At 43.1% G+C, this 72,089-nt stretch overlaps 1 protein-coding gene across 1 annotated transcript; it reads right to left on the bottom strand.

Annotated features, from left to right (window-relative positions):
• Positions 1 to 1,849: 1,849 nt before the first annotated feature.
• LOC309548965 (transmembrane 4 L6 family member 4-like) lies at positions 1,850 to 37,436 on the bottom strand. The gene is made up of 6 exons (XM_082248899.1): positions 37,424 to 37,436; positions 31,699 to 31,933; positions 26,289 to 26,378; positions 23,440 to 23,588; positions 16,962 to 17,178; positions 1,850 to 2,240 (listed from the first exon to the last, which is right to left on the bottom strand). The coding sequence occupies exons 2-6, from the start codon at positions 31,870 to 31,872 to the stop codon at positions 2,223 to 2,225; spliced, it is 648 nt and encodes a 215-aa protein (XP_082105025.1). The 5' UTR covers positions 31,873 to 31,933; positions 37,424 to 37,436; the 3' UTR covers positions 1,850 to 2,222.
• Positions 37,437 to 72,089: the final 34,653 nt, after the last annotated feature.

Consider the following 72,089-nt stretch of genomic DNA (forward strand, 5'->3'; position numbering starts at 1 on the left):
TGGGAATGTTTTTCAGCAGAAGGAACTGTGAGACTAGTCAGGATCGAGGGAAAGATGAATGCAGCAATGTACAGAGACATCCTTGATGAAAACCTGCCTTAGAGCACTCTTGACCTCAGACTGTTGCAAAGGTTAATTTTCCAACAGGACAATGGCCCTAAGAACACAGCCAAGATAACAAAGGAGTGGCTACAGGACAACTCTATGAATGTCCTTGAGTGGCCCATCCAGAGCCCAGACTTGAACCCGATTGAACATGATCGTGTGCACTGACGCAAAAGAAGAGAGAGAAACCGCCCAAAAATAGGTGTACCAAGCTTATAGTATCACACTCAAAAAGACTTGAGGCTATAATTGGTGCCAAAGGTGCTTCAAAGGTTGTGAATACTTATGTACATGGGATTTTTTTCATTTTTTATTTTTAATAAATTTGCAAAAATTTCAAACAAACTTCTTTCAAGTTGTCATTATGCGGTATTGTTGGTAGAATTTTGAAGAAAATAATGAATTTAATCAATTTTGGAATAGGGCTGTAACCTAACAAAATGTGGAAAAAGTGAAGCGCTGTGAATACTTTACAATACTTTGCATACAGATATGCAACTATGAGACTATGGGACCGGAAGTGCCCAAGCACAGTCCTATGTCAGAAAGTGCATTACTGTTTCTTAGAAGATATTCAAGGTTACAATTAACCTTTCTAGATGTTCCCCTTAATATAGCAAATATTTACTTTTTGAGTATTATCATTATTTACAGTATAGCTACAAAATGTCTCCCAAGAGCTTCCCAGAGCTGTACACCAACAAAATGTTCCTTATCTTTGCTAGTTACTGTTCTATAGACTCTCCCAGACCATTATGAGTAATTAAAAGCACGTTTGTATCTTGTAATTCCCCAGCTGGATATAACAATATCTAAGCAAATGTAATTTATACTATAGTATTTCTCCTTGTATTTAAATTTAGTTAACATATTGTATTTATTATAATATGGTAGCTCTGGTGTGTTTTATTGTCTGAAAACAAGATAGAATAAAATGTATTCACACTTTAAATGTGTTTGACTTTTATATTCCTTTCTGACATCCAGGTAATTAGCTTCTTGGTTTGTCCTTACCTCCTTGCTGCGGTGGTTCTGCTAATAGCTGTGGTTCTACAAGTACAGTATGTGCTTTGCTCATGCTTCATTGCTTTGCAGAGCTGGTAGCTATGGGCATCCCCCACCTTACCTGCTGATTAATATACCTTGCTTCATGGCCACTTCCTGCCCAATATACCTTGCTTCATGGCCACTTCCTGCCTAATATACCTTGCTTCATGGCCACTTCCTGCCTAGCCTCCCAATCTACCTTATTAATTAAGTCATGCTCAGATCAGCTTTTATTTCCTGAACAATAGGCCATCGGCCTCTGTTCTGAGATTTCCAAGGTCCAGTTTGTGGTCATAGTTTCTGACCTTCTGAGACCCTACTCTGTCCTGTCACTCCTGTGTGACACCGGTACACCTCCTGCCTGTTTCTTTGTTGGACTAATGTCCTGTGTACTCACCTCGGCTCTCTCTTTCTCTGGATTCGCTTGTCTTCCTCCTCCCCTGACCTTTCACCTGGTTCTTGGATCTTCTTATTGTCTTTGCCCACTTCGGCTCCGCAAGTCCTCTCTCTTCTAACATTGTAGGAGCACTGCAAGACCATAAAATAACCAGCTTTCCACGCTACTGTAGTAGCAAAAATGTAATCATAAAAGCCAGTATAAGATAACAACAGTTGATAAGGCCCATTCAGATATAATAACCTATTGGGGCACACTACAAAATAAGAACAAAATAAAACAAGACTTAAAAAGCTTTTATTAAAAATAATCTTATGTTGCTATAATGCTTATGTTAGGTGTAATAGGTACGTGTTCAGAGAGGCATTTTGGAAAGTACCTGCCTAGAGGTTGCCCAGCAATATTGCAAGGAGCTGAAAGCCCCATGTAGCTTGCAGGCCATTTTTTGGCAATGATAGTTCTAGTGTAAAATAAATACAGATAACAGTGAGATGTACAGTTGTAGTATCAAATACATTGTTTACAATATCACAAGATTTTCTGGTGTCGTACAACATAACATTTAGTCAGAGTCATGCAGGCTCTTCATCCGTAGTCAGCTCCACTTTCTTTATTGCTTGATGATATTTGTACAAAGGGCACACAAGTTGTGTAATTCAGAAATCACCAGGATTTAAACAGGTCCATCATTCTGAGTGAGAGAAAATAGATTTTTAGTTATTGAAAAAATGTTAATGCATATTACACCTGTGACCAATGGGCCGAAAACAGGAGGCAAACATTTGATATAAATTATTTGTCTAGTAAATAGCATGTAGGGAAAGACAAAGAATGTAGCCTAAATATTTCAGAAAATAAAAAATGCAGCCCTTGTTGGGTCCCTAAAACAATGTTACATTGTGTATTTCTTCACCATTAGCTGTTTTTCAGTCATTCTCTGGTTTATATTTCGGTAATGGTGTAAGTCAAAACTTTTTTTTCCTGTAGTTTAACATGTTGATCCTTGTTTAAAAGCAACTAGAATACACACCAGGTAACTCAGCCTTTAAATTGAGGCTACGTGGAGCGCCAATGTCAGCTTGTCCCCTATAGTTACCATAAATGAATGACAGATCTCTAGTAATGCTCTGCACGTAGGAAGTAAGTAAAAAACAGAAAGTATATATACATCTCTTCTCATTGTTTAACCCTATTAGTCCTACCCTTACTCCACTGTAGATGCAGTTTTTTATTTTTTTTTACATTTTGGATAAAAAAAGGAAATCATTGGGACCTCTATCAAATATCTATTGCCAATCTGTCTCCACTGATCTGATTTTCACTCACCATACACAGAATTAATTTCTTTCTTGCAACCATGGGTTGTAGGAAAGAAATTTGCTACATTTCCCCATCAACACAGAAACAGTTGATGCGGGAATCTCTTGATCCATAACATAAGGCCAAATATTTTTAAATGTAATGAAACATAATCAGTTATAATACAGACCATTTAACTTTCATCATGGAAGCAACCATGTCAATGAAACATAAGTCTGGATTAGATTTGGACAGGAGATCAGTTTTACAAAGAACAAGCCGTTAAATTATTAATGGAACCTTGCCTCAGCTATGCCATTTGTTTCTTCTTAATAAGCAAACTTCGTTCTCATGAAGCAAGCAAAAAACATACCGACAAAAATAGCTTGTACTGTCAATGGTGGACTTAAAGGCACAATATGAGACTCACTCAACAATATAAAAAAATTACATTTTATTGCAGACATGTTAAAAAAAAATAGAATTTAAAAACAGTTAACTACTTCCACAGATTCATCACTTCACTTGTACACCAACTATACTACACAGAGACAACTGAAGCGTTCGACAACGTTTATTTCTGCTCCCGAGTACAGAGATCCTTCTAGATATCCGAAATGACCCCATACACCCCTGATAGATCTGCTCTCTTAATCCCAATCCTCACCCCACACTTGACTCCCTCCTGTAAGATGACTTGGTTCTTATCAAAATTGCACCCGATTTACATCATAAACCCAAGTCCAAATCTAATCGTTGGTTATTTTCCACTAACTCTCAGGTGAAGTGAAGCTTAAAGACTTGATCCTTGATACTCAACTCCAGGTGTTATAATGTGTTACTTTCGATTACTTTGTATTCATCATTGTTTGTTGACTTGTTGACATTGAAATGGTATATTGTTGTACTCTGTACTACTTTATGTTATGTTCTATACTTTCAATAAAAAGTTTGAAACAAAAAAAAAAAAAACAGTTAACTACAACATAAACGGGGGATACATCCCCATATAAACAGGGGCCTCCCCTATGTATTTCTCCCTCAAAAAATAGAGGACATACAGTCAGGTCCATAAATATTGGGAAATCGACACAATTCTAATCTTCTTGGCTCTATACACCACCACAATGGATTTAAAATTAAACAAACACGATGTGCTTTAACTGCAGACTTTCAGCTTTAATTTGAGGGTATTTACATCCAAATCAGGTGAACGGTGTAGGAAATACAACAGTTTGTATATGTGCCTCCCACTTTTTAAGGGACCAAAAGCAATGGGACAGATTAACAATCATAAATCAAACTTTCACTTTTTAATACTTGGTTGCAAATTCTCTGCAGTCAATTACAGCCTGAAGTCTGGAACGCATAGACATCACCAGACGCTGGGTTTCATCCCTGGTGATGCTCTGCCAGGCCTCTACTGCAACTGACTTCGGTTTCTGCTTTTTCTTGGAGCAATTTCCCTTCAGTTTTGTCTTCAGCAAGTGTAATGCATGCTCAATCGGATTCAGGTCAGGTGATTGATATTGCCATTGCATAACATTTCACTTCTTTCCCTTAAAAAACTCTTTGGTTGCTTTCGCAGTATGCTTCGGGTCATTGTCCATCTGCACTGTGAAGTGCGTCCAATGAGTTCTGAAGCATTTGGCTAAATATGAGCAGATAATATTACCCGAAACACTTCAGAATTCCTCCTGCTGCTTTTGTCAGCAGTCACATCATCAATAAATACAAGAGAACCAGTTCCATAGGCAGCCATACATGCCCACGCCATGATACTACCACCACCATGCTTCACTGATGAGGTGGTATGCTTTGGATCATGGGCAGTTCCTTCCCTTCTTCATACTCTTCTCTTCCCATCACTCTGGTACAAATTGATCTTGGTCTCATCTGTCCATATGATGTTGTTCCAGAACTGTGAAGGCTTTTTTAGATGTTGTTTGGAAAACTCTAATCTGGCCTTCCTGTTTTTGAGGTTCACCAATGGTTTACATCTTGTGGTGAACCCTCTGTATTCACTCTCGTAAAGTCTTCTCTTGGTTATTGACACACATACACCTACCTCCTGGAGAGTGTTCTTGATCTGGCCAACTGTTGTAAAGGGTGTTTTCTTCACCAGGGAAAGAATTATTCGGTCATCCACCACAGTTGTTTTCCGTGGTCTTCCGGGTCTTTTGGTGTTGCTGACCTCAACGGTGCGTTCTTTCTTTTTAAGGATCGGGTGGACAGATTACTTGGTGGGGCTGGGGAAGACCCAGCTGTCATGGTACCTATTGGTACCAATGACATAGGCAGAGGAAGATGGAGAGTCCTAAACGATTAGAGATTAGGGAAGTTAACAAGTGGCTGAGGAGCTGGTGTAGTAAGGAGGGTTTCGGGTTCCTGGAGAACTCACCAATGGTTTACATCTTGTGGTGAACCCTCTGTATTCACTCTGGTGAAGTCTTCTCTTGATTCTTGATTGTTGACTTTGACACACATACACCTACCTCCTGGAGAGTGTTGTTGATCTGGCCAACTGTTGTGAAGGGTGTTTTCTTCACCAGGAAAATAATTTTTCGGTCATCCACCATAGTTGTTTTCCGTGGTCTTCCAGGTCTTTTGGTGTTGCTGAGCTCACCGGTGCGTTCTTTCTTTTTAAGGATGGTCCAAACAATGGATTTGGCCACACCTAATGTTTTCGCTATCTCTCTGATGGGTTTGTTTTGTTTTTTCAGCCTATGATGGCTTGCTTCACTGATAGATAGTGACAGCTCTTTGGATCTCATATTGAGAGTTGACAGCAACAGATTCTAAATGCAAATAGCACACTTGGAATGAAATCTGGACCTTTTATCTGCTCCTTGTAAATAGGATAATGAGGGAATAACACACACCTGGCCATGGAACAGCTGAGCAGCCAATTGTCCCATTACGTTTGGTCCCTTAGAAAGTGGAAGGCCCATATACAAACTGTTGTAATTCCTACACCGTTCATCTGATTTGGATGTAACTACCCTCAAATTAAAGCTGAAAGTCTGCAGTTAAAACAACTCATGTCTGTTTAATTTCAAATGCATTGTGGTGGTGTATAGAGCCAAAAAGATTAAAATTGTGTCAATGTCCCAATATTTATGGACCTGACTGTAAACAACCATACGAATAAAGAATATGGCAATTATGCATGTAATCCAAGTAGTCATGTCCAATTCTTTACAATGAATATATTTCCCTTGAATTGTGGCTTCTTCAGGACCGTATGACTTTGAGGAAACAACTCTGTTATCAATCAAATGAGCAAAAAATAGACTTGTATATATATGCCAGCAATCTTATAAATAACTTAATATACAGAGACTGCATATCTTACAGAATAGAATGCCTCCTGGAGACTTTTTTATAAGTACATTTGAACATTACCGATGGGAGGTATTAGATATAACCCGTGTTAACCTGTAGAGTAACATATATCCCCTGTGGTCTATTTATCTCATAGGCAGTCCCGCCCTTTCCTGTTCTCTGCTCCCCTTTGGTTTGGATTTACCTGGATCCCCTATGTCCGCCCCCTAGACTGGTTCCTGTGGACTCCATTGATTATTGCCATTTTGATTAAGCTATGCAGCCTCCGTTATTTTATAAGATTCCTGGAATATATATATACAAGTCTAATTTTTGCTCATTGTTTGATAAAAGTGTTGATCCTTCAAAGTCATACAGACCTGAAGAACCTACAATCTAGGCAAAACGTGTTGATCATAAATATTTGGACAAGACTACTTGGATTACACTCATTTTTGCCATATTATTAATTTGTATGTTAATTATGTCCTGTATTGTTTGAGAGAGAAATGTTGTTAATTGTTTTTTGAATACTATTTTTTTAACATGTCTAAAATAAATTGTATATTTTTTATATAATTGGGTGTGTCTCATATTGCGCCTTTAACCACTTGCCGACCAGTCACGTTGACTGTACTGCGGCAAAGTGGTTAGTTATCGTCCAGCGACGTAGACCTACGTCGCTGGACTCCTCCCCTTGTGGGCGGCGCGCGTGCACCGCCGGAGGCTCGCTCCCGCTGTATTCAGTCACAGCGGGAGTCGGGCCAGGGGAGGAGTGGTGGTGATCACCGCCGCTCTTCCTCGATCGTCGGGGAATCAAGTGTGGAGATCCGCCCGCTTGTTTAAACAAAGCGGGCGGATCTCCTAAGTGACAGACAGGGTCAGATTGCAGGGTCCTGCGATCTGTCCCTGTGTCACTCAGTCACCTCCCCCCACACACGTTAGTAAGCACCAGGCATACATTAACCCCTTGATCACCAATAAAAATTAACCCCTTCCCTGCCAGTGTCATTTTTACAGTAACAGTGCATATGTATAGCACTGATTACTGTAGTAATGTCACTGGTACCCCCAAAAGTGTCAAAAATGTCAGTCAAGGGTCCAATCTGTCCGCCGCAATGTTGCAGTCCCGCAAAAAAAAAATCGCAGATCGCCGCCATTACTCGTTAAAAAAAAAACACCAAAAAATGACAGAAATCTTTCCCTTAGTTAGTAAACGCAATAACTTTTGCGCAAACCAGTCAAAATACGCTTATTGCGATTTTTTTTACCAAAACTATGTAGCAGAAAACAAATTAGCCTAAAATGATAAAAAAATTAGATTTTTACATTTTTTTGGGGGGGAATTTCATATAAAAAAAATGTGAAAAATATTGTTATTTTTTCAAAATTGTCACTCTTTTTTTGTTTATAGCGCAAAAAATAAAAAACGCACAGGTGATCAAATACCACCAAAAGAAAGCTCTGTTTGTGGGAAAAAAAGGACGTAAATTTTGTTTGGGTACGCAATTGTCAGTTAAAGTCGCACAGTGCCGAATCACAAAAAGTGGCCTGGACGTAAGACAGCAAAATCCTCCGGTGGTAAAGTGGTTAAAATCTACAGTACTATTGACCGTACAAGCTATTCTTGTTGATATGATTTTTGCTATTGTTTTCCTGGATGTAGCACTTTTTGAAAGCTATTTCATTTGAATTATTCTCATGAACTTTAGCCCACAGTATGGCTGCTGATCAAGGTGTTGTAAACATAGGATAAAATTTACTAGTGGTCATTAAACCTTGTCACTGCACCATGGCCATAAGAGGAAGGTGCTAAATATACAGTTAAAGTAGAACTATAGGCAAAACATTTTTTTTTGTTCATTTTGGCACTCGGGCAGTGTGTGGTGCCAGCTACACTGGAGTCAGTTCTCCTTAGAGACTAGCGGGTATGTTCTGGTGGTCTTCTGGCATTTGATAGGTAGAGATGAAGGTTCACATTAGGCGTGTGCAGAGATGTGTTTCAAGTCTTAATCCTGTTCACTCAGAAGCTGCGCCATAACACTGGGCAGAAGGTACTTTTGTGTGTAGAAAGACCCTAAAGTAACCCTTATTGGTGACAATCTTGTAAAGTTCCAATGCCAGGCATGTTAAGAGGCCTAACTAGAGCAAAAAAGACATTGTTTAAACCGATCATTCAGGCATGGTTTAACGTTTTCTAGCTAGCTTGACTGAATGCCACATGCACCTGGTTCCAGCTAGTTATTAATTTGAGCAGACACCAGTTTCTGGTATGTTCTATTTGATGCAGACACACACTAGGGATCTTATTTGGGTAAGTCTGCATTTACAGATTTTCACTGCTTGATATGTGCCCCAGTTTGGATGCGTGTAGGCAGGTGCAGTCTGCAGTTAGAGAGGAAGTCAAAAGGAATATGGTTCCTCTATGGTTACCTGGGTCACTGGGGAAGCTATCCGATTGGATGCTGCCAACCAATAAGATTCTAGAAGTTATGTTGGGTCAGGCAGAGCCTTTTTAAGCCCTGTCTTCCAGGTTTGACACATATTTTGGGAGTTGATGGAGCAGTGACAGGTACCCTGCCTGGTAGGGACAGAAGTGGATTTGCCTGGACTTTGCAAAAGCATTTGACACAGTTCCCCACACAAGGTTAATGTGTAAGGTTCAGTCTACAGGCCAGGAAAAATCGGTAAATGGATAGAACTGGCTAAAAGACAGAATTCAGAGAGTTGTAGTTAATTATTAATACTCTGAGTGGTCTAGGGTTGTTAGAGGTGTACCCCAAGGTTCTGTGTTGGGACCCTTAATTTTCAATATATTTATAAATGATATAGGCTCGGAGAATAAAGTACCAGTCTTTTCAGTCTTTGCAGATGACACCAAGCTATGCAGTGGAATAATTTCCTTACAGGATGACTCCAACTTACAAGCCAACTTCAATGCCCTGTTTAATTGAGCAACTTTGTGGCAAATTAGCTTTAATGTTGATAAATGTGAAATGATGCTCTTGGGGGCTAAGAATATGCATGCATCATACATACTAGGGGGAATACAACTGGGGGAATCAGTGGTGGAGAAGGATCTGGATGTTCTGACAGATCATAAGCTTAATAATATCATACAATGCCAAGCTGTAGTTTCCAAAGCAAGCAAAGTATTTTCTTATATTAAGAGAGGTATGAGAGAGAGAGGTATGAGAGAGAGAGGTATGAGAGAGGTAAGAGAGAGAGAGAGAGGTAAGAGAGAGAGAGAGAGAGAGAGAGAGGTAAGAGAGAGAGAGAGAGAGAGAGGTAAGAGAGAGAGAGAGAGAGAGAGAGAGAGAGAGGTAAGAGAGAGAGAGAGAGAGAGAGAGAGGTGAGAGAAGAGAGAGAGAGAAGAGAGAGAGAGAAGAGAGAGAGAAGAGAGAGAGAGAGAAGAGAGAGAGAAGAGAGAGAGAGAAGAGAGAGAGAGAAGAGAGAGAGAGAAGAGAGAGAGAGAAGAGAGAGAGAGAAGAGAGAGAGAGAAGAGAGAGAAGAGAGAGAAGAGAGAGAAGAGAGAGAAGAGAGAGAAGAGAGAGAGAGAGAGAGAGAGAGAGATATCATTTTGCTCCTGTACAAATAATTAATAAGACCTCATCTGGAGTACGCAGTTCAGTTTCTGGCACCAGTTCACAAAAAGAATATTGGGGAACTGGAGAAAGTGCAGAGAAGGGCAACCAATCTGATAAGAGGTATGGCGGAGCTAAAGATTAGAATCACTGAATTTATTCTCTCTTGAGAAGAGGAGATTAAGGGGGGATATGATCAACATGTATAAATGCATAAGTGGTCCATATAGTGAACTTGGTGTTGAGTTATTCACTTGAAGGTCATCATAAAGGACAAGTGGGCAATCTTTACGTTTGGGGAAATAGATTTATTCTCTAAATATGGAAAAGCTTCTTCACAGTAGGAGCTGTGAAAATGTGGAATAGACTCCCTCAAGAGCTGGTTTTGGCCAGCCCATTAGATACCTTTAAAAAAAGGCCTGGATTATTTCCTAAAAGTACATAATAGAACTGGATACTAACATTTATAAGTAAAGTTGATGCAGAGAACATCTGATTTTTTCCCCTGCTGTAGCAAATTGGATCATACTACTGGGGTTTTTTTGCCTTCCTCTGGATCAACTGTGGATATGGGATTTTGTATATACGATTGTAAAAAAATGGTTTTTTGCTTTTCTACTTTTTATTTGTTGAACTAGATGGACTTTTGTCTTTTTTCAACCAGACTAACTATATAACTGTGGCAGGAAGAGGATTCTGATGAGAAGGGAAAGCCTAGGACTCACAACTTCTCTGGACATCTTCCTGCTTGGGCAAAAAATGGCCAGGATGCATTCTTCCCCTCTCAACAGGCGCTGTCAGTTTAGCTGAATCCTGCTCTCTACATGTTGTTGGAACTGTGAGAGTTCTCCCCTGGGCTGCCTTCCAACCGGGTTAGGGCTCTTTCACACGGCCGCTCCGTGTGTCCGCAAATCATCCAATTTTTTTGCGGATGATTTGCGGACATAATGTAAGTCTATGGCATTGCGGATGTCAGCGGAATACCATCCGCTGACATCCGATTTTCCTCCTTTCAGTTCTGTTCTGTTTTTTGGAACGGAACAGAACCCTATTTTTCCTCCGTTCAAAAAACGGAAAGGAAGGAAAATCAGATGTCAGCGGTGTCATCCGCTGACATCCGCAATCCCCATAGACTTACATTATGTCCGCATATCATCCACAAACTGATGGGATGATATGCGGACATACGGAGCGGATGACACAAATGTCATCCGCTCCGTGAAAAAAAAAAAAAGTCCCGCAGCGGAGCTTTCACACGGAGCGGCCGTGTGAAAGAGCCCTTACTTGTGCACGGTCTTTGCATTATTTCAATACAAGTTCTTTCATCGCATCAGGACTGTCTGTTACTGCCGCCGCACCGCGCTGCACCCCACTTACAAGCTCAAGAGCTAGCAGGAGGTTCTAAAATAATTGTTCCTCTCTTTATACATGTACACATCTAAGGCAGCATGATTATGTGAATCATAAGAGTATGTGCATTACTTCACAAATCCTTTGACAGATAAAATATTCCCTAAAAAAATGTTTGTTTATTAAATGTTTGGTTCTAAGGTAAGGCCTCCACAAAATTGACAAGTTAAAAACAAGGCCTTATTTCTCACAAAAATAATTCCACATACATTATGAATTACTGATGTTTAATGTAGATTCAGTAATCTTTTCCTGTTTTCTCTAAATGTATGAACCCCACTCATAATACTGTATAAGATGAAAGGCTGTTTAACCACTCTACGACCGCTCACAGTAATACTACTGCGGCAGAGTGGTTCGTTATCGTCCAGCCACGTAGTATTAACGTGACTGGACACTCCCCCTTCTGGGCGGCGCTTGCGTGCCGCCGGAGGCTCGCTCCCGCTGTTTTCATTCACAGCGGGAGTCGGGCCAGGGGAGGAGCAGCGGCGATCGCCGCTGCTCTTACCCGATCGTCGGGGATCGAGTCTGGAGATCCGCCCACTGTGTGTAAACACAGCGGGCGGATCTCCATAGTGACAGGGAGTGACAGATCGGACTGTTCAGCATAGCTGGACATCCGATCTGTCCATGACTCACACAGTCACCTCCCCCCCTACACGTCAGTAAGCACCAGGCATACATTAACCCCTCCCTCTCCAATAAAATTAACCCCTTCCCTGCCAGTGTCATTTTTACAGTAACAGTGCATATTTATAGCACTGATTACTGCAGTAATGTCACTGGTACCCCCAAAAGTGTCAAAAATGTCAGTCAGGGGTCTGGTCTGTCCGCCGCAATGTCGCAGTCCCGCAAAAAAAAATCGCAGATCGCCGCCATTACGCGTTAAAAAAAAAACACCAAAAATGACAGAAATCTTTCCCTTTGTTAGTAAACGCAATAACTTTTGCGCAAACCAATCAAAATACGCTTATTGCGATTTTTTTTACCAAACATATGTAGCATAAAACAAATTGGCCAAAAATTTTTAAAAAAATTGGTTTTTACATCTTTTTTGGGGGGAATTGTACATATGTAGTTCATGTGGAGTGGTCCCTATTGAAAGCCTAAAAACCAACCACTCGATTACTATTAAGCAGGCTGACAAGGGGGGCAACGTGGTGATTATGAACAATGTTCACTATGTGACTATGTGCCAAAAGATTCTGAAGAATCATAACTGGTATCGTAAAATTCCAGCTGATATTAACAATAAGTATCAGCTCGAATTTTACAAATTGGTTGATACTGCTTATTTGAACGAAGTCATTCCCAAACATACATGGGAATTCATACGCACAACCTTTCCAATTACCCCGACCTTTTATGCCCTCCCCAAAATACATAAGGACGCCACTAATCCACCAGGGCGCCCCATTATTTCGGGGCGAGGCTCTATAACAGATAACGCTAGCAGGCTTATTGACTCTTTCTTGAAACCACTGGTCACACAACTACCATCTCATGTACGTGACACGATACACTTTTTACAAAGAATTGAAAACATATGGATTCCAGATGAGTGTCTCCTAGTCACAATTGACGTTGAGGCACTTTATAGCTCTATTCCTCACGATCGTGGCCTTTCGGCAATTAGACACACACTAATAGAAAACCAAATTTTGGATGCGTACGGAGAGTTTATTCTGTCCATGTTACAGTTCATATTATCTCACAATGTCTTTACATTTGATGGTTCCCACTACCTCCAGGTGCAGGGCGTAGCGATGGGCACATGTTGTGCCCCATCCTACGCCAATCTGTACCTGGGGGAGTGGGAACAAGCTCTTCTGAATGATGACATGCTCTCGATGTACACGGACCACATCAGATTGTGGGTCCGATACATCGATGACGTATTCATGCTTTGGCATGGACCCCCTGAACTTTTGAATGCATTTATGGACCGAATTAACAAAAACGACTTCAATTTAACTTTTACAATGCAATATGACATTTCTTGTGTCACGTTTCTTGATGTCACAGTGACTAGGGGGGAGGATGGTGTTCTCCACAGTGGGCTTTATCGTAAGCCCACTGCTGGTAACACCATCCTCCATGCCTCTAGCTTTCATCCATCTACATTGGTGCAATCCATTCCATACGGACAGTACCTTCGCGCTAGACGCAATTGTAAAGACCTCATCAGTTTCCAGAAGGCAGCTGACGATTTGAGACAGAGACTTTTGACTAGAGGATACCCCCCTACCACCTTGAAGAAGGCTTATAGAAAGGCCCTGATGAAAGATAGAACCTCATTAATAGCCTCAAACACAGCCAGACCAGTTGACCAAACACTGAGAGTAATCATGAAATATTCAGAACAACATACTGAGGTCAGGAGAATCGTGGGGAAGTATTGGCACCTGTTGTCCCTCGATCCTATCGTGGGCAAACATGTTCCCCCTGCTCCCCAAATTACTTTCAAAAAAGCTCCCGCTCTAAAAGATCAATTGGTACGTAGCGAATACACAGCTCAAAATGGGAGAGATCCTTGCAAGGCCAAAGGCACCTTTATATGCGGTGCCTGTAAATATTGCAAATTTATGCTGACCAAAAAAAATCCCATTCTACCGAATGGGCAAACATTTATACCCCAGCACTTTGCCAACTGCCGCACCCACGGGGTGGTTTATTTACTCCTCTGTGGGTGCGGCTGTTTTTATGTTGGCAAAACAAAGCTAGATTTCACCAAAAGGGCCAACAGACACATAAAGAGCATGCAAACCTGCAATCCGGATCTCCCACTAGGCCGACATACCAGTTTAGTTCATGCAGGGATTTTTCCAAAAATAAAGTTTCTGATCCTGGATAGAGTCCACCCCAGTCCAAGAGGAGGGGATTGGAATAAGACCCTCCTCCAACTTGAACTGCGGTGGATTTACCGCCTGAGGGCAACAGAACCTCCTGGCTTGAACGAGATGATTTCGTTCAAGCCATTTCTTGAGGGATTCACCTCAGGAGGCATGGAGAGATAAATAATCTCTCTTATGCCTCCTGGGTTACACATCTCGATCTAGCACTTGCCTCTTGGAGGAAATCCCCGGCTCTGTCTTTGTTACAATAGACTCCTTGTATAGAAATATGCTGCTTGTATACCCATTTTATTTGTTAGTTTCTTTCCCTTTCCCCTCTTTCCTTTTTCCCTTCCCCCCCTCCCCTTTTTCTTTTTCTTTCCCTGCATTTAGCCTTTGTGATTACATTATTGTATTAAGCATTTGTCTTGCTTTGTACACATGAACATCGACTTGCCCTTGGGTTGCAATTATGGTTGCCAATGCTTTTCTTCTTTCTTTCTCTGTTTAAATGGCTATAAATCCATACAGAGATGTATTTTGAACCAATATGTTGCCTTTGGTATACAGATAACATACATTTTTGACATGATTTTTTATTCTTATCAAGTTTGTTGCGCAGAAAATAACCATCTTCTGCGATTGCTATGGGTACAGCCCGGCACGGTAAGGCGAACGCCATTCGTGGCGTTCGCCAATGGGGGCAGCAGCCTTGCACACCTGGCTCATGGGATATTCCCATTGCGCATGCCCAATGGACTCCGCCTGACGTATTCAACGCTGGCGGAAGTCTGTACCGTGTCGGTGGGACGCATGGGCCGACGTCACTTCCGCCGGATCATTTCCGGCGGTGTTGACTTGCCATCACTTCCGCCGGACTCCTTCCGGCTGGGGGCGGCGCTGGCCCATGTGACCCGGGAGATCCCTTTGGCAGTCAGCTGGACGCAATAGCCGCCCAGCTGAGACTGCTCTCAGCTGATTAGCAATTCCTCATTTATACTCCACGCTCGGCGTCGGACTCATATGTTCCTTTGCCGAGCGTGGAGCAACATCTATCCTGATATTGCATTCATTTTGCCAAGATTGGATTTGAAAAGGTATTTCTATATTTCTTAGACATATTTTACCCTTTTTGATTGTTGTTTTTGGGATCTCCATTCTTGTTGGCTCCTCTGCTCTTAAGTAGTTGTAATGTTCACTTAGAGAAAAAAGAACCAAACCCCCCCCCCCCTCTCTTTATTAAATTACTCAATAATTAATCTATTTGGCTATATATCTATGAGCATTGGAGCCTCCAGGATGATTCCCTCACCTCAGAGAGCCTGTAGCTCCTATATGGGTAGTAGCTCTCTGGTGAGATTAACCCCTAGGTGTCTTGTGTGTCCCCTGACTTGTTCATATGACACACTATTTACCATATACTCCTTTTCCTTTTTTTCTTCTTTACTTTGGCTTTTTGCCCAGCAGGATTGCCTCTTTTTGGGATTTCAGCTGTCCCCACCCAGACCCACACAGTTGTCTGGTAGCAAGCAACCTTGATTTAACTTCAATTCTACAAATCAAAAAATTCTCCTTCTGTATGAAGCCAACTCCATCGAATTTAATCGGCTTACCATAGACCCACGCTGGCATTGTCGATGTTCTGTTTTTAGCCTTGCAGGCAGGCACTCTTTCTTTAACCATTACAGTGAAACATGTAAGTGCACTTTTTTTGACTTGATTATTTTTTCTTGCCAGATTGACTTTGCAATATGTATAATATGTACATTTACACTGATTGTTTACAGACCACCCTCCCAAGGCACCCCTGAAGAAGGAGTGTTTCTCCGAAACGCGTCGGGTGTTTACATGGGGGTCCTATGGTGGATGTTCAACCCTGTAATGTGATGTATAATTTTGCTTGCCTCTGCTTTTATCTTTTATATATTTTATATAAACAATTTCAATAAAGCTACATTTTTGTATTCTTACCTATGTGTAATTTCTGAAATATCAGTGCCTTTAAAGTCCCACCCACAGGGGAACCCTTTTGTTTTTGATTTTTTGGGAGGAATTTCATATAAAAAAATGTTAAAAATATTGTTATTTTTTCAAAATAAACGCTCTTTTTTTGTTTATAGCGCAAAAAGTAAAAATCGCACAGGTGATCAAATACCACCAAAAGAAAGCTCTGTTTGTGGGAAAAAAAGGACGTAAATTTCGTTTGGGTACGGCGTCGCACGACCGCGCAATTGTCAGTTGAAGTCGCACAGCGCCGAATCGCAAAAAGTGGCCTGGACGGAAGACAGCAAAATCCTCCGGTGGTAAAGTGGTTAATCAAAAAAATGCACCTACTTCAAATTTTACCTATGGGTGTTTTTTTATTTTACTGTTTATGCATTGTCTCTTTTGAGCATTTAAGGTTGTAGAGGTTTCCATCGACTGAGTTACAATACATATTCAATATTACTCATGAGTTATTTTATGAAAGCGGTTATCATGCAGATTATTTAGACACTGGATGCTCACAAGTGGAGCATTTGATATATTCCAGTACATAAGGAGTTTAGAATCTAGTAATGTTTTGTGTGTTCTAATTAAAAGTTGAGAAAAAAAAAAAGAATTAATACTCAATTTATCCTCACTGCAAACCAAGCAACCTGATTTTTAGTAGATACATATATGGCAAAATCCAAGTAGCTAATGCCAGTCTACCACTCCATGTGGAGAATAATGAATGTGGCTGTGTCATGGCTAAAAATCTTCATTCTGCCGTTCAGTATGTGTGTGGATTTTATTTGGGGGAGAGGCTTGGTCTGTCCCATACATATGTAAACTTTTTTTCCTGTTTATAACTTTTAATATTGCACTTCTCTGTTTAGCTGCATAACTTGTATGTTTATATTACAGTAAAATAGATTAAAAAAATCTGATTTTTTTTTTATACTGAGAAGTATTACTGGGAAAGTTGTTTTAACTTACCCCACAGCACCCACAGCACTTGCAATCTCCACAGATTGTCCCTATTAATCCATTGATAGCTTGTATAGCACAGAGTACAGCTTGTACCCCACCCATAATCAGAAGCATACAGAAGAGAGTCAGGTTCCAGGTTATGATGGTTTCTGTATTTACTTCGAATTTATCCACCGTGAATACTTTACATTTTTTCCATAATTCACTGTCTCCAAGGTAATTCCTTCAAAAAAAAAAAAATGTCAAATAAAGATGCAGCCCTATTTCTTACAAAAACAATATCATAAAAATGAACGAATTACTGATGTTTAAAGCAGATTTAGGAATATCATCTTATTTACTCTAAATTTACTATCAGATGAAAGGCCATTCGATCAAAAATGCTACATTGCCTTACCTCACTTTTCAACTTCTGCCTATGTATGTAGCATGTATCCTAGTATTGAGTTATTTTACAATGGTTAATCTATTGGCAATGGTGGATAAATCCCCTGTATAAGCACAAAGGGGCCTCTCGGATCCTGGGGTCCAGGAAAGTAATATAAAGAGGGACAGTCGCAATGACCACAAATGTAATGGGGGTACACTGATCACCCATTTCATATTTGAATTCTGCACCAACCAATATTGTAAAGGTTGCATTTACATTGACAATAATTATTAACAACATTTACACTCATTACTAGCGTTTCATCTGAATTTACACTGATTACCAATGTATCGAAGGACATTTATACTAACCACAATTTTACAGGGGCTATTATACGTGGCAGTGAGTTGTATTTATTTTGTGGACAGATTTAAGAAAGTTTTACATGAGGGGAGCTGATGGTGGCTTAATATGAGGGGGCTGAACATTAGGGAGTGCGGTGAGTGTGAATATGAAGTGGTTTACATTGGAGCGTAGGGGGCAGGGCAACTGGTATTTGAATATGATGGGTCCAGTGGTGTCTGAATATAAAGGTGCTTTACTCTAGGGGAGACTGGTGGAGTATGAAATGGATGCGGATTGACATTAGGGATGTGGGACTGGTAATCTTGCAATTTGAGGGGGTTTACATTTGGAAGGGCAGTTGGTGTCTAAATATAATAGGTCTGGATGTGAGGGGGCTGAAAATTGGAGAAGGAGGCTTGTAGTAGCTGAATATGAAGGGCTGTACATTAGGAGGTTGTAGGGACTACACATGAGAAGGCTGATGGTGGTTGCATATAGGAGGGGAACTAGTGGCGGATAAGGCTGGCGATGAGCTGCTCTGTCGTGTATTAAGTTGTTGCCATGTGATAACCTAAATTGTTTTTGCCACATAAAATGGTTTTGCTGCCTGAGTGACAAGGGCACTTTCTATTAGCTTTTCATTGGCAGGTCCTCTGAAAAGATTTTTCAGCTTGATGAAGTCATGAATATTGGAACAGCCAGCGCAGGCACAGACTGCAGTGCTTGATCACCATTCCCTACGCCTGAAAACAATGCCAGCAAGGGATACAGCCTGCAAACTTAAGCCCTTTTTTTTTTTTTTTAAATCTTGTGATTGGGTGGGGTCTCAAATTTGTCCAAAGATGGGCTTTAATTTCATTATTTATTTAATCCCAGGGTTTCATAAATATGATTTAGGTTTTTATTTTTTTTATTTTTTGCAATAAATTAGTATTTACTATTAAAAACTTTATTTTTCCATATATCATTATGTTATCTCACAGTTCAGTACACTATAATACATACAGTCAGGTCCATAAATATTGGGACATCGACACAATTCTAATCTTTTTGGCTCTATACACCACCACAATGGATTTTAGTTTTAATTTGAGGGTGTTTACACCCAAATCAGGTGAAAGGTGTAGGAATTACAACAGTTTGTATATGTGCCTCCCACTTTTTAAGGAACCAAAAGTAATGGGACAATTGGCTGCTCTGCTGTTCCATGTTATTTCCTCATTATCCCATTAACAAGGAGCAGATAAAGGGTACAGAGTTCATTTCAAGTGCTATTTGCATTGGGAATCTGTTGCTGTCAACTCTCAATATGAGATCCAAAGAGCTGTCACTATCAGTGAAGCAAGCCATCATTAGGCTAAAAAAACAAAACAAACCCATCAGAGAGATAGCAAAAACATTAGGTGTGGCCAAATCAACTGTTTGGAACATCAGTTACATAGTTTGTGAGGTTGAAAAAAGACATCAGTCCATCCAGTTCAACCTATGATGTGTGTGTGTGTGTTTGCTGTTAACCGTACATTGTATACCCCTGCATGTTGTGGTCTTTAAGATGCCCATCTAATAGTCTTTTGAAACTATCGACGCTCCCCGCTGACACCTCTGCCTGTGGAAGAGAATTACACATCCTTACCGCTCTGACAGTGAAGAACCCCTTACGTAGTTTAAGGTTAAACCGTTTTTCCTCTAGTTTTAGTGAGTGGCCACGTGTCTTATTGTATTCCCTTCCTCTAAAAAGTTTGTTCCTTATGATAGGGTCGCCAGTACAGTAACTGTACATGGATATCATATCCCCCCTCAAATGTCTCTTCTCCAGGGAGAATAAGTTCAGTGCTTGTAGTCTTTCCTCATAGCCGATGCCCTCCATTCCCTAATTTGTTGCCCTTCTCTGGACTCTCTCCAGTTCTAGCACGTCCTTCCTGGGGACCGGTGCCCAGAACTGGACGGCATACTCCAGATGTGGCCGGACCAGAGTCTTGTAGAGTGGTAGAATAATTTCTTTATTTCTGGAGTGAATCCCCTTTTTTATACACGCCAGTATTCTGTTGGCTTTGCTTGCAGCGCCTTGGCATTGCCTGCTACTGCCAAGCCTGTTGTCCACCAGTACCCCCAGGTCCTTTTCCATCTTAGATTCACCCAGAGATTTCCCCCCTAGTGAGTAGCTTGCTTTCGTGTTTCTGGCGCCCGAGTGCATTACTTTACATTTCTCAACATTAAACCTCATCTGCCATGTAGTTGCCCACCCCATTATTTTGTTCAGGTCCGCTTGTAAGGTTTCCACATCCTGTATAGAAGATATTGGCATGCTTAGTTTAGTATCATTCGCAAATACTGAGATTGTACTAGATATCCCCTCCTCTAGATCATTTATGAATAAATTAAACAGGATTGGTCCCAGGACAGAACCTTGGGGGACCCCACTTTCCACACCCTCCCAATCCGAGTACTCCCTATTAATCACCACCCTCTGGAATCTCCGCTGGAGCCAGTTCTCTATCCAGGTACTCACCCTATGGTCCATACCTACATTCCTTAGTTTGTATAGTAAGCGTTTGTGGGGAACGGTGTCAAAGGCCTTTGCAAAGTTCAGATACAACACATCCACAGGCCTACCTTTATCTAGGTGGCAGCTCACTTCATCGTAGAAGGTTAATAGATTGGTTTGGCATGAACGATTTTTCATGAATCCATGCTGATTACTACTAATACCGTTTTCAATACTAAAGTCTTGTATATAGTCTCTTAACATCCACTCCAAAATCTTGCAGACTACTGATGTTAGGCTGACCGGCCTATAGTTACCGGGAATATATCTCGGCCCTTTTTTAAATATTGGTACCACGTTGGCTTTTTTCCAATCAACTGGCACCATACCCGTCAGTAGACTATCCTTAGAGATCAAGAATAATGGTCTGGCAATCACCTGGCTGAGCTCTTTAAGAACCCTCGGGTGCAAGCCATCCGGTCCCGGTGATTTATTTATGTTAAGTTTCTCTAGTTTAGTTCTAAGTCTATCTTCTGTTAGCAATGGCGGTACTTCCTGAGGTGTATTATTTAGTTTAGCATTACAAGCTGGGTTAGTGTAGCCCCCCGATTCTTTTGTGAAGACTGAAGAGAAGAAATGATTTAACACTTTCTCCTTTTCCCTGTCCTCTCTGGCCAAATTTCCTTTGTCGTCTTTTATGGGGCCAATGTGTCCTGGCCTCGCTTTCTTACTGTTTATATACTTAAAGAATTTTTTGGGGTTCTTTTTACTCTCTTCCGCTATATGTCTCTCGTGTTCTATTTTTGCCGTCCTGATTTTGCCTTTACATTTATTATTACACTCTTTGTAATGCTTGAATGCTGCCAATGACCCCTCAATGTTCCCAGGGTTCTATCCCATATGATATTTTCTAGCAGAGAGCGCAGTTTTGGGAAATTGGCTCTTTTGAAATTCAATGTCCTTATATTACCCTTGTGTTTCCTATTACTATAATTAATACTGAAACTTATTGACCTATGGTCACTGTTTCCTAAGTTGTCCCGTATTTCTATATCCGTAAGCAGGTCTGAATTGTTGGTAATCAGTAGGTCAAGTACCGCATTGTTTCTTGTCGGTGCGTTCACCATCTGACCCAAGAAATTGTCCTGCAAAACATTTAGGAACTGCTGAGCCTTGGCTGAATGTGCGGTTCCTTCTGTCCATTCTATATCTGGATAATTAAAGTCCCCCATTATAATGACATTTCCCATCCTTGCTGCCAATCCTATCTGTAAAAGGAGGTCCGCCTCCCCCTCCTCCCTCTGGTTGGGGGGCCTATAACATACACTCAATATTACCCTCCCTATAGTGCCTTCCCCTTTAAGTTCTACCCCTAGGGATTCTGCCTCGTCCATAGCTCCATTATTAATATCATCCCTCATATTTACCTGTACACTGTTCTTAATATACCGACATACCCTCCCCCTTTTTTAACTTCTCTATCTCTACGATAAAGGGAGTACCCCTGAATGGTCGCCATCCAGTCATGAGAGTTGTCAAACCAAGTCTCTGTTATCCACACAAAATCGAAGTCCTCCTCAAACATCAGCAGCTCCAGCTCTCCCATCTTGTTAGCCAGGCTTCTGGCATTGGTATACAAACCTCGTAATTTTGACCGGTTGCATATATCCTCATTTGATGTTGTTTTTAGGCTGCTTTTGTGATTTTTCCCCATACCCACCTTGGCCTTAGGTACTCTAAACACCCTACCACTAATGTCCCCATTTGTGCCCTCTGAATCTTGCTCCCCAGCCCCACCCAGTAATCTGTCCACCCGATCCCTAAAAAGAAAGAACGCACCGTTGGGGTCAGCAACACCAAAAGACCCGGAAGACCACGGAAAACAACTGTGGTGGATGACCGAATAATTCTTTCCCCGGTGAAGAAAACACCCTTCACAACAGTTGGCCAGATCAAGAACACTCTCCAGGAGGTAGGTGTATGTGTGTCAATAACCAAGAGAAGACTTCACGAGAGTGAATACAGAGGGTTCACCACAAGATGTAAACCATTGGTGAACCTCAAAAACAGGAAGGCCAGATTAGAGTTTGCTAAACCACATCTAAAAAAGCCTTCACAGTTCTTGAACAACATCATATGGACAGATGAGACCAAGATCAACATGTACCAGAGTGATGGGAAGAGAGGAGTATGGAGAAGGAAAGGAACTGCTCATTCTCCATACTTGAAGCATGTATGCTTCATACTCCTCCATACTCCTCATGAGTGAAGCATGGTGGTGGTAGTGTCATGGCGTGGGCATGTATGGCTGCCAATGGAACTGGTTCTCTTGTATTTATTGATGATGTGACTGCTGACAAAAGCAGCAGGATGAATTCTGGAGTGTTTCGTTAATATTATCTGCTCATATTCAGCCAAATGCTTCAGAACTCAATGGACGGCGCTTGACAGCACAGATGGACAATGACCCGAAGCATACTGCGAAAGCAACCAAAGAATTTTTTAAGGGAAAGAAGTGGAATGGTATGCAATGGCCAAGTCAATCACCTGACCTGAATCTGATTGAGCATGCATTTCACTTGCTGAAGACAAAACTGAAGGGAAAATGCCCCAAGAGCAAGCAGGAACTGAAGACAGTTGCAGTAGAGGCCTGGCAGAGCATCACCAGGGATGAAACCAGCGTCTGGTGATGTCTATGTGTTCCAGACTTCAGGCTGTAATTGACTGCAAAGGATTTGCAACCAAGTATTAAAAAGTGAAAGTTTGATTTATGATTGTTAATCTGTTCCATTACTTTTGGTCCCTAAAAAAGTGGGAGGCACATATACAAACTGTTGTAATTCCTACACTGTTCCCCTGATTTGGATGTAAATACCCTCAAATTAAAGCTGAAAGTCTGCAGTTAAAGCACATCGTGTTTGTTTAATTTCAAATCCATTGTGGTGGTGTGTAGAGCCAAAAAGATTTGAATTGTGTTGATGTCCCAATATTTATGGACCTGACTGTAGTTATTTTCAGTCATGTGTCAACTTGCGTTGGCTCTCATTGCTGAAAATAATAATCCTTATACCATTTAGCATGTCATTTTCTGTTATGTGCCCATTCTGGGACGATAAAAAGAAAGTACACTAAGAACAGAAAAATATATAGTTAAAATAAAAATAAATTCTGATAATGCAGCAGCCTTATTTAAAAAAAATAAAATACATTTTTTAAGTGATTTCATTTTCTTATTTTAACTTTATAATATCACACTTATATGGACAATATTATTTTAAGCCTACCCATTACTAAAAGGATAATCCCAGGTATAATTTTGATTTGATTGATCAAAATAACATATTGGTCCTTTATTGATAGCCACTGCAGAAATGATAAAATTATAACCAGCTCCGACAAATCCAATAGCAGCAAAGAGGATGGAAGAAAAACTCTGCAGAGAAATAATAAACAGGTTTATCAAACTTTTTACAGACAAATAGCAAAATTGTTAATTTGTAAATTAATAGCTAACATAGCTATTCAAGTGAACAGAATATAAAAAATAAAGATTTATTATTGAAGATTAAAGATACATTTTAATAAGTGGGGTTTAAGCTCCACCCGGTCATGTTTGAAATGTTATTAAACCCTATAAAGCATATCGTGCTGCAAACCTCAGCACCTGTGGTTGCTTTCAATTCCAATGGTAATGATTAAGCACACAGTCAGTGTGTGAAACGCGTCTACCTTGTCATGATTGTCATATTTGGATGTCCAGTCAATAAATCTGGATTTTGACTCAACCTGGAGTGCTGCCAATTCCTTTTCCTTTACCCATCTCTTGACTGTTTGTCCACCGGAGCAGTTTTTTTATTTTTTAAAAACATGTTAAAATTTGCATGTTTTATAGAAAATTACTTAGAACTCCCAAACTATATATTATTTGAAAGCAAAGGCCCTGGAGGATGAAATGGTGGCTAATGGGTTCAATCTGTGACCCAGAAGGTGAACAGGTAATGGGAACCTTCCACAAATAAAGGATCTTCAAAAAAGTTACATATCTTGACTAATAAAAGTATCTCATAGAACATATGGAGACTCAATGGAGGACTCAAATCTAGTGGAGAAAGTAAATTGTTGTATCGAAAGATTACCAATACAAGGATTTTTAACAAACTTTGTTGCAGATTCCTACCTTTTGTTATTCTGAAGAAATCCCCGTTTCTTTCTCTGTGCCTCTGTGCTGAGTGGGTCTAATGGGAGTGGTTTCATAATTATCTATCAGCTGTGGCAGTTGCAGGGCTCTAATGAGGAAATCTGCTGGGCCTGCATCCCTTTAGACATGTTCCCATTGGGAGGGAGTATCTAATCAAAAATGAATTTTTTGTTGCAAGGGATGCCAGAAATCTGACTTGTATCCTAATGCAGACTTCTGGGAAAATTGGTGAGCCAATCACACAAGCAGGAAATGGTGTTTCTGGGGTGTGGTCAGTACACATTCTGTGTACAGAACAGCTCCAGGTAGCCATATTGCATTACATTTTCAGAAAATTACAACAGCTGCAGATTGAAAAGGAAAGGTAATTTTTTAAAACATTCAATTACAATATGATTTGTGTCACAATTGTATACGCTATATTTTTCTTTCTTTATTTACATTTTTTTTCCCCCACAAAAGTGGAGTTACCCTTTAACCAGTTCTAGAACAGAAGGATTTGCCCCCTTAATAACCAGGCCATTTTTTGCGATTCAGCACTGGGTTACTTTAATGGGAAATTGTGTGCTCGTGCGACACTGTACCGAAATAAAATTCAATGTCCTTTTTTCTCCCCAGAAATAGAGCTTTCTTTTGGTGGTATTTGATAGCCTCTGCAATTTTATTTTTTGCGCTATAAACAAAAAAAGAGCGACAAAATATTTTTCACATTCTGCTATATAACATTTCCAAAAAAATGTAAAAATCTAAATTTTTTATCCCTTTAGGCCAATTTGTATTCTACTACATATTTATGGTGAAAAAAATCTCAATAAGCGTATTTTGATATATAGAAGGATCACAGGCACTCTGTGATCATTTCAGAAAGAACAACGGTCAGCTGTGTTTACAACAGCTGACCGTCCTCTCTCCACTGGTCCCATAGATCGGCATCCCCACTGCCTAGGGGGAGCAGGATCGCGCCACCGGCGGTGCACGCTCGCCCCCCAGCACCACTCCCTTGAACTGACATACCCCTACGTCGATTCATGCAGCTGAGCCAGCCTGCCGCAGTAAAACTGCGGCGGACGGTCGGCAAGTGGTTAAAGTGTAATTAAAGGCAAAACTTTTTTTTTTCTGGATGGAGTGGAGAGGGATTTTTATCGCTGTCTGTGCCACTGTTAGGGAGATTCACCCTCTCTACTTCCCCTATTTTACCATTATCATTGAAAGTGAAAGTAAAAGAAGATCCCAAATTTAGGGTTGTCCCCAAAAAAGTAATAAAAAGGAAATCTTCCAATGGGGACACTAGTTCTGGTGACCCGGGGGTCCCCAAGGAATTCCCTTAATTTGTATGGATTTCCCTTCACTTTCTGTTTGGCTATGGGACAGGAAGTGAAGGAAAATCTCCGCAATGGGACACAGATGGTGAAAAAAAAAAATCTCACAGAGGTTATAACCCTCCATTACTCTATCTAAAATGAAAAAAGGTTTTGTCTATAGTTCTATTTTAATCGTGGGCTTTGGCACTAGAATTAATGATTTCACTCCGATGTTCGCAGTAATACCTCGCATGTGTGGTGCAATCACTATTTACATATGCGGGCCGGACCTATGTGCACGTAAAAGCATCTAACCAAACACAGATCTGTTTGATCAGTTGATTCACTCGCTTTACCAGTCAGGAAGTGACAGCACTGAAACTTCTTACAGAAGTTCCTGGTGGAACGGGGGAGCCAGGGAATGGGAGCAGGGAGCAGCGGTAAGGGGGATGTCCTTCCAAGCCCTGTAAAAATGATTGGGCAGCTGTAGAGTTGGAAAACTCTGTCCAACAAACCACATATATTTCTGTGTAGAGTAACAAAAATGTGTTGGTGCTGACCCGCTAAAAGTAATCATTGTATATAATGAACACAGCGTATAGGAAAATGTATACCTCAATTTGTATGTACTTACTGCAAATCTCTTGCCACAGCTTTCATTGCCACAGCACCCACAGCAGTCATTTTTCTTCATACCCAAAAATACCAACGCAGGAAAAATCATCTATAAAATGGAAACCATTGGTGAAATAATTCATGATGCAGAGGTCTCTAAATAAAAATAGTATATATTTGCATAATATGACTTGGGCATTATAATAGGAGAGGTTTCATCTCATTTTTTCACTGTCCTGGACTGTAGCATCCATTAGGGTTGAGTGTGTAGTTGCAATTATTATTTGTGAAAATGAACCTAGAAATTCTCCTGGGAGTGTTGCCCAAGTTCTCTTTATTAGATATAAAATAAACATGTATATTTTTCATTATATATTCATTAAAGATACACAAAATATATATATTCACAATAATACGGAACGGAGGTTTATTTATTCACTGTTAATAGAATGCCTATTATGAACCTGAATGAGTATTATGGAGGGATCCTAGGGAGTGTATAGGGGAGGGAAGGGTGTGATTATAAAATAAGCGACGGGAAAGGGGATAGGGAAGGGAAGGATTAGGGAGTAGGATGCAAGTTATTCTCCATTTTTTCTACCCTAATATCACTATTGGATTGAGTTTTTTTTTCTTTTGTTCCACATTACAACACATGAAGTTGGTGGCGGGCAGGAGATGATGGAGGTGGGAGAGGGAAAATGGCGGAAGGGGCTAAGGTCGTGAGAGGCGAGGTATAGGTGTAAAGACCTGGTAACCACTAGATTTTCCTGGTGAAGATTGGTTGAATCATATACACTCAGATTTGGGGAGACCACGCCTCTCCTGTTGTCCCTATCCTCGGTATTATGGAATGAAAACAGCTGCTATGGTAAATGTAAAGGGTTTTAGGAAAACACTTGGGTATTTGTTTTATATGTTTTTTATGGTCCTAATATTTTTTGTAGTGTGCACAAGGTTCAATTGTTCTTTTGTAATGTATTTATTTTTATAAACTATTTAAAATGAATAAAAATAATAAAAAATAAAATAAACATGTAGCGCTGTCTTTGATTTCTACCACTCCTTTACATTTTTTTGTATACTAAACATCCCTCAAAGAAAATCTAGATATACCCTTGGTATATAAGAATATGCATGCCTTAGTGTTGATGGGCTGTTGACTTCAGAACTGCAAGACCAAATCAGCAGGTTTAAAGCAAATAATTTACTGAATGTGAAATAAAAAGTAGAGAAATAATACAACAAAATGAGTGTGAAATGAGGGAAGTGTACACACAACTAAGTATTTTATGCTGTATTAGGAGGAATACTATACAGGCATACCCCGTTTTAAGTACACTCACTTTACGTACACTCGCGAGTACGGACACAGCCTGGTCAGCTTGGCATGGCATTACTCCCAGTTTTTAACATTGGCGTCTATGGGAAATCTTGGTCAGCTTGACATGGCACTACTCCCAAACCATAAGTGACAGGGATACCAAACTTAGGGAGCAATGTGAGGGGACCCAGGACTACAACATATCCTATTTGTGGCCAGCCAGCTTGCCTAGGAAATGAAAAAAGGTATTGCTTCACTTTAAGTACATTTTCGTTTTACATACATGCTCTGGTCCCATTGTGTACTTAAAAGCGGGGTATGCCTGTAAATGAAGAACAGCCTTACTTACTCAGTAATTGAATATGGTTTTTGTCAGGTCTGTCGTGGCAGAAAGACCTATTGAGCCGGGGGGGGCAGGCCACTTAGCTTACTTGAAGGGATGCAAATCATTTAGCTTTCTTGAGGGGGGGCAAGCCATTTAGCTTGCTCTTCGCACTGCATATTATAACCGTTTGCCATTTATTTCTCAAAATATTTTTTCTACTTTCTTACCTTATGCTGCACCTCACTGCTGCTGATCACCTATAGCCCCTTTCAGAAATTCCCTGTCTAACTGTACTTGCTCCAGCATCAGCTACGTATCTTTACTCTGGCCCAACTTCCTGATGGACCATGCCTGCACAATGTTTGTCAGTATTGCTGGTTAAAGTCTTCAGCAGAGGTGCATGTGATAGGGTGATGAAGCAAGAACATGAGTGGGTGACAAGGGCAGAGTGTTGTTACCCTATTAGTGGCGTAGCGTGGGGGGTGCAGGGGGGCGAGCCGCACCGGGTGCAACATCTGGGGGGGCGCATCCGCAGTGTCACTCTGTCTGTTTGACTCTGACATACACAGTTCACACACTGTCTGCGGCTGCCTCCATCTTTAGGCTGGGAGATGTCCAGCGCAGCCGCCCTATGGCTGAAAATGGCGGGTCGGGGCGGGGCTGGACAGTGCCTCATCTGTCCATTGGTGTAGGGTGGGGTGGCGTTGCAAGCCAAGCCCCGCCTATGCTGCCTCTCCTCACTGCTCAGGCAGTTTAGCAGCGAGTGAGTCAGCAGCCTGGCGCTGTTACAGAGTGGGTTTTTTTTTAATCACCTGATTAGAGCCAGAGGCTCTAATAGGCTTAAAAAAAGGGTGGACCCGGGGCGCAGAGCAGTGCACCCCGAGCCCACCCATTGTGTGACAATAGCGAATGAAAATTTGCTATTGTCACACGGATCCTACTGCTGGCCAATCAGGAAGCGGGTCCGAGACCCGCTTCCTGATTTGCCGAAAGGTGAACTCATGCCATTGGCCAAGGAGGGGGCGGGAGGACTCGGGGAGATGCGGGGAACTGAGGAGAAGCAGCCGCTGCAGGTAAGTCTCTCTGCATTGAAGGGGGCCCGCTGGTCTCTCTGCATTGAAAGGGGGCACAATGATCTCTCTGCATTGAAAGGGGGCACGCTGGTCTCTCTGCATTGAAAGGGGGCACGCTGGTCTCTCTGCATTGAAAGGGGGCACGCTGGTCTCTCTGCATTGAAAGGGGGCACGCTGGTCTCTCTGCATTGAAAGGGGGCACGCTGGTCACTCTGCATTGAATGGGGGCACGCTGGTCACTCTGCATTGAAAGGGGGCACACTGGTCTCTCTGCATTGAAAGGGGGCACGCTGGTCATTCTGCATTGAAAGGGGGCACGCTGGTCTCTCTGCATTGAAAGGGGGCACGTTGGTCTCTCTGCATTGAAAGGGGACACGCTGGTCATTCTGCATTGAAAGGGGGCACGCTGGTCTCTCTGCATTGAAAGGGGGCACGCTGGTCTCTCTGCATTGAAAGGGGACACGCTGGTCTCTCTGCATTGAAAGGGGACACGCTGGTCTCTCTGCATTGAAAGGGGACACGCTGGTCTTTCTGCATTGAAAGGGGACACGCTGGTCTCTCTGCATTGAAAGGGGGCACGCTGGTCATTCTGCATTGAAAGGGGGCACGCTGGACATTCAAACTTGTATTTAGATGCATTTTACTTTAATTACATCAGTATTTTCATAACAAACAATACATGTGCTTAGGGGTAAGGGTTTCTTTAACTAATCTAGTGGAAAAGACTCGAGTGCTAAAATCATGCGGGTTAGGGGGCGCAAATTACTTGCCTTGCCCCGGGTGCTGACAACCCACGCTACGCCACTGTACCCTATAGAAGTACTTGGACAGGGACCTGCCTGACAGGTCTGGGGGATAATTTAATAAAAGCTGCTGGTTTGAAACTATTGAAAACAACTTCTGAAATCACAATAACATGTTAAAATTTGTTGAAATATTAATATTTGGGTTAAAATTTGCTTTAAGCAGCATAGCCCACCTCCTTCTTACCTCCCCTGCTTTGGCATAAACTTGATAATTTGTTGAATATATAGATGCATTAGACTCAAAAACTTTTAAAACATGTAGAACATTGCACCCATGTTGGTTAGCCATATATATATAAAATTGCATATTATTTTCAGAAGTAAAAAATAATTCCCATAAGAGTCTATTCACTAAATTGTATGCATTAACTATGTTCTTTACTTTATCTCACAAAGTGTTTCTAAAGTGTTTCTAGTGCTTCTAGTGTATCCAAATAGTTTTACTGAATGTAGATTTTTTTTTCTCCTGCAATGGATATTTACTAGTCTCTATTTTAACCACTTCTGGACCAGAAGATATTCTCCCCTAATGACCAGGCCATTTTTTGCGATTCGGCACTGCCTTATTTTAATGGACAATTGCATGGTCGTGGGACGCTGTACCCAAATAAAATTGATGTCCTTTTTTTTCCACTAACAGAACTTTCTTTTGGTGGTATTTGATCACCTCTGCAATTTTTATTTTTTGTGCTATAAACAAAAAAGGAGCGACAATTCTGATAAAAAACTTTCTGCTATATAACATTCCCAATTAAAAAAAAAAAAAAGCAAAAATTTAATTTTTTCATTATTTTAGGCCAACTTGTATTCTGCTACATATTTTTGGTAAAAAAAAAACAATAAGAGTATATTGATTGGTTTGCGCAAAAGTTAGCACGTTTACAAACTAGGGGAAAGATTTATGTCATTTTTATTTATTTATTTATTTACTAGTAATGGCGGCGATCAGTGATTTTTAGTGAGACTGTGACATTGCGGCGGACAGATCGGACACCTAACTGACATTTTTTTGACACTTTCGGGGGGACCAGTGACATTACTACAGTAATCAGTGTTAACAATATGCACTATTACTGTACTGACACTGGCAGGGAGAGGGGTTAACACTAGGGGCTTTCAAAGGGTTAAATGTGTCCCTAGGGGGTGCTTTCTAACTGCGTGGGGGGTGGACTTATGGAATGAACACAGGGACCTGTGTTCCTAAATAGGAAAAACACAGGAGCCCTGTGTTCATTGCTGATAGAACAGCGGTCTGCCGTGTTTACAATGGCAGACTGCAGTTCTGTCTCCACAGGAAGCGATCACGGGTGCCCGGCGGCAATCCCGGCAGCCGGCCCCGCAGATCAGCTTCCCCTCTGGCAAATGAGCGTGGGTGCGACCCCACAATCGCTCCTGCGAAGCAACGTACGAGTACATCGTTTCACGGGAACCTGCCGACCTACCGCCATATATTTGCGGAGGCTGGTCGGCAAGTGGTTAATGCATTGCCATTTTATCTCTTAAATATGATTTTTCTCATCTCACATGCTTATATTTTAAATTCTTCAGCAAAAAGAAAAATGTAATAAAAATGAGTGTGGTAAACTCATCTGATGCTTGTGCATTTTAAATTGTTAAATGACAAATAACCTTATTTATGAAAATACTGCATGTAATATGCTTTTGTGAACTGAGCTTATAGTCAACTGCAAGCACCCTATAATTTGTACTATTGTTGCTTTGGTATGATGACAAATACAAGACCCCATGCCCTGGTAGATAACTTCTGTTTACATAGGACTTCAGCTAAGGTCCTCTTTATTTCAGAAAGCCTCCTAAAATTCTCCCTTAGCATTTCTTTAATCTTCAGTCTAACAAAGGTTTTACAGTTCATACATATTAGTAAATTGTGCTCTACTCACCAGCAGTCCAGATCCCAACAGTCCGCCAAGGTAGAAAACTTCCCTCGTTATGTGATCATTGCTCTTTGCAACCTTTCCAGCAGGGAAAAACAGTAAGATGTTGGCCAGTATACATAGAATGGCTAAAGGAATTAGGGTAATACCTAGGCACTTGGCACAACCTCCTGTGCACATCTTTGACCTCAACAGGTAACTGGCCTTTATATATCAAAAAGTCACCACTTATAAAATACTGCTCTCCTAATGTGAAAGATAGTCCAGTGCACTGTTATCTGCTACTGAAAAGCTTACTATTGTCTGTGATTTTATGGTGTCCTGGCAATTTATATGTCCCACAGCTTGTGGATAAATCCTATGACATAATGCTCTGAGCAATAGTTTGTCATGACAACTAATAACCCCTGTTAATATTCTACTTAACGATCCAGGACAATCACATAGACTTTTCATTTTTCCTTCAACATAAATATATAATGCTTCCTCAAAAGTCACACAGAAGTATTGTATTGATGCCACAAACTCAAAAACCTGTAGATTTTGCTCTGAAGGCATTTCTTTGGGTCCATTGTACAAAAATTAAAAAAAAAATTTTATTGTTGTTTCCAATTAACTTTTAATAGTTTGCGTCAAATTTAAATTGAAACTTGAAACTCATTTTTTTGACCAAGAGGCCAGTTTGTGCGTGTAAGACGCAACTGTACGTCGTTGAGGACTATATGGAACAGGCTGACATCCTGAGAGAAAGATTTGTTGCTAAGGGTTATGAGGAATCTTGCCTGGATAGAGAAATAATTAAGATCAAAGATGCCCCAAGACCCTTGAGGCCTCCGACTAATTCTCCTAAGAAGGATGATGATCCAAAACAATGGAGCTTCCTGTCGGATTTTTCGAATGACTACAGGAAGGTAGAGGAGATTTTTAGACGGCACTGGCCTATTCTTCGGATGGACAGAACATTAGGTCCAGTTCTGCCGGAGAGACCACCATTCATTTACAGACGGGCTCCGAATTTCGGGGACCAGATTGTAAAAAAGGTTTTGGATCCCCCAAATATCTCCTTCTTTCCGGACATGAAGGGCTCCTTCACTTGTGGGAGGTGCAGAGCTTGCTCATTTGCACCTACCAATTTTAGGAGAAGAGAGTCCTTTTCAGTCCCGGCGATCAACAAAACCTTCAAAATTAAGAGTTTAATTACGTGTGACACCACACATGTGGTGTACGCACTTATGTGCCCATGCAATTTGATTTATATAGGCCGTACGAAGCGAACCCTGAAAATTAGGGTAGGGGAACACATCACAAACATAATGAAAGGCAAGCATGAACACAATGTGTCAGCCCACTTTCGCCAGTTCCACCAGCGGGACCCGAGAAGTCTCCATTTTTGGGGGATTGAACGGGTCACCCCATCGTGGCGTGGGGCTAATTGGGTGAGGGAACTCTCCAAGTGTGAGACTAAGTGGATTTTCCTCGCCCAATCCCTCGCCCCGATGGGGTTGAACATAGAACTGGACTTGAATTGTTTCATTAGTGATTCGTGAGTTAATTGTTCCTGCTTTTCCCATTGGTGTGATATTAGTTCTGGTTGCGAATTATTTATTTTTGTGCTGTTATTTTTGTGCTGTTTTTAATAAGATGGCTACTAAGACACCATTTCCTTGAGTATTTTATAAGGACTCTACACAGGTTATTTCTGTGCATTGTGAAGTTTATTATATGAGATTTTAGGTCTTTTAGACATTACTATACATTTTTAAAATTTTTAATGTCTTTGTATTGACTTTAAATATGTATATTATTTTTAATCATGCATATATATTTTTAATTATGTATTTTTTAATCATGTATATTTGCTTATGATTGATAGCATCATTATTAAGTATGTTGATTTTTGTGCTATATGTTGAATGCGGAGCTATACTATAGGGCTATAGGTACTATTATGTACATATTGCAGATCAGCAGACTGTAAGCTGCCCGGACGATGTAAAATGTTTTTAGTCTAGAGGACACACTCATTTTTATAGTATAAGTTTATTTTTCTCTTCTTGTGACCATTTTGCCTATTGGGCGGCACTTCCGTTATCCATATAATTAACAGAGGGGTCACGGTATAAAATACATGAGAATAGACGGAGCTCCTAAGGATACGAGTCTTTACTTCCGCTGAGTCTGTTGCTGGCTCTCTTCCGGTCAGCTTGCAGGGATGCTGATTGGCTGGAGTTGCGCTCCAGCTGGGTATTTAGATTCCGCGATGCGTCGTCTAGGTCACGCCCCCAGTTGAAGTCGGAAATGATGAAACGCGTTGGGGCGGGACAGGACGACGTATCCGGCATCACGTGGTACGGCGGAGGGACACCCCGGAACTAACTGGGCTAGCGTGGAGCTGGCTCAGCGTGTGTAGCGGTTGTTGTTTCCTGCCTTGCCTGTAATTACACTACCATATGTGAGTGCATTTTTATATATACCAATAAAGTGTGTTATTTTACGTATTACACTATTGGAGCCATTTTTTCCTACATGTTACTTGGCCTATGAGGATTGCATGGGATGGAGAGGATAGCGATTGTACAGCGGTGTGGACCATTTTATGTTTCCTGCTGACCCAGTGTTAAACCCTGCGTTTTTGCTCATCTGTGAGAACATTTGAGCAACAACATCTGGTGAGTTGCCACTTCTCCTGACCCCTCTCTTGGCACTTGGTGGTGGTAAAGAGGTGATCCTGCTAATACTTCACGAGCTAACGGATGTTTTAATGGACATTTTCTAAAAAAGACTTTGTGATACTTAGAGTGGAAATTGAGTGTCATTATTGTTGAGGACTTAGTTCCTATGTGTTACATATGGTCTTGGTGAGCCAATTCACATTGACTCTTGCGCTACTATATTTTTTCATCTTCATTTTTTTGACTGCCTGGCCATTACATTCTGCACACATACAAAACTCTACTGAAAATGGAGTGTTATTTAAGTAGAAGGTCCCAAACATCATCATGACAGGGCCATTGGGGAAAAAATATTTCAGACACTTTTACTATACACGTAAACTTACATCACCAAAGGAAATACTAATTTTGGTAATTCCAAAGTAGAGAGAAAATCTATCTTACTAGGTAATCTGTTAAAGCACATACACATATATCCTTCAAGACAGAACTGAACCAATTTCTGGAATCTTCTTATTTGTCTTGCTTGGAACTCTGTTATTCCATATGGGTTCCTTGAGCCCTGTCCCAGCCAGGGCACAGGCAGGTAACTGCCTACTTGCTGCAACATGCAAACTAGTATAAAATAATTGAATTATTATCAAAATTTGTGGCACCTTGTTCACTATTTATTAAACATGGGGGCCACTAGGCACCCTAAATTAATCCTATAAAAACTCTCCACACAAGATCAAAACACTAATTAATCCTGAGGTACTTTATCGTATATTAGTCAAAATATATAAGTTCACCACCTGCATCAAGAATCCTCTTTTCTGGATCCCCTAAGAGCTTTGACAAAATCCGGGGCCTTTGGACCTGTTCCCCTTTCACCATCTAACCCTAACATAATCCTTAAGAGATCACCAATTTCTCTGATCATACACATTTTGTAAATGTACTGTATATATATATATATATATATATATAAAATAGAATGTACTGTCAACACTGTAATTGTGTTATGTACTGTTGACACATACGTAAGGACATGAGACTCGATGCTTTTTTGCAAGCTAATTGTATTACATGTTTAAAGAGCAATAACCAGTATCTTAAGAACTAAATAAATAAATAAAGAATCCTTATATCGAATGAATCCAACTGTAAATTCATTGGACCCTGGCTTTACACTGCTAGAAAGCTAGAACAAACTCCTGTCTATGTAAATGTGAGTTTTAGCTCAAGTGAAAAAGGTTACTGCATGTTATCTAAATCCCTGCTGCCCAACCTGCAGTCCGGGAGGTGCATATTTTGATTTATTTTTTTTACACCTATTGTGCATTCTTTGAGGCCTCTGCAGACAGTTATCAATATTTTCCTCACTTAAGTGCGTACAAAGGCCAATGAAGGGAATTACTCTCTTTTAAGGGAAACATCCTATTTTTTTCAGTAATGTCCATTCCCTTTTTTATTGTTATATTTTCTTGTTTTTTTTTGGACCTGTTACAATTAATCTTGCTGAGAGAAGATGTTATTGCACAAGTCATTTTTAAGGTTGGGGCAGAAATTTGAAAGCACCTAGCTGTTATATCAGAAGTAATCTCCAGGAGTTTCGTGAAAAATGTTTTGTGAAACAATGTTTTTCAGGTATTATCCTTTACTTGAATATACTGTATATATCTCTTAGAAATATGTAAAGATTTTAAACAGTCTTCTTGGGAGTGAGCCTGCTTGGGTGTACCCATTGCAAGCTGCTTGCTCTGGGGGCACTTGGCAGGTAGAGATGTCCCGAACTATTCGCCGGCGAACAGTTCCCGGCAAACATCGCTTGTTCATGTCCGCCGCTGCGGGCGAACATATGCGATGTTTGGTCCGCCCCTATACTTCATCATTGAGGCAAACTTTGACCCTGTACCTCACAGTCAGCAGACACATTCCAGCCAATCAGCATACCCACCCTCCCAGACCCTCCCACCTCCTATAAAAAAGCAAGGGCAGCATCCATCTTAGATCATTCTGAAACAGTGTGTAAGTGAGAGCAGGGAGAGTGCTGCTGCTGTTAATAGGGACAGTTGTTAGATAGTGTTCTCGGTCCACTCCTGCTGTAAGGACAGCATCCTGACAGCACCCCAAAAAGCCCTTTTTAGGGCAGGTATTTCAGTCAATTTTTTTTATATATATATATATATATATATATATATATATATATATATATATATATATATATATATATATATCTATTGTGCAGTTGCCTGCCCGCCGTGTGTGAGAGGCCACAGACCCACCACAGACTGTACTGTGTGCACACCACACTCATATCGGGTGGCACAGTACCTTGCAGTTTAAAAAATATATATTTTTTTCCTTTTTTCCTTTGTCATAATTGCAGTTGCCTGCCGGCTGCCAGTGAGTGTCAGGCCCACAGAGTGTACTGTGCCCACTGCAGTGCCCACCACTGATATATACGGTGGCACAGAACCTTGCAAATTAAAAAAATATATATTTTTTATAATTGCAGTTGCCTGGCCTGTCAGTGAGTGTCAGGTCCACAGAGTGTACTGTGCCCACTGCAGTGCCCACCACTCATATATACGGTGGCACAGCACCTTGCAAATAAAAAAAATATATATTTTTTATAATTGCAGTTGCCTGGCCTGCCAATGAGTGTTAGGTCCACAGAGTGTACTGTGCCCACTGCAGTGCCCACCACTCATATATATATATATATATACGGTGGCACAGCACCTTGCAAATTAAAAAAATATATATTTTTTATAATTGCAGTTGCCTGGCCTGCCAGTGAGTGTCAGGTCCACAGAGTGTACTGTGCCCACTGCAGTGCCCACCACTCATATATATATATACGGTGGCACAGCACCTTGCAAATTAAAAAAATATATATTTTTTATAATTTAAGTTACCTGGCCTGCCAGTGAGTGTCAGGTCCACAGAGTGTACTGTGCCCACTGCAGTGCCCACCACTCATATATACGGTGGCACAGCACCTTGCAAATTAAAAAAATATATATTTTTTTATAATTGCAGTTGCCTGGCCTGCCAGTGAGTGTCAGGTTCACAGAGTGTACTGTTCCCACTGCAGTGCCCACCACTCATATATACGGTGGCACAGCACCTTGCAAATTAAAAAAATATATATTTTTTATAGTTGCCTGCCAGTGAGTGTCAGGTCCACAGACTATACTGTACCCACTGCCCAACACTCATATAGGGTGGCACAGCACCTTGCACGCATAGTACCACAAATCTAAAAAAATGACAGGCAGAGGCAGGCCACCCCGCAGGGGCTGTCGTGGTCGTGGTGCTGTGATTTCCTTTGGCCCTAGAATAATGCCCAGTGTTCAGAAGCCACGTACCCCGAACTCAAAAAATTCTGAGGACATAGTTGACTGGCTTATACAGGACACCCAATCTTCTACAGCTTCTGCTCGGAACGTTGATGCACCATCCTCCTCCAGCTCAGCTTCGGGCACCTCTCAATTTACCACTCGCCCGCCTGCCGGCACCACCACCAACACTAGCACCACAGCCGCTTCACTTGATCTGTCAGAGGAGTTATTTACACATCATTTGGAAGAAATAAGTGATGCGCAACCATTAGTGCCAGAGGATGTAGATAACGGGGATATGTCTCAGTCAGGCAGCATTATACACATGGATGTACATTGTGATGATGATGATGATGATGTTGTACCTGCTGCCTTTGCTGAGTTGTCATGTGAAGCTGCTGATGATGATGATGTGTCCTCAGATGGGGAGACAGAGAGGAGGAGGAGACGAGTTGGAAGCAGGGGGAGGTCATCGCAAGGAGCTAGTGGCACAGTCAGACAGCATGTATCGGCACCCGGGGTCAGCCAGACAGCACGCCAATCAACGCAAGCTGTTGCCACCTCCAGAATGCCGTCATTGCAAAGCTCAGCAGTTTGGCATTTTTTTGTGTGTCTGCCTCTGATAACAGCGATGACATTTGCAACATGTGCCAAAAGAAACTGAGTCGTGGGAAGTCCAACACCCACCTAGGTACAACTGCTTTGCGAAGGCACATGATCTCACATCACAAACGCCTATGGGATCAACACATGAGTACAAGCAGCACACAAACTCAAAGCCACCATCCTCCTCCTGGTCCAGCATCTTCAGCCACGTCAACCACTGCTGTCCTCCTTGCCCCCTATCAACAACCCGCCACTCCGCCTCTCACCTTCAGCAGTTCCTGCTCATCTGCCCACAGTCAGGTGTCTGTCAAGGAAATGTTTGAGTGTAAGAAGCCAATGTCACAGAGTCACCCCCTTGCCCGGCGTCTGACAGCTGGCTTGTCGGAACTCTTAGCCCGCCAGCTTTTACCATACAAGCTGGTGGAGTCTGAGGCCTTCAAAAAATTTGTCGCTATTGGGACACCGCAGTGGAAGGTACCCGGCCAAAATTTTTTTTCACAAAAGGCAATCCCCAACCTGTACTCTATTGTGGAAAAGGAAGTCATGTCATGTCTGGCACACAGTGTTGGGGCAAGGGTCCATCTGACCACTGATACCTGGTCTGCAAAGCACGGTCAGGGGAGGTATATCACTTACACTGCGCATTGGGTAAACCTGCTGGCGGCTGCCAAGCATGGAATGCATGGCTCTGCAGAGGAGTTGCAGGCAGGCCTGCGGCCACCTCCTCTACTCCTCCTACTCCATCCTCTTTGCTAACCTCCTCGGCTGAGTCCTCTTCTGCTGTTGCGTCTTGCTCCACACCAACTGCACCCCCCCAGCTCCCCAGGGGCTATTCCACATGCCGGATACGACAGTGTCACGCCGTCTTGGGGTTGACTTGCCTGAAAGCAGAGAGTCACACCGGACCAGCACTACTGTCCGCCCTGAACGCACAGGTGGATCAGTGGCTGACCCCGCACCAACTGGATATCGGCAAAATGGTGTGTGACAACGGAAGCAATTTGCTGGCGGCATTGAATTTGGGCAAGTTGACACATATGCCGTGCATGGCACATGTGTTGAATCTGATTGTACAACGCTTTGTGCATAAGTACCCAGGCTTACAGGACGTCATCAAGCAGGCCAGGAAGGTGTGTGGCCATTTCAGGCGTTCCTACATGGCCATGGCGCACTTTTCAGATATTCAGCGGCGAAACAACATGCCAGTGAGGCGCTTGATTTGCGACAGCCCGACACGTTGGAATTCAACACTCCTAATGTTCGACCGCCTGCTCCAACAAGAAAAAGCCATCAACGAGTATTTGTATGACCGGGGTGCTAGGACAGCCTCTGCGGAGCTGGGTATTTTTTTGCCACGTTACTGGACGCTCATGCGCAATGCCTGTAGGCTCATGCGTCCTTTTGAGGAGGTGACAAACCTAGTCAGTCTCACCGAAGGCACCATCAGCAATATCATCCCATATGTTTTCTTCCTGGAGCGTGCCCTGCGAAGAGTGCGGGATCAGGCCGTAGATGAGCTTGAAGAGGAAGAGTTGTGGTCACCATCACCACCAGAAACAGCCTTATCATCGCTTGCTGGACCTGCGGCAAAGCTGGAAGAGGAGTCTGAGGAAAGGAGTCAGAGGAGGAATGTGGCTTTGAGGAGAAGGAACACCAACCACAGCAGGCATCCCAGGGTGCTCGTTGTCACCTATCTGGTACCCGTGGTGTTGTACGTGGCTGGGGGGAAGAACACACCTTCAATGACATCAGTGAGGATGAGGAATTGGACATGAGTAGCTCGGCATCCAACCTTGTGCAAATGGGGTCTTTCATGCTGTCATGCCTGTTGAGGGACCCTCGTATAGAAAGGCTGAAGGAGAATGACCTGTACTGGGTGGCCACGCTACTAGACCCCCGGTATAAGCAGAAAGTGTCTGATATGTTACCGAATTACCGGCAGTCGTAAAGGATGCAGCAGTTACAAAACAAGTTAAAAAGTATGCTTTACACAGCGTATAAGGGTGATGTCACAGCACAACGGGAATCTAACAGGGGAAGAGGTGAAAGTAATCCTCCTCCTACCACGACCACGCCGGCAAGGACAGGACGCTTTACAGACGTGTTGTTGATGGAGGACATGCGGAGCTTTTTAAGTCCTACGCATCGCCACAGCCCTTCGGGGTCCACCCTCAGAGAACCACTCGAGCGACAGGTAGCAGACTACCTTGCCTTAACTGCAGATATCGACACTCTGAGGAGCGATGAACCCCTTGACTACTGGGTGTGCAGGCTTGACCTGTGGCCTGAGCTATCCCAATTTGTGATAGAACTTCTGGCCTGCCCCGCTTCAAGTGTCCTGTCAGAAAGGACCTTCAGCACAGCAGGAGGTATTGTCACTGAGAAGAGAAGTCGCCTAGGTCAAAAAAGTCTACTGTAGATTACCTCACCTTTATTAAGATGAATGAGGCATGGATCCCGAAGGGACTGACAGTGGGGGATTCATTTGAATAAAAAAGGCCTGATGAGATGCCTTGGGCTAAAAATGGTCCACACGCTGCTGTATTTAATCTCTGCATGCCAGATGACTTACGTGACTTCTCCTCCACCAACTACGGTTCAAGCCGCAATGTTTTAGTGCACTTTCTGCCTGGAAAACCTCAATTTTTCCGGCCGCTGCTACAGTGTAGCAGCGGCTGCAACAATACCTACTTTTTCAGGCATGTGTACATGCCTAATTTTTCTGGCCTCTGGTGCTACACTGTGGCTGCAAAAAACAAAACACAAAAAAAAAAAGGCACATACATGTGTCAATTCCTCTTCGTGATCATTACCTTGATGTGGTGAAGGGGCTTGCGTATCACAATGAAGCGATCACCTCTAGGAGTGTGTTGGCAATGATGGCACACCCCAGATGATAAGGTCGTTGCTTCATTGTGAACAGACCAAAAGCGATCCGCTGGATAATTTTTCATAGAAAAAACATAAATTTTCTTTATGCTCATCCTGGGTGATCATTAAAGCCTATTAGGCCAACAATGGGCCCACACTGCAGAATCATTGTTTTCTGGGTCACTTAATTGTCACTGAACCACCTCAGCACGACCATAGGCTTTGAAAAACCGCCATCGCCTGCAATCTCCCAAACGTGCGCATCATCACTACAGCAAGATTGACGCATAGAGGAATAAAATTTATGTCATGAGTGTGTCAACTATTGACAACTCTTTGCAGTTGTCTAAAATCTATTCGATACACGTCCCCTGATAGGGGACGTAACAGGGATTAAATTGATAAGAATAGTACTACTTAACACACCACTCATATAGGATGGCACAGTACATTGCACGGCACACGCGCAGTGCCCAAAATTGGAAGTAAGAGGACAGACCAACCATCTTTTTCCATCTCCCGGTTCCTAAAATCTATTCCATACACCGGCCCCTGATAGGGGACGTAACGTAACAGGGATTAAACTGATAAGAACAGATTTTTTTTAATTTAAAAAAAAGAGGACAGCCTCTGCGGAGCTGGGTATTTTTTGGCCGCGTTACTGAATGCTCATGCACAATGGCTGTAGGCTCATGCGTCCTTTTGCGGAGGTGACAAACCTGGTCAGTCAAACCCAAGGCAACATCATCGACCTCATCCCATATGCGTTTTTTTCTGGAGCGTGCCCTGCGAAGAGTGCTGGATCAGGCCGTAGATGAGCATGAAGAGTTGTGGTCCCCATCACCACCAGAAGCAGCCTTGTCGTTGTCGATTGCTGGACCTGTGGCAACGCAGAGAGAGGAGTCTGAAGAAGAGAAGTCAGAGGAGGAAGGTGGCTTTGAGGAGGTGGAAGACCAACCACAGCAGGCGTCCCAGGGGGCTTGTTGTCACCTTTCGGGGACCCTTAGTGCTGTACGTGGCTGGGTGGAGGAAGAGACCTTCAATGACGTCAGTGAGGACAAGGAACGGGACATGGCTAGCTTGGTATCCAACCTTTGCAAATGGGGAGTTTGCGGTTGTGCAAATGGACTGACTGACTGACTGTTAAACGGGGAGTTTGGTCTGTCAGAGTTTGGTCTGTCACTGTGAAGTAGGCGTAACCCTTACACTACCTGATCGATACAACATCATACCTGATCGTATACACACACTCGATGTTTTAAAGCACGTTATTCCAAACAATTTAGGAATGTTAGGTGATTTATGCCCTTTATGGATTAAAACCCGACTCTGCGCCAACTACGTAATTTTCCATGGGAGTTTTGCTATGGATCCCCCTCCGGCATGCCACAGTCCAGGTGTTAGTCCCCTTGAAACAACTTTTCCATCACTATTGTGGCCAGAAAGAGTCCCTGTGGGTTTTAAAATTCGCCTGCCTATTGAAGTCTATGGCGGTTCGCCCGGTTCGCCCGGAGGTTCGCGAGCGGCAAATTTTAGGTTCGTGACATCTCTATTGGCAGGAGGGAAGGGCCAAGAGTGCCAGGGAGGGACCTGAGAAAGAGGTGCAAAGTCACTGCACAGAGCAGGTAAGTGTAACATGTTTGTAATTTTTTTTTTTTTTTAAATACTTTAATATCACTTTTTTTTTTTTTGGAGGGATTTCTTCTCCCTTTCTCTTTTGGCATGGGGACAGGAAATAAAGATTAATGGCAAAAAAAAAAACTGACTGGGATAAAACTCTCCCTTACTTTATCTGAAATTTAAAAAAAAAAATGTTTTGTCTATAATTCTCCTTTAAGATTATTTTGGAATTTGCCTGGTTCAGTTTGCTCTGTTTGGCTACTTTCTGTCTTTTTTTTTCAGTTTACCTTCTATTTATGTCTATTGAATTTGATATCTCTTCAGGTTTTACACGCCTATTTAGTGGATTTTTCTTGCTATCTGTTTTGTTACCCTTCTTGGGCAATCTTGAAATATCTTTCTCAAACACACATGAAAACCTTAAACCCATACAAACTAGGTTGTACTGTGCATAGTATTTTTTTTTATAACATAAAGTACAACCATCATATGGCAGAATTTACTTATTGTGTTTGGTAGAAGACATAAAAGGTCTCCTAGTTGGTTCCCTTTCTTGTCTTTACTATACCATTAAAAGTCTTCTGTTATATCTATTTAAACTGTACAAAAAAAACATGTCAGCCTTGCCAAAAATCTGTTCCACTTTTTTTCTGTGGAATACAGAACCACACCCCTCTATGTTATGGGGAAGATGAGAAGAGATTTCCTGTAGTCCTGTCCTGTTTTTGTTGAGTGAGAATTTTCCCCCTAGTTCTGGGATCGTTACTGGCAGAGTCACCAAGTGAAAATAAAGGAAAATAGAGCTTCATAAAAGAAAACCAATGGAGCTGACACATCTAAGGACCGGTAAGGTTTGTTTTTGCTTTTAGGTATGCTTTAACAGCCAGGTACCTTAGACAAAATCAACCAGTAAAGGAAAGTCGGTAGCCTGCACAATGGTAAAATCTACTTTGTCCCAGAATGAACATTTCATCATCAATGGCATCATTGCAAATGTTTCCCATTCCTGAAATAAGGGACCGGATCTCCTGATTCACACTTTGAGTGTATTTGTTTAATAGGCAAAGCTATTAGATTAAGAGTCTTGTCCCTGCTACCTAACCTAGCCCGTTTCTCTTGAAATTATTCTTGTGTAAAAGGTAATAATTAATTAAGGTACTTTTCCTTTCCTGGCATTTAGACAGGTTTGTTTCGTTCTGAATTAAAATTCAGACAAAATTTTCGTTATTTGGATGTTGCCAAATCTCCAAATATAACAGTAACGAATTTAAACAAATCCAAAATAAACATTACCAAAATAACAAACTTCATTTTTTTCATTTGGATGTTAGAAGCATTTGAATGAAACAAATTAATTTAACTAATTCGATAATAACTGTGTGTGCATCCTTAACAACCAATGAGTCATCAGCTGTCAGCGCGATTACCCGCTGACAGCGGAATATAAACAAACCAGTGACGGCATGAATTTATTTATTTATTTTTTTTAATAATAGCACTAGTCCCATTTGGTCTAGTATGGACCATCACAATGAATTTGAAAGGATTCAATTGAATTTGAATATTTCTAATCCGTTGTAAAAAATTAGAATCTTGTCAAAAACAAAGAAAAAACAAAACTAAACTAAATGAAATAAATTTAATTACGACTATAACAAAACTAAATTAATAACTTAACAAATTGATCTGAAATGAAACACATTTTTTCGCTCTGCACATGTCTACTGGCATTGGCATTTAAAAACCTGTGGCTATGTTGTAGGTGTTTTTTTCAATCTGGAGTACATTATTGCCCTACCCATAGCCTATTGTTCTGAAAAGGTACAAAAACTTTAAAATGTAACCACCTCCATACAACACCTACCCAGTGTTTTGATTCTCACTTATCTTTAGGGCTCATTGTGAAAAACAAATGTAGTCATCTTTTATGTTTTAGGCAAAACAGTATAAATATTTTTATTAAATTCAGATTTTTTATTTTTAATCTCAAATGCTTTATTGAAAATTCAAACAGAAAAATATCAATTTCCAGAGACACTATTCCAAAACAGCGGTATATAAACAACGGCACCATAATCCACCAGTTTCAAAATGCAGAGTATCAACAGTTCAGTTTTCCCCCAACCCTCCCCACAACCACCATACCCACACAGGCTCATATAGATAAAGCACCATCACAATATTCTGTCCAGAACCAATTCAACAGGGGCCAAACTGGTGTGTCTATCCAGGGGGACCAAACAGCTTGGAACTCTCTTGGGTGCCATCTATGTTGAAATACTTACTTGAGGGTGGGTCCGTCGACTTTCAGTGTCTAAGAATTTGCTTACGTGCTAGGACTATGGCCCTTACTATGGCTTGTTTCGTAACCTCTTCTACCTGCAGTTCGTCCAGATTGCCCAGAACGCAAGATTTGGGGTCAGCAGGAATAACTACTTGAAATACCCTATTCAGGGTATCCAGGATGCTCCTCCAATAAAAGTGTAGTTTGGGGCACCTCTACAATAGGTGTATTAAATCACCATGTTCTCTAGAACATCTGGTACAGATTGGGTTCTCTTTAAATCCCATTTTGAATAATCTCACTGGAGTGAAATGGACTCTGAGGAAAATATTCAACTGCGATAAACGCTGTGTGACGTTAAGGGAACAAGACTGTATCGCCTTTAGGGCCTACTCCTACTGTTCTGCCTCAAAAGCACCTACATCCTGCTCCCATCTACTCTCAGCTCTCGATGGGAAGTCTTTTAGAAAAATACACAGTAGCATGTAGTAGCATATGGATATGAACCCTTTATAAATTTCCACTTCTGACGTGTAATTAAATATTATCAATGCCAGCTTGTGCTCTGGAAGCATGTCATAGCTGTAAGTAATAGAAATACATGGATTGTGGAAGGCAGAATCTATTTTGCAATGCAGAAAATGGGCATAAGCTGTCGTTCTCAAAAATGTGGGACAAATGTGTAATGCCATTACGTTTCCATTTTGCCCCATATTGCAAAGAGTGAAGCTCAGAATAATGAGCATTCTCCCAGATGGGTCTAAATCTAGTAAAACCCACAACCTCCTGCATCTGTATCGCCTTATTCCACACTTTTTGCAGGGAGTGGGTGGGAAAGAGTTTATTGGATTTGCTGAAGGTCAGAACCTCCAGGCCCATGGCCACAGCCATAAGTATAACGAGTATATTAAAAAAGAATAGCGCACACATGCAAAAGAAATTACTACCAAATTTGAAGACAATCCATAAATAAAAATGGGGATTTGGTCCCACCATATGGCCATATAGTGCTCAAGCCCACCACTACGTCAAAGTACCCCATTATCAGTGGGTCCTACACTATCCATGAAAAAGTATAACGAGTAGCAGGCAGTTTGGTAGTGATGTCGGGGAACTCCCCACAGACTGCAGGGGCCCCACAATGGGGACAAAATACTACAATAAGAGGGGGTTGGGATTCAAAGAGAAACCACACTGGATCATGGGAAGAATGGTAGTATCTGGCTCTATACAAAAATAAAAATAGAACAAGTCAGTGCAACTGCACAGTCAAAACAAAACATGTTACACATGTTACATCCTCTTTGGTGTTGGTATTTCCCGTTAGGGCATGTAGAAGGGCATATATCAGCCACACATAGATTGGGATGATGAAAAAAGAAAACAAAACCAGAAAGAAAAAACCCAATTGTTGGGCAACCACGGAGAACAACAGGTCACTCCATTTGTGCATCCTGTGGTCAAATGCCACCAAGACATGCAATTTCCAAGAGGAAGTTCTTTCCAAAGTGTAGCTAAACTTGTCGCTCACCACTTGAGACAAAAAGGATAATACTTCTCCCAGCTAGAGGTGTAGTACCACGTACAAGGCTCTCACATATGTAGAAGGGGTAGGTCATCAGTCGTCCTCTGCAGCTTCTTTCCTTTCTTGATGCAGGGATGTTTCGTTAGTATCCAGCCAGTCGGAAGCATCAACTGGTGACAGGAAGTGCATTTGCCCTTTCACAGTGATCTTTAATTTATCAGGAAATAACATCTTGATGTCTTCATAATGGGATCGGCTACGCTGTACTTCAGCTGAGAAATCTTGGTAGAATGATATCATGGCCCCATTCAACTGTATGTTTCTCTTTTCCCTGGCCTGGTCAGGAAGAAGGGGCCTAGGAGGCACACGGTACGCCTGTTTCACCGAGTACAAAGGGGTGAAGGCTTCTTTGCTGAATAGCTCCAGGAGTCAACACTCCACAAATTCTGTGGGATCCCTCCCCTCCACCCTCTCAGATTATGTCTGAGGCAGTTCTCAATATCTTTGGTCCGCATCTCTGTAGCTTTTGCCAGCCTTGCAGTGGATTGCGTTTCTCTGATGAGCGGAGTAAGCCTATCATTCACTTCACTGATTATGCTCTCAACTGCAGTAGTATGCTCTCTGATCTTTTGCAGGTCCTCTCTTATGAAGCCCACCTCCTCCTTCAAGCTTCCGAAATCATCTTTGAGTGTGTTCACTGAAGCTATGCATTTATTCACCGCTCTCAGAATGTCAGCAAGAGTTGACTGTTCACCCTCCTCATCTCCCTCCTCAGTGTCTGAAGGTGTCTATTCAGAACAATCAGAAGGACCTTGTGTGGGCTGCCCCTCCCTGGTCTCAGCATGAAAAATGCGCTGTGGTGTGGTGTTAAACAGTTTCTAGGCATAATATAGAATGTCTTTAGGAGGATCTTTCCCTGACACCTTTGGGGTTTTGGGCTAAGTATGTCCTTTTTGTCTGTGCCTCATGGACCATGCTGAGGCAGGGCCGCCGTGGCACCATTTTGGGAGTCTGAGAGTGCCCTGTCCTCCCTGTTCCTATGGGTCACCATACCGGCCCTATTGAAGATTCTGAATACTCTGCCTAGACAGAGTGAGGTACTGGTAGGTCTGGGCTCAAAAACAGGGTGTCTGGTTAGCGGGAAGCAGGATCAATGCAGGATCTGTATCGGGAGCTCTGTGAGATGCAACCGCTCACATGTCGCTCTTGGCCATGCCCCCTTAAATTCAGATTTTATTTAACCACTTGTCCAGGACATTTTTTTAATTTTTTAGCCCTGAATGGTTTGCCTTGAATTGTTTGCAATTTTTTATGTCACAAGACATTTGCGGGCCCATTTGTCAAGTGCACATTTTGAGGAAAGAAATACACCTAGTGCACACAAACTCAAATAGTACCTCATTATTTGATAAAATGTAAAAGAAATGTAAAATGTAAAGATGTAAAATGTCGCATTGAACAAATAGATACCAAACTTGTCAAGATTTGAAAGCTAAGTTCACTTTTTTATTTTCTTAAATTCCAGCTCCCTTATGTACCAATATACCATTATTGTGCCTCTGTTGCAGAAAAGAAAAAGAATCCAGAAGACGTTACTGGTAGTGTTGAGCGAACACGGACTGTATTATTCGTGTTCGTACCGAATAATTGGATTTTTTGTACCCGAACACGGACACGGACACTTTACTGTATGTTCGGGTAAAAATCCGTGTTCGGTCGTTTTATTTCCGGGTTTTGCATGCTTTGGCGCTCTTTTCATGGCGGGCTTTCAACAGCCAATCAACAATCGTTTAACTGGTGTGCCTTAAGCCATCCCAGCCATGCCTGCAAATGTCTCAGTAGCTGTGATTGGCCGTCTGAAGCATGTGACCAAGTCTTTATAAGTTCGAGGCAGCCGCAGCGGCGTCATTATGCTGCTTAGATTCAGGGACAGAGCACACATCAACGTGCTGGCTGCTGATTAGGGAAAGATAGGCAGGAAAAAACCATTTGTGTCCGGATAGAATTGAGGGACAGGTCGGAGTGTTTAGGCAGGGCGAGTTGTAGGCATTTTAGGGATAGAGTCTGCTGAATTATAGGGTCAGTGTCTTCTACAAACTACAATCGATATTGCTGTGTGGGGGGTGGGGTCTGCACTCAATCCTGATCTACGATCTCTTCTCAATCCTGTTAGGGACAGAGTCTGCTGAATTTTAGGGAAACTGTGTTCTACAAACTACAATCGATATTGCTGTGTGGTGTGGGATTGGAGATAGGCAGGTGTCAGTGATCCACATCCATTTTTCTGTGTGTGAGCTGCAGTGAACACAATCTTTTTGGGCTGCAGTGAACACAATCTTTTTGGGCTGCAGTGAACACAATCTTTTTGGGCTGCAGTGAACACAATCTTTTTGGGCTGCAGTGAACACAATCTTTTTGGGGTGCAGTGAACAAAATCTTTTTGGGGTGCAGTGAACACAATCCTTTTTGGTGTGCAGTGAACACAATCTTTGTGGGGTGCAGTGAACAAAATCCTTTGTGGGGTGCAGTGAACACAATCTTTTTGGGGTGCAGTGAACAAAATCCTTTTTGGGGTGCAGTGAACAACATCCTTTTTGGGGTGCAGTGAACACAATCTTTTTGGGGTGCAGTGAACAAAATCCTTTGTGGGGTGCAGTGAACACAATCTTTTTGGGGTGCAGTGAACACAATCTTTTTGGGGTGGAGTGAACAACATCCTTTTTGGGGTGCAGTGAACAAAATCCTTTTTGGGGTGCAGTGAACAAAATCATTTTTGGGGTGCAGTGAACACAATCTTTTTGGGGTGCAGTGAACACAATCTTTGTGGGGTGCAGTGAACACAATCTTTTTGGGGTGGAGTGAACAACATCCTTTTTGGGGTGCAGTGAACAACATCCTTTTTGGGGTGCAGTGAACACAATCTTTTTGGGGTGCAGTGAACACAATCTTTGTGGGGTACAGTGAACAGAATCTTTGTGGGGTGCAGTGAACACAATCTTTGGGGGGTACAGTGAACACAATCTTTGTGAGGTGCAGTGAACACAATCTTTGTGGGGTGCAGTGAACACAATCATTGTGGGGTGCAGTGAACTCAATCTTTGTGGGGTACAGTGAACACAATCTCATACTTCTGAAGGTTTGAGGGTGCTGCCTGTTCCATACTCCCCCTACTCCTCATCTAGCCTTTTAGGGGTACAAACAATAGTAATTGGGGCCTAGTGTGGTTGTGTACGTGTGATATACATACACTTTTTTGGGATCATATTTTCTATTCCGCTATTTAATCAAAAACCTTTGGGGATCAGTTAAATTGGGGGATAGTCTGTGTTGGTACGTGTGAGAGAGATCCACCTTTCCAAGTTGTTGGGGTTCATCTCATACTTCTGAAGGTTTGAGGGTGCTGCCTGTTCCATACTCCCCCTACTCCTAGCCTTTTAGGGGTACAAACAATAGTAATTGGGGCCTAGTGTGGTTGTGTACGTGTGATATACATACACTTTTTTGGGATCATATTTTCTATTCCGCTATTTAATCAAAAACCTTTGGGGATCAGTTAAATTGGGGGATAGTCTGTGTTGGTACGTGTGAGAGAGATCCACCTTTCCAAGTTGTTGGGGTTCATCTCATACTTCTGAAGGTTTGAGGGTGCTGCCTGTTCCATACTCCCCCTACTCCTCATCTAGCCTTTTAGGGGTACAAACAATAGTAATTGGGGCCTAGTGTGGTTGTGTACGTGTGATATACATACACTTTTTTGGGATCATATTTTCTATTCCGCTATTTAATCAAAAACCTTTGGGGATCAGTTAAATTGGGGGATAGTCTGTGTTGGTACGTGTGAGAGAGATCCACCTTTCCAAGTTGTTGGGGTTCATCTCATACTTCTGAAGGTTTGAGGGTGCTGCCTGTTCCATACTCCCCCTACTCCTAGCCTTTTAGGGGTACAAACAATAGTAATTGGGGCCTAGTGTGGTTGTGTACGTGTGATATACATACACTTTTTTGGGATCATATTTTCTATTCCGCTATTTAATCAAAAACCTTTGGGGATCAGTTAAATTGGGGGATAGTCTGTGTTGGTACGTGTGAGAGAGATCCACCTTTCCAAGTTGTTGGGGTTCATCTCATACTTCTGAAGGTTTGAGGGTGCTGCCTGTTCCATACTCCCCCTACTCCTAGCCTTTTAGGGGTACAAACAATAGTAATTGGGGCCTAGTGTGGTTGTGTACGTGTGATATACATACACTTTTTTGGGATCATATTTTCTATTCCGCTATTTAATCAAAAACCTTTGGGGATCAGTTAAATTGGGGGATAGTCTGTGTTGGTACGTGTGAGAGAGATCCACCTTTCCAAGTTGTTGGGGTTCATCTCATACTTCTGAAGGTTTGAGGGTGCTGCCTGTTCCATACTCCCCCTACTCCTAGCCTTTTAGGGGTACAAACAATAGTAATTGGGGCCTAGTGTGGTTGTGTACGTGTGATATACATACACTTTTTTGGGATCATATTTTCTATTCCGCTATTTAATCAAAAACCTTTGGGGATCAGTTAAATTGGGGGATAGTCTGTGTTGGTACGTGTGAGAGAGATCCACCTTTCCAAGTTGTTGGGGTTCATCTCATACTTCTGAAGGTTTGAGGGTGCTGCCTGTTCCATACCCCCCCTACTCCTCATCTAGCCTTTTAGGGGTACAAACAATAGTAATTGGGGCCTAGTGTGGTTGTGTACGTGCGAGATACATACACTTTTTTTGATCATATTTCCTATTCCGCTATTCAATAAAAACCTTTGAGGATCAATTGAATTGCGGGATAGTCTGTGTCGGTACGTGTGAGAGAGATCCACCTTTCCAAGTTGTTGGGGTTCATCTCATACTTCTGAAGGTTTGAGGGTGCTGCCTGTTCCATACCCCCCCTACTCCTCATCTAGCCTTTTAGGGGTACAAACAATAGTAATTGGGGCCTAGTGTGGTTGTGTACGTGCGAGATACATACACTTTTTTTGATCATATTTCCTATTCCGCTATTCAATAAAAACCTTTGAGGATCAATTGAATTGCGGGATAGTCTGTGTCGGTACGTGTGAGAGAGATCCACCTTTCCAAGTTGTTGGGGTTCATCTCATACTTCTGAAGGTTTGAGGGTGCTGCCTGTTCCATACTCCCCCTACTCCTCATCTAGCCTTTTAGGGGTACAAACAATAGTAATTGGGGCCTAGTGTGGTTGTGTACGTGCGAGATACATACACTTTTTTTGATCATATTTCCTATTCCGCTATTCAATAAAAACCTTTGAGGATCAATTGAATTGCGGGATAGTCTGTGTCGGTACGTGTGAGAGAGATCCACCTTTCCAAGTTGTTGGGGTTCATCTCATACTTCTGAAGGTTTGAGGGTGCTGCCTGTTCCATACCCCCCCTACTCCTCATCTAGCCTTTTAGGGGTACAAACAATAGTAATTGGGGCCTAGTGTGGTTGTGTACGTGCGAGATACATACACTTTTTTTGATCATATTTCCTATTCCGCTATTCAATAAAAACCTTTGAGGATCAATTGAATTGCGGGATAGTCTGTGTCGGTACGTGTGAGAGAGATCCACCTTTCCAAGTTGTTGGGGTTCATCTCATACTTCTGAAGGTTTGAGGGTGCTGCCTGTTCCATACTCCCCCTACTCCTCATCTAGCCTTTTAGGGGTACAAACAATAGTAATTGGGGCCTAGTGTGGTTGTGTACGTGTGATATACATACACTTTTTTTGGATCATATTTTCTATTCCGCTATTCAATAAAAACCTTTCTAGGGCAAGATCTTAAATTACAGAAATATGAGGAGACCGTCAAATAAGGGCCGTGGCCTGGGTCGTGGTGCTGCTGGTAGAGCTCCTGTTGCAAGGAGAGGACATGGTCGATCTGTGCCAGCTACACGCACAAGTGAAACACCTTCCTCAAGTGTGAGTAGGCGACAGAACCTGCATCAGTATTTGGTAGGGCATCAAACGCCCCTAGAAGTGATGAGGCCAGAACAAGTTGAGGCGATAGTAGATTGGTTTGCTGCTGACAGTGCCTCCAGTTCCTTCACATTGTCTCCCACCCAGTCTACTGCAGAAAGGTCAGAGTTGGCACCTGCAGCCAATGTCCAACCGTCTTTCACCTCACCCCCTTGCAAATCAGGCCAGCAGTCTGAGCCCCAAGCCATACAGCAGTCTCTTATTCTTTTTGAGGACTCTGTCAGCAGGGTTTCCCAGGGCCATCCACCTAGCCCTGCCCCAGAAGTGGAAGAGATTGAGTGCAGCGATGCCCAACCACTTATTTCTCAAGATGAGTACATGCAAGGATCATCGCAGCACGTCTCCGATGATGACGAAACGCAGGTGCCAACTGCTGCGGCGTTCAGCATTGTGGAGACCGACAAGGAGGGCAGGGGTGAAGACTGGGTGGAAGATGATGTGGAGGACGATGAGGTCCTCGACCCCACATGGAATGAACGTCATGCAGGTGACCTGAGTAGTTTGGAGGAAGAGGCGGTGGTCGCACAGAGCCACCAGCACAGCAGAAGAGGGAGCAGGGTGCAGAAGCGGAGCGGCCGTGCCCTAGACACTACGCCCGCTACTGCCCAACGCAGCAAGGGAACGAGCGCACCAAAGTCAGCTCAAAGGAGTTCTCTAGCGTGGAAGTTCTTTAGAAAATGTGCTGATGACAGGACACGAGTGGTTTGCACCCTGTGCAATCAGAGCTTGAAGCGAGGCATGAACCTTCTCAACCTGAGCACAACCTGCATGATCAGGCATCTAAGTGCAAAGCACGAGCTGCAGTGGAGTACACACCTTCAAAACCAAGAAACGTCTCTGGCTCATCCTGCTTCCTCTTCTGCTGCAGTCTCGGCCGCTCCAGCCACATCTGTAGTGATACCGGCACCTGCCACCCCGCAAACAGACGATCTGTCAGCAACACCACCACCTGGGTCACCAACAACCATCTCCACAATGTCCCGTGGAAGCGTTCAGCTTTCCATCTCCCAAACACTTGAGAGGAAGAGGAAGTACCCCCCTACCCACCCGCGATCCCTGGCCCTGAATGCCAGCATTTCAAAATTATTGGCCTTTGAAATGCTGTCATTCCGTCTGGTGGAGACGCACAGTTTTAAAAACCTTATGTCGGTGGCTGTCCCACAGTACGTCGTGCCCAGCCGCCACTACTTTTCCAGGCAAGCCATCCCTTCCCTGCACAACCAAGTGGGGGAAAATATCAGGTGTGCACTGCGCAACGCCATCTGTGCCAAGGTCCACCTAACTACGGATACGTGGACCAGTAAGCACGGTCAGGGGCGTTATATCTCCCTAACGGCACACTGGGTAAATGCAGTGGTGGATGGGCCTGAGGCGGATAGCAATTTGGCGCATGTCCTTCCACCACCGAGGATTGCAGGGCGCTTCAGTTTGCCTCCTGTTCGTAACTCCTCCTACTCCGCTTCCTCATCCTCTACCGCCTCCTCATCCGGACAGCGTAACACCTTCACCACCAACTTCAGCACGGCCAGGGGTAAACGACAGCAGGCAGTTTTACAACTTGCCTGTTTGGGGGACAAACCACACACCGCGCAGGAGTTGTGGAGGAGCATGGAACAGCAGACAAATGAGTGGTTGCTGCCAGCGAGCCTCAAGCCCGGCCTGGTGGTGTGTGATAACGGGCGAAATCTCATAGCAGCTCTGGGCCTAGCCGGTTTGACGCACATCCCTTGCCTGGCGCATGTGCTGAATTTGGTGGTGCAGAGGTTCCTTAAAAACTACCCCGATATGTCAGAGCTGCTGCAGAAAGTGCGGGCCGTTTGTGCGCACTTTCGGCGTTCTCACCCTGCTGCTGCTCGCCTGGCAGCGCTGCAGCGTAACTTCGGCCTTCCCGCTCACCGCCTCATATGTGACGTGCCCACAAGGTGGAACTCCACCTTGCACATGCTGGAAAGACTGTGCGAGCAGCAGCAGGCCATAGTGGAGTTTCAGCTGCAGCACGCACGCGTGAGTCGCTCTGCGGAACAGCACCACTTCACCACCAATAACTGGGCCTCCATGCGAGACCTGTGTGCCTTGTTGCGCTGTTTTGAGTACTCCACCAACATGGCCAGTGGCAATGACGCCGTTCTCAGCTTAACTATCCCACTTCTATGCCTCCTTGAAAAAACAATTCGGGCGATGATGGAAGAGGATGTGGCACAGGATGAGGAGGAGGAGGAGGATGAAGAGGTAACATTTCCAAGGCTTTCAGGGCAGTCATTCGCAAGGGGCTCCGAGGGTGGGTTCCTGCACACGCAAACGCCAGGGACGCAATTGTCCAGCAGGGGCACAGTTCTGGAGGATGAGGAGGATGAGGAGGAGGAGGAGCTGGAGGAGGAGATGGAACCATGTTCACAGCAGGGTGGCACCCAGGCCAGCTCATGGCCATCACTGGTGCGTGGCTGGGGGGATACAGAGGACACGGACGATACACCTCCCACAGAGGACAGCCTTTCGTCGCCTCTGGGCAGCCTGGCACACATGAGCGATTACATGCTGCAGTGTCTCCACAACGACCGCCGAGTTGCCCACATTCTAACTTGTGCTGATTACTGGGTGGCCACGCTGCTGGATCCCCGTTACAAGGACAACGTACCGTCCTTAATTCACTCACTGGAGCGCGATCGCAAGATGCGCGAGTACAAGCGCACGCTGGTAGACGCCATGCTGCTGGCATTCCCATCTGACAGCGGGGCCACAGTGGAAGCACAAGGCAGAGGAGGAGGAGGAGGAGGTCGCCAACGCAACCAGGGCACCGCCAGCACCTCAGAAGGCAGGGTTAGCATGGCCGAAATGTGGAAAAGCTTTGTCAGCACGCCACAACAAACAGCAGCACCAGCAGCTCAGATGGAACGTCTTAGCAGGAGGCAGCATTTTACCAACATGGTGGAGCAGTATGTGTGCACACGCCTACATGTAGTGAATGACGGGTCTGCCCCCTTCAACTTCTGGGTCTCCAAATTGGGCACATGGCCTGAGCTTGCCCTTTACGCCTTGGAGGTGCTGGCGTGCCCTGCAGCCAGTGTATTATCTGAACGGGTATTTAGCACGGCTGGGGGCGTTATAACAGACAAGCGCAGCCGCCTGTCCAGAGACAATGTGGACAAGCTCACGTTCATTAAAATGAACCAGGCATGGATCCCACGGGACTTTTCCGTACCTTATGCAGAATAGCAATGGATACCGACCTTACCCACCCATTGTTCCATTTTTGCTCTTTCTCACTCTTTTGGGGTGTACCCTCATTTAAAATTTTTGAAAAGAAGCAGTGTTGGCTACCTCGTCCTCCTCCTCAGGGCCAGATTAATGTAGGGGCTATTGGAGCTGCAGCTCCAGGCCCCTACCTTTTATATAGGCCCCGGGTTGGCCATATTCACTGTTACCGCTCTTCTGTCACTTGTAAACACAGAAGTCTGGCTTCTATGCTCGCTTCCCCAGGCAGCACCCTCAGAACCTCCCCACACAGCGTGAAGGCCGGACAAGGAGGGACAGTTGGCGATGCATGGATGTGTTTATGGGCTTCAGAGACAGCATCCCATGTTGAATTAGGCATGCATGGCTGCACCCTTCCTCCTCTGGGTGCATGGCAAGGCACGGCCCTTAAGGCCCTTCAAAATCCTCAGCACCAAGCCCATGATGCTGTTAATCCGGCCCTGGTCCTCCTCCACCGCCGCTTCCACCTACACCGCCCATAGGTGTGCGCAGCCTATTGCATTAAGGTGTGCACCCCAAAGTTGAAATACACATGCATGTGTTTGCCAGCAGGGAGAGTAATGTATCGGGGCCATGTACCTGTAGGCAAGGAGAAATAGAGCAGAGCAGGTCCCAGGGAGATCTTTCCCATCTCCTCACTGGCAATGCTATGTGCCCTAGGTGATTAGGGTGTGCCCAGGCACACCCAGCACACCCTGTGCGCACGCCTATGTCACCGCCACATCCACCACCACCTCAACCTCCCTCCTACTCCATATGGGCCTCGTCCTTCAGAGATGAAGAAGAACATTGTTTTATTTTTCTGTTTTTTTTTTGTTGTTTTAAGTTATTTCCCTATCCACATTTGTTTGCAGAGCACTTGCCATGCTCTTAATTACGTTTTGCTGCCATTTGCAGCACTCTAGCCCTTTCCTTTGGTGTTTTAGAGCCATTTTAGTGCCTTAAAGTTCGGGTCCCCATTGACTTCAATGGGGTTCGGTGTCCGGGAAAAGTTCGGTAAAAGTCCGGGACACGGACCCGGACTTTTTTTTAAAGTTCGGCCGAACCCGTCGAACACGGACATCTAGGTGTTCGCTCAACCCTAGTTACTGGTACTGGGCAGAGGCTAGCAGAGTTCTGCCCTGTTGTCAGCACTTCAGCTTTAGGAACAGCAATCTCTGGAGTTTCCACTGCCGACTCAAAGGCATGCTGCTGAACGTGTTCTAGCAGTTTCCTGTATGCCCTTTCCAGATCCTGTTCTTTCCTTAGCAAGTGTTCTAGATCAGGTTCAAGCTCTGAGACCCCTGTGAGACGGAGCATAGCCTCTCTGTATTCTCGCAGGTCCTCAAGGGTAGGTTCCCCTTCATCACCATTACAAACGCATCTGTAAGGCTCTCCCACAGCAATCCAGGGCCACAAAAGTCATATCCCTCTGGAGAGCATTCTGATTTCTCTCCTAAATATTTCTGCTCTGCGTGCCATTGCAGAGCCCGATACTGATTCTCCAGCTCTATCTCCTGCTGGACCAGCCTGTCCGACTCGTATACCCATTGCTCCTGGGGTCGCTCTCCCAGGAATGCCATCCGCAACTTCTGTTGATCACTGGCCCATTCTCCTGGGGTTGAAAAGCACTTGCCCTGGTATATACCAGCAAGCTGGAGGGCTCCAATCCAGAGCCCCACCCAAAACGGCTGCCTGAGCTCCAGGTATTGATCCGCAGACACCGTCCTGGGGTATACTGAAAGGGCGATCCGCAGCACCCCCTCAAACTCTGATGCCAGGTCCATATCTCCGTTGTAGCGACCAAAGTCTGCTATCCCGATCTTGGATCCCGGTGGAGATTTGGATGTCCTAGACTGCAGGAAGCATCCCACCGCTTGCCACCAATGGGACGGAATCCGGACACCGCGACTGGGTATCTCCACCAAGAAGCTGCTTCCTAAGCTCTGGAACACGGGATCCGTGAATCTGGATATAGTTACCCCAAGAACTCGACAGTACAAGTTTTAGAGTGAAACCAGAATCAAAACTGTTTATTCAAACACAAAGCACAAAGATATACACTTCTGGGACAACCCCTCCCCCCAATTCACACAAACATACACATCCCATAATCAGCTTAATCAAGGCAGACAGGAACAATAGAACAATGGAATGCAGGTATTCAACAACAAACCCCCACCCCACTAGCAAGAGTCTGATTAGTGCAGACCTGACTGGGGTTCTTGGTAACCCTGTGCCCCTAATAGACACAGGGTGGCTTACACATAGGAAGGACTGGGGAAACTGGACGAGGAATCTCCCAACCTCCCTAAAGCATTCTGGGTTCCACAAGCCCCCCAACCAAAGTGATTCATATGTGGCTCCGAACAGGGCCCGACAGGAGGATGAGTGGGCAGTATACAAGCCACATTACTATTCACTTTGGAGTACCCAAAGGTGTCCGAGGTCTGTTGTACTCCCAGCTCAGCCAAAAAACTAAGCACATGGGAAAGATGTACCACCATGTCTGGAGTGGTTAGTGTGAAATAGGACAGCAGGGGGACTGTCAAGATCACCAGGTATTTCAGACAAAGGAAGCAATGCAAAGAGAACAGGATTCTCTTTAACATGAGTACATAATACAACAGGCACATGGAATATGAAATATTGTGGTAACATATTCTTAGTTTTAATAAAACACAGAGCAAACAAAAAGTTACCATCGCCTTAAGATGCAAGGGAAGACCAAAAAAGACAAACATTGTGTTCCACCAAATAACAAAGACGCAGTTATTCTTTTAAATGACTTGCCCAATAGCCATACAAAAATCTGATGGATAGAAGATGGGGGTTGTCTTCATACTTCATTTCCCAGGATGAGCAATTGGCCTCAAACAGGGAAATACCATGCAATGATAGCTTAGAAAATAGGATATTTATTCATAAATTATATATATATATATATATATATATATATATATATATATATATATATATATATATAATTAACAAGTAGTCAGGTAAATACCATTGATTATTTTGAAAGCACTGTGTTATTGTTTGTTAAGTGTTAATAAACAATACTTGTGGCAGTTCAACATCCTACACCCTCAACCTTTTCTGCAAACAAGAGCTGTAAAAATACTTGATGGCCCTCCGTTCAGGACTAGTGTATTTGGATATCTGCACTGCTAACTATTAACTCCTCCTCTAAAAAATAGCCCAGCAGGTGTTACACCAGAAAAGCTGTAGCCACTGGATGGATTGGAAGATGGTGGATGGGGTTGAGATTCAGATACGCCTGATGATGAATTTGCTGTCATATTCTAGGATTGGAATTCATCCTGAACAAATTAATTTTGGGCCAATTTTAGGGTAATTATATTTTGCCTCCCACCCATACTGCTATGTGCACCCTTTACACGTGTCCAGCAGACACAGAACAGCCAATAATGGGTGGAATAGATCAATGGCCCCCAACCTTTTTTGCACCAGGGACCATTTTTTTGCCAGCCAAACTTTCCAGGGACCGGGGGGGGGGGGGGGGTTCAGTTGTTGATGGTCTATATACGGAGTTGGCCACCCTTCATACCACACCCCTACTTTTACAGCAGTCCTCCCTTTATATTACAGTTCCCCCTTTAACCACTTTACCACCGAAGGATTTTGCTGTCTTACGCCCAGGCCACTTTTTGTGCTTCGGCACTGTGCGACTTTAACTGACAATTGTGGTACCCAAACAAAATTTACGTCCTTTTTTTCCCACAAACAGAGCTTTCTTTTGGTGGTATTTGATCACCTCTGCGCTTTTTATTTTTTGCGATATTAATAAAAAAAGGGCGAAAATTTTGCAAAAAAATGACATTTTCAACTTTGTCTTATAAAAGATATCCAATATACTCAATTTATGTCATTTTTTTTGGCCAAAATATATTTAGCTACATGTCTTTGACAAAAAAAAATTCAATGAGTGTATTTTTATTGGTTTGCGCAAAAGTTATAGCGTCTACAAACTATGGTGTAAATACTGAAATTTTACGCAGCTTTCATTTCTGACTGCCTAGCTCATTTCATGAAGTGCTAAAATGGCAGGGCAGTACAAGACCCCCCAAATTACCACTTTTTAGATAGTAGACATCCTAAGGAATGTTCTGAGAGGCATGTTGAGCTCATTAAATATTTCATTTTTTAGTCACAGGTGTTTGAAAAATGACTAAAAAAACATTTTTTTTTTTTACACAAAGTTGCCATTGAAATGATATATTGCTCACACATGCCATGGGTATATGTGTAATTACACCCCAAAATATATTCTGCTACTTCTCCTGAGTACAGGGATACCACATATGTGAGACTTTTTGGGAGCCTAGCTGTGTACGGGACCTCGAAAACCAATCCCCACCATCAGAATTTCAAAGGGCGCACATTTTTCATTGCATTTTCTCACTACCTATAACGGTTTAGGAAGCCCTGAAATGTCAAGATACCACAAACCCCCCCCCCCCCCAAATTACCCAATTTTGAGACCCCAAGCTGTTTGTTGAGAGGCATAGTGAGTCCATGGAATATTTTATATTTTGCCACAAGTTTTGGGAAAATTACAATTTCTTTTTATTTATTTTTTTTTAAACACAAAGTTGTCACTAAAAGATAAATTTCTCACACATGACATGGGTATATGTGGAATGACACCCCAAAATACATTCTGCCGCTTCTCCTGAGTATGGGGATACCAAATGTGTGAGACTTTTTGGGAGCCTAGCTGTGTACGGGACCCCGAAAATCAATCACCATCTTTAGGTTTTCTAATGGCGTAAATTTTTGATTTTACTCCTCACTACCCATCACAGTTTCGGAGGCCCTGAAATTTCAAGATAGCACAAAACCCCCCCAAATGACCCCATTTTGCAAAGTAGACACCCCAAGCTATTTGCTGAGAGGCATGGTGAGTCCATGGAATATTTTATATTTTGCCACAAGTTCCGGGAAATATATTATTATTTTTTTTTTTTTTTTTTTACACAAAGTTGTCACTAAATGATATATTTCTCACACATGCCATGGGTATATGTGAAATGACACCCCAACATACATTCTGCTGCTTCTCCTGAGTACAGGGATACCCCATGTGTGAGACTTTTTTTTCAGTCTAGCCGAGTACAGGCCCCCGAAAATCAATCACCGCTTTCAGGCTTTCCAAGGGCGTAAATTGTTTATTTCACTCCTGATTACCTATCACAGTTTCGAAGGCCATGAAATGCCAAGACAGCACAACCCCCTGTTACCGAGTACCTGAGAGAGAAACAGGTCACAAAAGAATGAAAAAACAAACAAAGTACATTAAAAGTACAGTAGGAAGTGTAGAAGAACATAAAAAATGACTGAGACAACAACTATTTTTGGCTTTTATGTATTTTTTTTTTCTTCAAACGTTAGAGTTCCAGGTTCCAGGTTCGGGTCTCTCAAAATGACGATAGCCATCGAACATCTTTTGAGACCCTGTGTAAATGTGCCCTAAACTGTGCCTTGCTGTACCCTACGCTAATAATCCACTAGTGTGTGGTAGCGACGGAAACAGTCACCGTGGCAAAGACCAGGTCGGTCAGGACAGTCGGGACAATAATTCCGGGTGTCACGCCTAAATCCTCGCTTGCTGCAGACACGGCATCTTTTTTGGGGGTATCGTTGGGTAGGGGTACTCGGGAGGTATTGTGGAAAATGCCTCTCATGCAGCCGGCTCACTGCATCTGGTTGGGGAATTGGGGCAGGAGCACCAGCTGGATACAGAAGGGCTCTGATTATCTCTTCTTGGAATTGAAAGAAGGATAATGTTCCAGCAGACGCTTTGTATAAGGCAAAAGCGTTGTAAATAGCCAATTGAAATAGGTATACAGACACTTTTTTGTACCAGCGTCTGGCCTTACGGGCAATTAAGTACGGTCCCATCGTCTGGTCGTTGAAGTCCACCCCTCCCATTTTACGGTTATAGTCGTGGACACAGAGGGGCTTCTCACCATCAACACCGGTGACCGTAGTAATTTGGACTGCCGTGTCTGAGTGAATGGAGGACGTTCCGTTTGTCCCTCCACTTCACTGCAGGCAATTACTCGCACCTCAAGCAGGCTCTCTCCCCCGAGCTCAGTGGGGCATTTACTAGCCGTTGGGGGAAGCCCTGGCGATTAGATCGCACGGTGCCACAAGCGCCAATTTGAAATTGAAAGAGGTGTCTAAAAAGTGGCACGCTTGTATAGAAGTTGTCTACGTACAAGTGGTACCCCTTTCCGAATAAGGGTGACACCAAGTCCCAAACTATCTTGCCGCTGCTCCCTATGTAGCCTGGGCAGTCGGGGGGCTCCACAGTGCTATCTTTTCCCTCGTAGACACGGAAGTTAACTGTATAGCCTGTGGCCCTGTCACACAGCTTATACAACTTGACCAGTATCTGGCACGCTTGCTGGGGAGGTACTGTTTGATAGCAAGGCGACCAGTAAACTTAATCAGGGACTCGTCAACGCAGACATCTTGTTGGGGGGGGTAAACAAGACTGCGAACCGCTGATTGAATTGGTCTACGAGGGGCTGAATTTTGTGGAGCCGATCATATGCAGGGCCTTCCCGAGGACGACAGAGTTCATTGTCGTTGAAATGCATGAACCAAAATATTTGTTCGTATAGAGCCCTGGACATAGCAGCAGAGAACACGTACATTTGATGAATTGGGTCAGTGGACCAATATAACCGCAATTCATTCTTTTTTGTAATGCCCGTGTTGAAGGAAAGGCCCAGAAAGATTTTAAACTCGGGAATCGTAATAGGATTCCAGGCGAATGGTCTGGCAAGGGGTGAATTTGGGTTGGCGGCGATTAATTGTTGAGCGTACAAATTTGATTGGTCCACAATAGATCTGAAAAGATCTTCAGTGAAAAACAGCTCAAAAAAGTTTATGGGATTAAAACCAGCTGTTTCCACTTGGATTCCGGGTTGGGCGGTGAATGGGGGAAGTACTGGCGCTGTGGAATCTGTGGGCTGCCAATTAGGATATGCCAGCGCTTCAGGGTGGACACTATGGCTCTACGGGCCTTTCTTCGGATACGCAGTGGCTGCGGGCCACGATTCATGCTAGCCACCGCACCAGCTTCAACTGCACTTAGGTGACTCGCCACGTCACCAGGTGATACTGCAGTGCTGGTTGAAGGTCCAGGGTGTACTAGGCCGCTCGTGCTTGCCAGATCACGAGAAGTGCGAGCGGCACTAGTACTGGCACTCTGCTGCATACGAGAAACTCTCGGTTCTTGCATCTCAGCAACTCCAGAATGGGGTCGGGTACGCCTGACCTTAGCAGGGACCCCTCTGTCGGAGCTATCTGTCAGGGAGCCGCTGCTGTCATCTGGTTCGTATATTGACCCTGATTCTGCCAGTGAGGCTTCCCCATCGCTCTCATCTGACATGGCCATTATACTGTAGATCTCTTCACCACTGTACCAACGTTTTGTCATTTTAGTAACTAAATTTACCGGTACAGTAGTGCGACTACTAGGTAATAAAAGCACCTGGTTGTCGAGGACTATTTGGTCGCTACAAAAAAAAAAACTGCTATTGCTAACAGAGATCAGGCCTAACTCTGCTAACGCAGCGGTTTTGTGTGTTTTGTGTTTTTTGGAAGTGTCAGTAATCTATTGATTACTACACTTGCCTGGGTAAGGTGGTCTGGGCAAGGGGGCTAAACGCAGGTGCTAGCAGGAATCAGTGCTGATTGTGCAAACACTGCGTTTTGGGAACACTAAATTATGGGGACGCTAGTATAGTTCTGATCAGATCAGATATTGATCTGTTCAAACACTATACTAGTAATGGAGGTGTGTGTGTGTGTGTGTATGTGTGTTAGTGTACTTGACTCTAACTGACGCTAAGTAACGGTGGTGTAGTGGGACCCTGACGCTAACTAGCCTAAGTTGTATCACCTGTGACGCTAATACAGTGATCGGTAATCACTGTATATAGTGAACACTGTGACAGGGCAGAGAAGGGGTTAACTGGGGAAGATCAAGGGGTTAAACCTTTATAGGGGATAGATGGCAGGTGGCCTAAACCTATTTGGGCTTAGTGCAAGCGCAAATTAGGGTCACAAGTGACACTAAATACAGTGATCAGTAGTTATCTGATTTACTGTATATATTAGTGCACTGTGTTATAGGGAGTGAAGGGGTTAACTGGGGGAGATCAAGGGGTTAAAAGTTTATTAGGGGATAGGTGGCGGGTGCCCTAACCCTATTTGGGCCTAACGCAGGCGCAAACTAGGCTCACAAGTGACACTTATCGAGTGATCAGTAAAATATCTGTATACCACTGTATATAGTGTTCACTGTGAGGGGTTTGGGGGTGATCAGGGGGTGATCAGAGGTGATCAAGGGGTTAAATGTGCCTATGTGAGGTGTGTCAGTGTGCGGTTTGGTGGAACTCAAGTTTTTGCTGTGTCTCTGTCTTCTCCTGGAACCGAAAGGACTCCAGAAGGGACAGTGACATCACTTCCCCTGCCTGTGTTTACATTACACAGACAGGGGACAGATTTCCATTGGCTGGGACGGATCGGAGGACACTGACCAAAAAACATTGGTCAGTATCTGGTGACTGATCGGTTCCATACCTAGCACACTCTGGGAGCCGAGATCGCGCCAGACATAGGTCTACGTCGCTGGACAGGATCGTGCCACACTGCCGCAGTAGTATCAACGTAAGCGGTCGTAAAGTATTTAAAGAACTCCCACAGTGTCCTCAGTTGCCCTTCACATCACAGCCACCCTTTACAAAGTGCCACTTGACAGTGCAGTCCCCTTTACATTAATGTGGACTGCACTATAAGGGGGGGGGGGGGGTTGTGATAGGTAGGGGACTGCACTGTATTGTAAAGGTGGTCTGTGGGATCAAGGAGACTGCACTGTAATTGGGCACTGTAAAGATTACGGTGCCCCATTACAGTGCAGTCCCCTTTATATCACAGTGTCCCTTTACATCACAGCCACATGTCACAGTGCCCCTTGCAGTCTGCCCCCCCCCCCATCCTTTTCTCTCTAATCATAGTGCCCCTTTCACTCTCTCCCTCCCCTGCACATTTCTACCTTTGGTCGGGCAGAGGCAGGGTTCAGGCTGTGTCTCTTACCTCCCGACCCTGGAGGAGCTGCAGATCTGGATGGAGGGCAGGAGCTGCCCAACTTATTATATTAAAGCAGAGTTATACCTAAAAGGCCTCAACCCTGGCTCCTGTTTGTGAAACGGAGCTTTTGGCGAGGAGAGGGGGAGCAGGTAGCCATTTTTGACAGGTACCAGCTCCCACTTCGATTCTGGTAGCCTTAGGTGATCGGAAGTGGAAGTTCTCCATTCCTAAGTCTTCTGGGACCAATGACAGGTCGTAGAAGACTTCGGGACCAGTTAAGGAGCGCAGCACCAAGCTGTCACAGCCGGTTGCCCATAGTAGATGCTGGCGTCGCCATTGGAGGACATGGGGAGAACATGGCTGCAGTGAGTACACCACTGGATCATGAACAGGTGAATGGTGTATGAGCTTCTGTAGAGAGATCATTGGGTACATGGGGAGAAGTTAGGATCAGTTGGGGTAATTTACTTAAACTGGAGAATGCTAAAATCTGGTGCAGCTCTGCATAGAAACCAATCAGCTTCCAGGTTTTATTGTCAAAGATTAATTGAACAAGCTGAAGTTAAAAGTATTGGCTACCATGCATAGCTGCATCATATTCTGAGTGCACCAGTTTTAGTAAATCTTCCTCAGTAAGCAAACTGTGTTTTATTGCTGTAAATTGCAGCAGTAGGGTACATTTTCTTGTGTCGTCACCTAGCCCAAAAGTCCTTATCAGGACTACAATCTTTGTCAGCAACAAGTCTGACAGCTATCTCTTGGACAAGAAGAACCCTATTTGATGCTTTCTTTTTTTGTGTTCTTAATATTGGGGGCTTTTTTTATTTTGTGCTTGATAGAAAAATACAATGTAGGCATACCTGGGTAAAAATTCTAAAATGTAGGCAGGCCATAAAGCAGATAGAAGGGAGGTAGAAGATGGGGATCTACTCCACAAGCAAGTCCTGCATGAAAAAAATCAGTGGTAGGACAGCCCACAGTAAAAGCAAGGCGTGACAGCATTTCCTTGGCCAGAATACCAAGAGGAAATAATTGACCGGCTCATAAAGTCTGTGCCATCTTTCTCCGACCAGGCATGGACCAATTAGTATTCAGTCAACTTAGCCACCCTACTCCTGCTAACTCACCACAGGGAGTTGGCAGAATTATTCAGCACTCCATTTCTGGCTTGCTGCATGAGGAGCTACAAGCAGAGAAAGGAGCTGAAGCTCTATTTTTTATTTAATTCAGCTGCCTATGCCTAGTGTCTCCAAATTTGGGCCTGTTGCTACTGACAAACTGTCCTGCTAACCAATTTTTGCATACCTGTATCTTACGATTGAAGCTCTAGATTTTAAAGAAAAAAAGCTGCTTGTGTCTTACTTCACTTGGGTTGTAGTTGCTGCTGCCAAACTGTCCTGCTATTGGCCAATTTCCAGCAAATAAAGACAGCAGAAGAAGATCTTCTACAGAAACTTCTATGAGGTGATTGTAGCTATATTAGTGCACCTGTGGTAGAAAAACTTTTGAACCTAGATAGTACTATTTGACACAAAAGATAACAGTCTAAATTTAGATATGGGTTTTCTTACTCATTATCTGTAAAACTGTAAACTTTAAAACAGTTTTACAATCCCCTCTGTGACTGTGACATTGCCATGTACATTTGTGCGTGTGTTTGTTTTTTCTTTCTTTTTTTTTTATCTTCCTTTCCTTTAGAGATTGTCTTTTTTTTAACATTCTGCTAAAACTTTGGTGAATTAGTACTCTTGGGACCTTGAGGAAGAGGATGTAACCCGAAAACTTGTCCTGAAAAATCATATGTTAGTGCAAATAAAAGAAGTATCACGTACAGTACTCAATAGAGACTTCTACATAACGTTTGAGTAGAGCTGCCAGGCAATGTGCAGTAGTTTGGAAATAAAGGAAACCCATTTGTCAGGCTCGAACTCTCATGTGGGAGAGGGGAGCAGGTCACTAAAATGTACTGTAAAAAAAAAAGTAATGTAAATCTAAACCCAAGAACACACATCTTATATATAGTATACTATATTACTATATATACTCTTTATTTAGAATGACATTAAAAATGTCACACATTCACAAGCTTTTTATACAATAAATCAAGATAAGAAATCTAAATATACACTACCATCTAGGTACAGAACAATCTAATTGCCAAGTACAGCATGCACATTTACAATACACCCATATGTACCTGGTGCACCTGCTTGGCTCATTGCCCTTAAGAAAATAAATAAGTGACTATTATATTTCTACTCAATAAGATTACGTGTATATCATTTTATTTTAGAACTCCTGTCCCACTCCCTATCCCCATAATGTGGTGGAAAGTGTTCTGCAGTGCACAGGAATAAACTGGCAGAGCTGATAATACTGCATGGGATTTCAGCGCAGCCCTTGCAAAGTGCAAATAATGTTTTCAGCTCCTTAAAAACTTATTGCAGGATCAACAGATATTTTTTGTTCTTGCAGCTGTGAAACACATCCAAAAATAAATTATAAGCAGTGGCGTATTTTGGGTATGGCAGCTATGGCATATGCACTGAGTGCCATTGGGAGAGGGGTCACCACTCAGCACTAGCAGGAACACCTACCCTCTGTGGTCTCTGCATTTCTCCCAGGGCACCATTCAGCAGTAGTAGGGATGCTTACCTTCTAAGGCTTTTGCACTCTAATATGTTCCCTTACTCCTTGGTAAAACATCAAAATAAAACTTCATCATTGTGTGTTCACCTTTCAAACCCCATGAGTGCCTGTCCGTCTGTCTTTTGGATTACATGTATCACAAGCTTTGCTGAGCATCTGGGCCCATTTCTCTCTGATATGTGTGCAGTAGCAACTACTTGGTTGTTTATAAATATATATAAATATACTTAGCCAGTGTGGGCATGACAGGCTCGAATGGATACCGGATAATAGATGCGGCGTATGTATGCAGGCTCCGCCCCCGTACGCGTTGCGTCACTCAGTCAACTTCGTCAGCAGTCGACCCCTGACCCCTGCTGATGAAGTTGATTGAGTGACGCAATGCGTATGAGGGTGGAGCCTGCGTACACACGCCGCTTGCATTATTCGGAATCCATTGGAGCCTGTCGTGCCCGCACTGGCTAAGTGCTTGGCTATGTGAGTGTAATAGTTTATATTGTTCATTATTTAATAAAAATACTATTCGGAGAGCACTACTTTTGCCTTCACATTTATAATGGTATCCCTGAGCTTGAAAGGGGGAGGAGGAGGAGGCGATCCTGGTATATCCCTATAACCTTTGCAGTGCAAACAGCTTATTTGGCTCATTGAAATATTTGAGTCAGTGTGTTAGGTGAGCTAACATGTGCCATTACCAGACGGTGTCAAGAGCATGGAGGAGATTCCAAGAGACAGGCAGTTACTCTAGGACTGCTGGACAGAGCTGTAGAAGGTTCTTAATCCATCAGCAGGACCAGTAGCTGCTCTTTTGTGCAAGGAGAAACAGGGTGAGCACTGCCAGAGCCCTACAAAATGACCTCCAGCAGGCCACTGGTTTGAATGTCTCTGACCAATCAGAAACAAAGAAACATGAGGGTGGCCTGAGAACCCAACATCCTCCAGTGGGCCCTGTACTTACCGTAGAGCTTGATTGGTATTTGACATTGAACACCAGAATTTGCAGGTCTGCCACTGACGCCCTTACAGATGAGAGCAGGTTCATCCTGAGCACATGTGGCAGACCTGAAATGGTCTGGAGAAGCCGTGGAGAATGTTATTCTGCCTGTAACATTGTTCAGCATGACTGGTTTGGTGGTGGGTCAGTGATGGTCTGGGGAAGCATATCCATGGAGAGATGCATAAACCTCTACAGGCTAGACAATGGCACCCTGACTGCCATTAGGTATCGGGATGAAATCCTTGAACCCTGGTGCAATGGGTCCTGGGTTCCTCCTGGTTCAGGACAATGCCCAACCTTATGTGGCGAGAGTATGCAGCCAGTTCCTGGAGGATGAAAGAATTGATATCATTGAATGGCCCCCACACTTGCCTAACCTAAATCCAATAGAATACCTCTGGGACATTATGTTTCAGTCCATCCGACGCCGCCAAGTTGCACCACGTCTGTTCAGGAGCTCAGTGATGCCCTTATCCAGATCTGGGTGGAAATACTCCAGGACACCATCCGTCATCTCATTAGGAGCATGCCCCAATGTTGTTAGGCATGCATACAAGCAAGTAGGGGGCCATACAAACTACTGAGTACAATTTTGAGTTGCTCAAATGAAATTTCAGCAAAATGGACTAGGCTGCTGAATCATTTTTTCACTTTGATTTTCAGGGTGTCTTTGAATTTAGCCCTCTGTAGGTTGATCATTTTCATTTCCATCAAAAGATGTGGCATCTTTTCATTCCTAAGGGCCAGTTCATACTAGTGTGATGCCAGACATCATATGTGATTCGCACCACATTGCTGTGAAGATCACATGCAATGTCTGTGCAATGTGAATTTGCATCGTATTCGGACCAAACTTGTTCAGAATCCTTTTTTTGTCCGCACCTGAATCAGATCCCATGGGTGTTCACACCCATGCAATCTGATTCTGCAAAATGCGCTAGGTCTTGCAAACTGATTGTGGGAGGTCATTAACATAACATACACTCCGCAATTAGTTTGCATGAAAAGGGGATGACTTTTATGTGGTGTGAATTTGCAATGAATTCGCACCGCACCTAGTGTGAACTGTCCTTAACGCATTACCCAGTCCATATCAGTATAGATATCCAGCATGATATTTTTCCTCATTGAGATCTGATGTGTTTTCAAAGTGTTCCGTTAAAGCATAACTCCATGGATAAGTTCACCTTTGGGGAACATGTTACATGTTCCACCGGTAAGATTTATTAGTTAAAAAAAAATCTGGCTCCCAACTTTTTTAGCTGGCTCCTAAATTCAAAGTAAATGTGTCAACCCCGGTTAAATATTGAGCTGCAACAATTTTTGTCTTTTGTATCTGCCTGGACATTAGCGTTTGACTGAAATAGTAAAACAAAAAAAGGATTTTTAAATGTTTAAAATTAGTGACATATCAATGATATGAGGAAGGCCTGAAACATGGACTTATCTGTTCTATCTGAGCTTATCAGTCTTGAATGACTAAAGGACTCCCTTTAGAAGGAGAAAAATCTCCTTTGGTTATTGACTCTGAACTTTGATTATTTCTGACTTCACTGGTTAGCAGGGAGATCTGTCAGTTACAGTGAATACTTGTTAACTATTAAGGATTGTGACTACGTGTTTCCTGTCAGCAGACTGCCTCTTTTCCATAACTAAGGTTTATTGTTTTCACTGTACATTACTATAAGGCTGGTAAGTTATCAGATATCAATGTGTATTTTAGAGCAATTATTACAATGAATTTAGCTACAGAACATACAGAATTGTGTTAGTAATGATCTGGATGAAACTGCCATCCTCTGTCTGCACATACTAAGCAGATCAGCCTCACATAAGACTGGAAGTACAAGGCTGAGCCATGTCAGTTTTCTCTGTACTGCACGCTGTAAAAGGATCTACATACGCTGTATGGAGACCTAGTCGTCACTTTGTTGTGTCACATGACCAACTACATTGTGTTCCCCTAAGCCATTTCTATCTGTAACACATTGAATGGCTGCTGGTGGGAGTTATATCATGTGACTTGCATGTGAGCGAAGCTCTCTGACGTGTAATTCAGAAAGAAAATTGCAGTGTGCAGCTTCTTGTTGTTCGAAATGGTTTTCTTCCTTCTTATGTAAACTTAAAGAGGTTGTAAACCTCCGATTTTTTATTTTTTTAAAAACGAACACCTGAAAGAAAAACACATAATGAGCTAGTATGCATCGCATGCTAGCTCATTATGAAATACTTACCTAAGAACGAAGCCCCCGCAGTGCCGACCGCTTACCTTTCCATGGGCAACATGTTCTGTCGCCCTTCTTTCGGGTTTGCGGCATCCGGCCATCTGATTGGCTGGAGCCGCGATGACGTCACTCCCACTCATGCGCGCGGTAGCCGACGGTAACGGCACGGGGCTCTGAAGGAACGGCACGAGTGGCCGATCCTTCAGAGCGCATGCGCCAGTGATGTCACTGGCTGCATGCAAAATAAATATCTCCTAAACGGTGCATGTTTAGGAGATATTTACAGTACCTATAGGTAAGCCTTAATATAGGCTTACCTATAGGTACAAGTTGTAGAGGAGGGTTTACTTCCTCCTTAAAAGCTAAAATTGTATATATCAATGAATGTGGAACTTGTAATCATATTAGATTTATGATTAATTTTTTCTCATTGCTTTATTAACAAAATGAATCTCATAAATGTATCATAAATCAAACTTTCACTTCAGATTTCAAGGTGTAAATGCATCCCTGCTTCCTTAAAATTTACAATAACCTTGTTGCTCCATCATGCGTACTTCCCAGGGCACTGCGCCCTGAGCCCATCTAGTTGTATGGTATTAGGGAATAAATATTCGTTATTGTCACACTGAATCTCCTCCCAGCCAATCAGGAAAAGGGTTGTGAGACCCCTTTCCCGATTGGCCAAAAGGAGAAGCGATCTTACTGGCCTGTGGCCAGGAATAAGCAGAAGACACGCGGCTAAAGGAGAAGCACAGCGGCTCAGTCATCCAGAACTCCCTGGGTCGGACAGGAGAAAGGAGGAGGTAAGGAGGCATGCCATTCGGGGGGGGGGGGGGGGGGATGTGTTTCCTGCCTGCCGACTGACCGTCCGTCGGGGGGGGTGCATTGGTTTGCCGCCCCCCCCCCCCCTGAATTACCAAGCACCAGCCGCCACTGCTACTAATCATTTAAGTTGGATTTTGGAAATTACAAATGCAGCCATTTAGAGATTGGATGAAACGTTTAGCACTGGGAAACATTTTCTGAAAGATAAAAAGTATATTTTATATACAACTGTATAGATCAGATGAAAATGAGGGACAAATGAGGAGGAAAAAGGGACAGAGGGACTTTGTTCAAAATCAGGGACAGTCCCTTGCAATCAGGGACAGTTGGGAGGTATGCAATATAAGGTTTCAGGCCATTGGAGAGCATGAAAGTCCATTCAGCTAAAAGAAAGTTTAAAATTTAGTTCCAGTTTAATTT

Source organism: Pelophylax lessonae, assembly GCF_965119305.1.
Source record: "Pelophylax lessonae genome assembly, chromosome: 3".
Taxonomy (NCBI): Eukaryota; Metazoa; Chordata; class Amphibia; order Anura; family Ranidae; genus Pelophylax; species Pelophylax lessonae.

Coding starts and splice junctions, on each gene's coding strand:
- LOC309548965 (XM_082248899.1), bottom strand. CDS start 31,872: ATGTGCACAGGAGGTTGTGCCAAGTGCCTAGGTATTACCCTAATTCCT. Junction 26,379..31,698: donor TGTTGGGATCTGGACTGCTG/GTGAGTAGAGCA, acceptor TCCATTTTATAG/ATGATTTTTCCTGCGTTGGT. Junction 17,179..23,439: donor GATTATCCTTTTAGTAATGG/GTAGGCTTAAAA, acceptor TTTTTTTTGAAG/GAATTACCTTGGAGACAGTG.